At 36.6% G+C, this 72,089-nt stretch overlaps 2 protein-coding genes across 4 annotated transcripts; both read left to right on the top strand.

Moving 5' to 3' along the window:
• Positions 1-19,703: 19,703 nt before the first annotated feature.
• On the top strand, positions 19,704-24,343 carry colec11 (collectin sub-family member 11). Of its 3 annotated transcripts, none has more exons than XM_084096279.1 (7): positions 19,704-19,847; positions 20,267-20,385; positions 21,910-21,981; positions 22,313-22,384; positions 22,466-22,519; positions 22,626-22,721; positions 22,971-24,343. In XM_084096279.1, the coding sequence occupies exons 2-7, from the start codon at positions 20,268-20,270 to the stop codon at positions 23,360-23,362; spliced, it is 804 nt and encodes a 267-aa protein (XP_083952405.1). In that variant the 5' UTR covers positions 19,704-19,847; position 20,267; the 3' UTR covers positions 23,363-24,343. The 3 variants fall into 3 exon arrangements, with proteins under 3 accessions (XP_083952405.1, XP_083952404.1, XP_083952403.1); XM_084096278.1 differs by having other exon boundaries at positions 22,953-24,343; XM_084096277.1 differs by having other exon boundaries at positions 19,712-19,847; positions 22,938-23,513.
• Positions 24,344-26,991: 2,648 nt separating this feature from the next.
• On the top strand, positions 26,992-52,894 carry dcdc2c (doublecortin domain containing 2C; the record flags this gene model as incomplete). The annotated part of the gene is made up of 11 exons (XM_084096317.1): positions 26,992-27,275; positions 28,133-28,178; positions 30,653-30,729; positions 30,971-31,102; positions 31,179-31,325; positions 32,334-32,388; positions 38,308-38,404; positions 40,554-40,654; positions 40,745-40,888; positions 44,445-44,514; positions 51,668-52,894. 10 exons carry the CDS (start codon positions 26,992-26,994, stop codon positions 44,502-44,504), a joined length of 1,143 nt encoding a protein of 380 aa, XP_083952443.1. The 3' UTR covers positions 44,505-44,514; positions 51,668-52,894.
• Positions 52,895-72,089: the final 19,195 nt, after the last annotated feature.

The following is a 72,089-nucleotide window of genomic DNA, read 5'->3' as shown; positions in this document are numbered from 1 at the left end:
CGTCTCTGTGTAAACTATAAAAACGTGAATTTGTTAAAATGGTAATGTCATGTGCTTGCGTATTACGGATTCTTCGTACGTGGATTTCTCAGTTATCTGGATTTTACTGTTGAGGATTTTACATGATCGAGGATTGTTAGGTTCTTCGTGCATAAGCTGTGCATTAATTTGTACAGTGACATCTATTATGGGAGTGGCTTGATGCTGTGCTTTCAAACTTTTATTTCTGCTGTCACATAACAAATCTACTTCAAAGGTTAAATTAAATGAACTGCTCATTACAACTTTGAAATAAAAATGTAAAGCCTGTACAAATTCTAGAAATCATTGGGAATCATGTTACACATTTCATTTAGCAATTATAACTCTCATATTTGGTCATTTGGCTGTTTTCTTATAAAGGTTCAGAAATTCGTCAAGTTTTTCGTCAGATGTATGATGTTGTTTTTTATTATGTCATTACGTTGCTGTCTTGCCATCAGCCAATCGCTGCATTGCTGATCATGGGTTCGAGTATCGATAATCTGCCCTTTCCATTGAACACAAGATCACATAGTAATCTCAGACAACTTAATCCAAATTTTAATCAAATCCGCAAATTCGTTTGAAGAACCAAATTATCCAGAGATCAGTTATCACGATTAAAAGATCTGGCATCTGTCAAACCATCTCAGATGTATTATGTGAGGTATGAAGAACAGACCACAGGACTGTGTTTGTGCTGCTCAAGATAATGAATTTATAAAGTAGATTTACAAGAATCATAGAAGAATGCGTATGTGCGCAGATGAGTAGTGTTTCTCTAAGTGACATCGCCAACTACTGGCCTGGCATGCGTAATACAGCTTTTTTTTCTTTTCTTTTTTTCATTTTCGTGAATCCGTATGAACGGGGATCATTTTGACAACGTTGTCATCTGTACACGCAAAAAAATTCTAAAACGCAACGGAAAACTTTTTGGTACATGTGTTAACGTGTTACCAAAGGTAATCTAAATTAGTGACAAATATTGGCAAATATATAAAATATTGAGCAATATTGACGAAATAAATATTATATATAGGTCTACATATAAAATGATAACATTCAAAATTATTTTCTCAAAATATCACGTTAGGTCACATGTATTCAGTTTCTTATAGAAAGTCCCATCTGTAATTTGAAAGCTTTATGACTCTACAAAAAAGAGTTTCCCATTTCCAAGGATTTGCCTTCATGGGCTGTTATGCACCTCCTCATCGGAAGATCATTTCATTATTATTATTATTTTTTTACAACATCTTTAAATTTTATATGTTGAACACAGAGACGGTAATTCAGTGTGATTTTTGAAGATGGTGGATGTTTTATACGGATCCTATAAAAGCTGCAGTCTTTTAAAAGAAACTGCTCTGTAACTGAAGAGAATCTTATTTCTGAAAGGCTTCGGGCTGATGTTTGATACAGTGTGTTGCCTTGCTGTAGTCGTGATAAACATCTCCGCTGCTCATTCCCTACCTCTGGTTAACATGATTGCATTTTCTCATGTTCATGTGTAGTCATAGAATCTGAAATTTGATTATCAGTTATCAAACAGAGCGGTCTGCCCCATGGCCTATTGAAATTATGCCCTCGAAGGTCAAGCATTATATACCACAGTTAAAGTTGGAGTGTTGGAGTGGGTTGAAGGCCTGGCTTGAAGCTGGAGCATTATCAGTTTATTGTCTGATAGATTCCAGCTGCAACCACACTGTGAATATGAACAATGCTTCTGTGTTCTTCCCTTGACAGCCTTACGGACAAAATTTAATAAAAAAGTTTCAGATTCTGTGTGTAAATATGTGTTTTTCCCAAACATCTATTTGACTTAACACTTTCACACCCCCCTCATCCTTTTTTCTACTGTTGTAACAGTTCTATAATTTGTTTGCAGATGTAATAGTAGGCTTGAAGGATTGAAAACGCTGTGTGGTGTTCAATCACGAGAACACCTTTGAAGATCTATAAAATGCATAAACGTATGAGTCTTGAGAGTGGAAAACAGAATAAGAGCTATAGTTTTCCCAAGGTCACAGAAATACATAGTCCAAGTTGAAAATCAATTTTTTGACATGCCCTCCAACATCTGACCCTCAGCAGTCATTTGATTCTCTTCTTTGTCAACGATTTTATTTCCTCCCTATCTAAATTAGGCCTTTATATAATTTGTTTCCCTACTGGCCGTCTGCCACCACATACAACAGGAAGTACAGTAAGACATTATACCATTTGACACTATGAAGGCACCTTCAATCCTTTGTCCTCTGTAGTCAAATATCAAGTATTCTGCAGTGAAACTTGTATATCCTATTGATTTGTTCTCGTCTAGACGCTGCATCAGTACATATGATGTAACTTTAGATTTGTTGTAGTTACAATCTGCCGGTTTTCATACCACAAGATTTACGTTATATCGCCCAGAACAAGGGTTTTTATACCTTTTCATGCCTTTCATTTCAAGGACACCCAAATATACAAGGAACAGCTAGGGGTCAAAGGGGTTGGGGTTGAAATGAGTCTCTTATGCTCACCAAGGCTTCATACAGTAAAGTAAAAACAGTAATAGAATTGCAATTTAAAATGACTTTTTTCTATTTGATTACATTTTAAAATGTAATATATTCCTGTGCCCGCAAAGATGCATTTTCAGCATCATTATTCCAGTCTTCAGTGTCACATGATCCTTCAGAAATCATTCTGATATCCTGATTGGTGCTCGAGTAGCAATTGTAATTATTATTACTTTAAAATTCTTGTGCTGATTATTATTTTTGTGGAAACCATGATATTTTTTTTTCTGGCTTCGGTGATGAATAGAAATTTGAAATATAGATTTTTTTTTTGTAACAATGTAAAAGTTTTTACTGTGACTTTTGATCAATGCTGTGTCAAAAATGATCAATATAACAATAATAATAATAAGTTTATTAACTTAAGGTTGGGTATTAACAATTTTTGTCTAATAATAATAGGGTTAGATATCTTTGAATTTTAGTGATTCTGATTCCAGTTCCAATTCTGCTTATCGATTCTGATTCTTTTTGCTACTGTAGAGAGACTGACAAACCCCCCCAAGCCAGATTCCCAGTGAAATGCTCTCAGACAACAAGTGCAGTGAGTTTGCTTCTTTCTTCTCTGAGAAAATCAGTAATATCAGAAAGGTGATCAGCACATCCTTGAGTTGCCCTGGGGTTAGACAGATCAAACCACCTGAGAAAGTAGTTACTATGTCTGATTTCAAAGAAATTGATGGCAAAATTTTGGAAGAAACCGTACAGCACCTTAAAACATCAACCTGCGCTCTTGACACACTTCCCACATCATTTTTCAAAAGTGTGTTAAACAGTTTAGAAGCAGATCTTCTAGAAGTGGTAAATGCTTCACTTCTCTCTGGGAGTTTTCCAAACTCCCTGAAAACTGCAGTTGTCAAGCCCCTCCTGAAAAAGAACAATTTGGATAAGACCATATTAAGCAACTATAGGCCGATCTCAAATCTTCCGTTCATAGGCAAGATCATTGAAAAAGTTGTCTTCAATCAGCTGAACAAATTCTTATGCTCGAATGGATATTTTGACAATTTTCAATCTGGTTTCCGACCGCACCACAGCACAGAGACAGCGCTCATAAAGATAATAAACGATATTCGCTTAAATACTGATTCAGGCAAATTATCAGTGCTGGTACTACTCGACCTCAGTGCTGCATTTGACACTGTCGATCATAACATACTTCTTGACAGGCTGGAAAACTGGGTGGGGCTTTCTGGGATAGTCCTAAAATGGTTCAGGTCATATTTAGATGGGAGAGGTTATTATGTGAGTATAGGAGATCATAAGTCTGAGTGGACATCCATGACATGCGGAGTCCCTCAAGGCTCAATTCTTGCACCACTCCTGTTCAACCTGTATATGCTCCCAATGAGCCAAATAATGAGAAAGAACCAAATTGCTTACCACAGCTATGCAGACGACACACAGATCTACTTAGCCCTATCGCCTAACGATTACAGCCCCATTGATTCCCTGTGCCAATGCATTGATGAAGTCAACAGTTGGATGTGTCAAAACTTTCTTCAGTTAAACAAAGACAAAACTGAAGTCATTGCGTTTGGAAACAAAGATGAAGTTCTCAAGGTGAACGCATACCTTCACTCTAGGGGTCAAACAACTAAAAATCAAGTCAGGAATCTTGGTGTGACACTAGAGTCAGACCTTAGTTTCAGTAGTCATGTCAAAGCAATAACTAAATCAGCATACTATCATCTGAAAAATATTACAAGAATTAGATGCTTTGTTTCCAGACAAGACTTAGAGAAACTTGTTCATGCTTTCATCACCAGCAGGGTGGATTATTGTAATGGACTCCTCACTGGCCTTCCCAAAAAGACCATAAGACAGTTGCAGCTCATACAGAACGCTGCCGCCAGGATTCTGAGCAGAACCAGAACATATGAACATATCAAACCAGTCCTCAGGTCTTTACACTGGCTCCCGGTTAAATTTAGGATTGATTTTAAAGTATTATTACTGGTATATAAATCATTCAATGGCCTAGGACCTCAATACATTGCAGATATGCTCACTGAATATAAACCCAACAGATCACTCAGATCACTAGGATCATATCAGCTAGAAATACCAAGGGTTCACTCAAAGCATGGCGAGTCTGCTTTTAGCTATTATGCCAGCCGCAGCTGGAACCAGCTTCCAGAAGAGATCAGACGTGCTCCTACAATAGTCACTTTCAAATCCAGACTCAAAACACTTCTGTTTAGCTATGCATTTAATGAATGAGCACTGTGCCAATGTTCGTCCGACTGTTTGTACTGTATTTTATTTTGTATTTTTCTAAACTGTTTTAAATATTCTTATTTCTTTTTATTATTTTAATTTCTTCTATGTAAAGCACTTTGAATTGCCATTGTGTATGAAATGTGCTATATAAATAAACTTGCCTTGCCTTGCCTTGCCTTATCTATTCCCAGTTTCGATTCTAGTATGGTAAAAAAAAGAAATGAAGTAATTTTTTTTTATATCAAACATTTATTCTGTGTGTTCTCGCAAAGCATTCTGTTGCAGCTGAATCTAAATTTTAATTTTATAACAAGTATCCGATTCCTGACCTTAAGTATCCAGTTGGAATCAATTTTCTATTCTCAACCCTATTCATCAACTACAACAACAGCAGCAACAGTAATAATATATACACCCCCCTGGGTGTCCTTTGACCCCAGTTTGAAAGTCCCTGGCTTGAAGGCGAGTCTGTTTTTGTCCAGAAGCATTGGAAATGTGGTTTGGAGGCTCAGCTTCACTGGTCTGCCATCAGTAGGCTAGTTTACACCATAAAATGACTTGAGCTGAGAGCTTCATAAATCATCAGGCAGTGGTAATTCGTTGTACATTAATGGGCTCTGATGAATTATGAAAATAGCCTCTGTTTAGTTTACTGTCAATGCAAGCAATTAAGCCTGATCTATATCTTGATTGGTGCAGTTTTGTCAGCACAACTGTAATTTAATGATGCTCTCAAAATCTTGGCTCAAAAGGGTGAGACAATGGCATCTGAACACTAGTATTCACTGACTTCTTTTTCGTTCTAAAGATGCCAATAAGATATTATGTGACTAGACAATGTGGGCCAGTTTCCCAGACACAGATTAAGCGCTGGTCCTGGGCTAAAAACCATGAATGAAGAATCACTGTTGTCTGTGAAACTTAACCTTGGACATTGGCTAATTTGCATCTGGGAAAACAGCCATGAAAGTTTCCCAAACACAGATTAAATCCGGCCTGCATTAGGGAAACCATCCCAAAGTCATCTTTAGCAAAGATCAATGGCCATACTTTGCATTTAAATTCAAGTAATCATTCCGACACTTCGAGGACCATACAGCCATCTGACCCAGCACTTTCATCACATTCTTGTTGTCATTTGGACTTAGTCAAAGTGAGCAAGATGCCGGTGTCAGGACATGTACGAATGTGTGATTTTCATCCAGATGATTGGGAATCTTATCACGAGGAAGAGCGAATCTGCTTCTCCCAACACATTTGCAAGGTGTCATATTGTGTTCCGCAGGTGTTTCACAGTGAATAAATTGAGGGCAAAGGTAATGTGATGCACTGTTGACTGTTTTCAGAGCATTTTTCTCAGTGTATAAAGAGGGAAACACTAAAACGCAAGGTCGCTGGAAGTCCAGCAAAATAGAATGGACAGATAACATGGTACTCTATGTGTTACTCTAAAACTCTATAAACTAGACTCTCTGCAGTGGCATGAAAGAGAAGGATGTCAAAATTTGGATCCATTATAAAATATTCCAGACATCTTGTGCTTGGAGCTCCTTTAACTGCCACCTTATTCCACCACAGTGTTGTAAGAATGATGCCATCAGACAATGCTGTATCTCCTTCCTCACCTCATCATCCTCCTCTTGCCATTTCCACCTTCAGGCTGTTTCCTCAGTCGGAACTAACAACATTGCAGTTTTTTTTTTGTTTTTTTCTCACACATGGACTTTACACATCTACTGTATGCAATGTAGAAATATCGACCCAAGGCAGGATGTGTCTCTAGTACTTTTGTTTGAAAAAGTAAATTTACTTGACCCCAAAAATGAAATTTCTGTCCTTTTTTTTAGTCATCCTCATGTTGTTTCATGAATTTCTTTCATCTATGGAACAAAAAATAAATAAATAAACAATTTTATAAATAATTAAATTAATACAAATTTTGAAGAATGTAAATGTGGGTAATATTTGCTTCAGAGGATTTGGAAAATGTACATTTAACATTTACATTTAATCATTTAGCAGACGCTTTTATCCAAAGCAACTTACAAATGAGGAGAGCAATAGAAGCAGTTAAACTCACAATAGGACACCAATATGTAAGTGCTGTGACCCTTTCCAGTTTAGTCTAACGTAGTATATTGTTGTGTTTCTATACCGCTGTAACATCTGAATCCTTCTACAACATTCCCATAACCTATTACAATCAGAGATTGTCCTTACCTGCAGGTTAAAGATGCTATAAATGGTCTCAGGGTCCTCGGCGGTGTCCGATCCAGTTCAGTCCTGGGTCCGTTTCACTGGGCTTTTGCTTAGTATTAATATCTAAACTATAACAAAGTAAAGATACTTCTAGGGAAAAAATCACTCTGAGACTTATTTTAAAAGTTTTTCGAATCACCAAAAAATGGTTTCGGTTTACTTTAAAAAAAAGGTTTCAGAATAATACAAAGACAATAAATTCAAAAAAGGAAAAAAAATAACAGAAATGCGTATAGGTCTTCACCTCGAAATGCGGCGCCGAGCAACGGGAAGCAAAACCTTTTATATGGTTTGATTGGGTAAAATAACTTGAAAGTTTCCACAGTTAAGGCTATTATGCAATAAACATATGTACATATCTCATACTTGCCACCTACGCTAGAAAGCTTAATATACATTTGACCGTTTCTTCACCTGCAGGTGTTAAAACAGCAGCCTGCGTCTCGCCTCATCACGAACTGTGAGGAGGCCTCTTTCTTTCTTCTTAAATCATGTTAAAAGGTCAACTAAGCAGGCATAGCCTTAACACCTGTTGTTCCATTGAGTCTATTCAGAGAGATCAAAGGAAACCACAAACACTTTGGTTGCAAAGAAAGCTTGTACCATGCTTCTAGCGATTCAAGCTTCTTTCAATCCTAGTGATGACATGTGCTGTAGATGAAGAAGAGAAGCGGTCCCAGCACTGAGCCCTGAGGTACCCCAGTAGCTAGATGTTGTGACTTAGACACCTCACCCTAAAGGACCTACCTGAGAGGTAAGACTTGAACCATTGGAGTGCGGTTCCAGAGATGCCCTTCATCTTTAGGATTGACTGGCGGATCTGGTGGTTAACTGTGTCACACACAGTAGACAGATCCAGCAGGATGAGAACTGAGGATTTGGAAGCTGCTCTCTGCTCAGAGCTTCAATAACCGTCTCAGTTGAGTGTCCGCTTTTGAAACCAGACTGGTTGTTGTCCAGGAGGTTGTTCTGTGCAAGAGAAATATGTAAGATAAAAAATAGTGGTTGAGTCATATGAGCTACTGTTATGATACTATTTTGGTGCTTTTTTTTGGTGTTTTATGTAATTTTTTTGGAGCTTAACAGGCAGGGTCACTAACTGTCATTGTATGGAAGGTATTCCCAAAATTTTGGTCTGCTAAACACCTTTGTCCTAATATACTTACTTGAAGTACCTCCTAAGATTTTAGGTTTACTGTATATTTCAATAATTTAACAATGCATTTGCATGTCCACAGCTCTCTGATGTTTTTAATGGCCATATGACCTGCAGGTAAACAAAATATTGAACCTTTTTTTGTGTTTTATTTTGGTAACAATAAGGTCTAATTTGTTAACAGTAGTTAATGCATTAATTAACATGAACTAAAAATTTGCAGTTTATTTGTTACAGTATATTTATTCATCTTTGTTAATATTAATAGAGATATAGCTAATATTTGTTTACGTTAGTTCACAAAGCATTAACTAATGTTAACAAATACAACAATGCATTAGTAAATGTAGAAATTAACATTAATTAATAAATGCTGTAGAAGTATTGTTCATTCTTTGTTAATGTTAACTAATGAAACCTTATTGTAAAGTGTTACCATTATTTTTGGCACATGTTGTGTGTGTTTTGATTCATGTTTGTATTTCTGTTCTAGTGTTCTGCTGTCAGTGTGTTGAGTTACGTCTTTCTCCGTCCCCTGCCTGTTTGTATCCGTGGTTACTGATTTGATTTGAGTTTCAGTTCAGGTGTGTCTCGTTAATTAGTCTCTTTAGCTGTCTATTTAACCCTTGCATTTCTTTCAGTTCTCTGTCAGTTCTACATTGTTACGAGGTTTGTTGTTCTGCTCATGTCCCTGATCTTGTTCCTGTTCCTGAGACTCTGTTTTGGAAAGATTTGAGTTTACTTGTAAATAAAGACTGCTGCACGTAGATCCTGCTTTATCTCTGCTGCACCCGACCGTGACAATTTTTTTAAAATAAGTGTTTAATTTATTGTATTGTTTTTTTATAATGATTTAATAAAACAAACTCTCACAAACACACGTCTGGGAAACCCTGTTGTATATGGGAAAGAGATGTACAAATGTTCTTTTTTCCACTGAAAAACAATTACATGAAACAACCTGAGGGCGAATAAATAATGACAGAATTTGATCAAATCTTCATGACAGCTCAGTGCCACAAACCCTCTGGGAGACCTCTGTTTTCAAAGCAGTTTGATTTCCAGAAGTTTACATGTAAATACAAGTGATGCTTATAAACAACACAACAAAATGTGACCGAGTACTGAGAAATAAGCATGTTTGCCAATTAGACTGCTGAGCAGCTTGTTGTGACAGCTTGTTTCTTTAATAACTCATACTGTAGTGTGGATCAGATTCTGAACATATCTTGAGGTTTGGAGAGAAAGAGTAGTCATATCTGATGACTTACTGTGTTCTTTATAGTTTTTAATCTTTTTCTCCAAGGAAACTGCTATGAAACTAAATACAGATTTTTCTATAAACAGTCTACACATTTAAATAAACATGTATCACCATCCTTTTCAAAGTCAAACCTAATTGCTTTGCAAGTTGCATTTTGTTAGAAAAGTTTTTCTGTGAATTGTCTTATAATACTGAGCATTCAGAATTTAATCATTTTCATTGGAAATATTTAGATGCACATACAGTACATCTGTACAGTACATCCTGCATTTTGTTTAGCACTGTGTTTGAAAAATAAGCTATCAGCACACGTCTGATCCATCATGTCAAAGCACTCTCAGATGGATGCATTAGCAGAACGCTCTCCACAGACTGAGTAAAGCTCCACGGGACGGGAGAGACTTAAATGAATTACCGTTAACCGGTCAGATGGAATTCTGATCTGTTTCTGGCTTTAACATTGTTCAGAGAGTGGAATTCAATTTGGATGAATTAGTTAACCCATCGAGGAACGGGAGCACTCTTCTTCCGCTGACCTTTGGCTTCAACAGATTCTCCATCAATCTGATAAAGCTGTTTTGTGAAAAACTATACACACTGAATTGTTTTACTGTGTTGGATACGAGCGGCAGTTTGTGAGCCATTGGCGCTGCCCGCATTCTCCACCATACTACGCATTTTACTCAGGCTTGTGTTTTGTGAGTCAGTCCTAGATCTGTTAGATTGTAGATTCGATGCCTACACCAAGCTGAGAGCGTTGCCAGCCTTCTGGAGCTGATGATATTCCACCACCACCCAACCAGCCTCAAGCTAAGGAGAGAAATCTCAAGCTCCCACAAGCCAGTGAACAGATTCCAGTGTCTACCCCCTTCCGTCTCTGCTTCTTTCCACTGAGAGCTCGCAAAAGTAGGGACAGAGAAGCCATATTATCTCGCTTCGGTCTGCAAATTGCTCTGGAAAATCTTGGAAAGTGTCCTTTGGTAAAAAAAGTCAATTGTTTCAATTTTTGCATTCATACACTTGCACATTTCTTTAGTAGCGCCACATTATTTCATGTGTTGATAGCCTCATTAGGCGTTAATTTCGCTTTCAAAGCGGGATGTATGGAAATGCAGATCTCAGTTGGAAATGGTTACATAAGCCTAAGTTTCTTATAGCAATGTACTTTCAAATGATACTGTATATATTCCCCAAATTGTAAAAGCCATCCTCAGGGTGTTGACCTATATAACTGCGAAGAGTTCTGCATCACTGCCCCCTCCCTACCGATCCATTACGATATGTTTTCTCTGTCAAAGGAGTGATCTCTAACTAGACTGCATCTGATATATTTTTCTCTATTTCTGGGTTGAAGCATGTGCCCACATTTAGAATGTTGGTGCGAAGTAACCTGGCAACCGTAATCTGCAATATGTGCCGCTCGGTGAGAGAAATGATCTCCAGCAGTCGGAGAGGTGATGCACGATGCTGGAAAGATTCATGTTAATAGAGTGCTGGTAGTTGCTTTGACACGTGAGTGAAGGAAAGACACAGAGGACAGCTGATACTGGGTCAGCCACTCATTTCCAATCCCCTTGCTAAAATTGTTACCTCTGAAGTGGAGATTACAGATATAAGAGCCAATGATAGGGTTTGGGCTTCGGATAGCACTCGATTGGATGCCAGATGATGATCTAGTTAAACCCTTTCCAACTGAAAAGAGAGTACAAGGGAGTTTGTATTTACACTGTGTTCCCATTTTGACATTATAATTATGTTTATTCACCCCAGTGGCACTTAAGGTTCCAAAAGGTGTGTTTTTCCTGGTATGTGTCAACGGTGATTGATGGTGGTTGGTCTGGTTATTTTCAGAGTGAGATGTCACACTGCTGATTTAATGTCCATTGAAGTCGGGAAATTGGGCATTTGCCTATTAAAAGAATGTATCGGGTTCAATACAAGTTACGTTCAGTAAAATTTGTGGTATTATGTTGCTTATGAGCTCCCCATTTTGAGCGTCCTCACGAAACTTTGCGTTTACTCACAGAACATTTGCATTCACCGGAGGAACTTTCCGTTTACTTAAAAAACTTTTGTGTTTGCCAGCTAAAAATTTCCGTTGTTTTGCAAAAAGTATTGCGTTCCCCAATAACGCGATCGCTCGCAAAGCGTTTGCGTTCTCTTAAAACTAGTGTGTTCTCCTGAGAAACTTTGCGTTTGATTGCAGAAGCACAGAAATTTACTTTTTTCCACCCACCTCATATTATTCCTATCGCAAAAGATTTGCGAGTGAATGTAAAGTTTCTCTTTAGAGAATTAGCGAGCAAGTGAAAAGTTCGACAACACTTTATTTTACAGTGTCCTTGTTGCATATGTTACATGTATAGTAATAACAGTAAATTATGCATAATTACATGCATCATGCATCATAATTACATGCAATGACATCTTAAAATAGAATGTTACCAAAGTTTCTTGGCTTAATGCAAAAGCATTGAAATATAATTTTTCCTCCAATGACCTTTTAGGGCTTCTCTAGTTTTTCTACAAGACATAAACAGTATGTGTTAACATGATTTTGGTGGAAAAAAAGATTACTAACCTTTTATGTGTATTATTTATACCCAATTTTATGACTTGCCATGACAACATAATGCCTAAAACACTAAAATGACTAGAAAATAACAAGAACAGTTTTACAGCTCAAAGTTTTCACAGATGAATTAATGTAAGTGCTTTTATAAAATGATGTGCTTCAAATTTGTTTTTAAATGATCCAGAAATTGGCCCTGTTTACTTCCATTGTAAGTGCCTTATTGTGACCTTGTGTTACCATTATGCCACAAATACTGCTGATTGAGCATAACTTGTATTGAACCCAGAATGAAAGTCATCTTTTCCATATGTTCATGGTGCCTGATGTTTGCCCTCTTTCGTTGTCTGTCCCTCTCCCTCGTTCTTTCTCTATTCTTTATTTATATGATGACTCATCAAGGCACAGCTTTACCTGAAGGTTTTTGCTGAAATGATATATCAAACGCATGGTCCCCCAGATCTGTCACCGGCTCACCAGCAGCTAATATCCTGGCTCCCGATTTAGGCATTGTGTCTACACTGCAAAGTAATTTTGTGTCGAGTCATCAGATGAAAGATAAGCGCTATGGTCTCTATGAAAAGTTTACAATGCAGCAATAAAGCACCATTATCATGTCGGAGGGAAATAAACCCGGGCTGATGAGCAATTCCTCAAGGCATCAGAATTCACTGCATGTCGTTTTCATGAACGGGAGGGCATGCTTCTGAGGTAACACTTTTAGATGAAAGAGTCCTTTTCCTTTGCTTCAAATAAATGGATGTTTCTGTGTGAGACTGTAATGGCTCGTGGCACACATTGTGGCAGGTGTGAGGTTGTTGGACTCCGACTTCATTGATATTCTGATGATTTTTACAGCGTGTCTGAGTAATATGAAAATGCAGTGAGTAATCATCTTTTATATCAAGACCAAATACATCACTTTCTGTGCACACATACGCCACAGTGATCGCACACACTTACACGTCATATAGTGTTTCACGTGCCATTGCACATCGCAGTTAATCATCAAAATAATGAAAGGAACTGAAGAGAAAAAAACATTTATAGTTAGTCGATGAGATATATATACAACACGCACCCACGTAAATCCTATTTGAGTATATGTATGTAGGCCCTATGTATATATTATATTATCATTACTATGCAGACTTCATATTGACAAAGCGCATGGAAAATTTTTCCTTTAAAAAAAATCATACTGCAAAAACATTCAGTATTGAATATTGAAGGCAGAAAACATTTTTTATTAAAAAAAAATAAAAAAAATCTTACCAATCTTGCCCTTGACTGGATCGGAAGTTATCTTTCTAATGGGAAACAGAATATATTTTATAATGGATCTTTTTCTGAGACCAAAAATACTTACTGCGGTGTTAAGTCAAGTGTTAAAGGTCCCATAACATGAAAATTTCACTTTATGAGGTTTTTTAACATTAATATGAGTTCCCCTAGCCTGCCTATGGTCCCCCAGTGGCTAGACATTTTGATAGGTGTAAACCAAGCCCTGGGTATTTTTGAGAAAATGAAAGCTCAGACGGGCGAATCTAGAATCTTCCCTTTATGTCATTGTCATGGAGCAAACCCGTGATCATGAATGGACTGTATGTAGGTACACCATATCAAACACACAAACATGTGCAGCATTAACGCAGTCTATTTACTGACACTGATATCCTGGATATTCAGACTGCAGTGTTGTGAATGTGCAATGTTTGTGCAATACTTGAATGTATTGTGTATAATGTGTTTTAGATATTTGAGGGTACAATGTGTATTTGTTTGTTATGTGTAGTGGATATGTACAACGTGTTTGGGTATCATTAGCCGCTAACATTGTTCATTCATCTTTATAGAGAACCACAACACAAATATGTTTGATTTGAAAACTTTATTGAAAATTGTGTAACACATTATTACATATCTAACTTACCTGCTTGGAAAACACCTGTGACCAAACCTGTATTAGTTTAAAAGCAAGTATTTAAACATGGTGGACATGCTGCCTGATTGGGAGAAACCATGTTGGGTAACGGGGAGGGGGGGGGCGGCGGCGGGGGGGGGGGGGGGGTCCAAATGTTCCTGTAAAGCAAGGTTTATAATTGTTAATTCATTGTTTTGCATCATAGTTGCATGTTCTTGTTACTGTGTAATTTAATTATGGATGTTGTTTAATATGCATTAGGTGGTTGGAAGTACATATGTTAGAAAGTAAAACTTACCTGTAGAATGGTACATTCCAGGGTGTGGCCTAGACTATAAATGGCTGCCAGAAAGCATGGTGCAGGAGGGTCAGGTTGGTTGTGTGAAGTGGAAGCAAATCCATAGAAACTTGTTCCAGAAAGTTTGTTAACCAAACGATACAACTGCTGTTGTGGCTACCTTCCCACAAAAACTTGTAAATATTTATGTTATTTTTGTAGTTTTTCTTTTTCTTTGTTTTTTTTTGTTTTTGCCGTTGGATTTGCACTGTCTTCACAATAAATTCACCTTAATTGGGATTTCCTGTCGCATTGGTCTTATTATGCCTCTGATCGCGAGGGCGATCGCTAACAGTCATCATAAGGGGAAAGGTTACCTCCCCTTTCTCTACTTTGCCCGCAAAGAGAATTTGGCCCGCCCATGAGAAAATGAGCTGCGCGAGCGCGATATTGGTTTTTCCTCGAGAGACATCATGGCTTGCAAACGAGTGAAGCATGGCAGTTGCTCAGTGTTTGGATGTACAAATGAACACAAAAGTATTTTTTTAGTTCCTTCATCTGAGCCTCTGAAGAACCAGTGGGTTATGTGAATGTCTGATGTGTAATTGTTCAAGTTCAGACAGATCATCTTTCTCTCAAAATCGTTCAGTACTGTTTATGCATCAGTAAATCAAGCCAGTGACTAAAATATCAACTTCACATCGTTTCTCTTGGTAGGATGAAAATAATCTTATTTTAACTGTGATTAAAATATTTACAGAAAGCGTTCAAAGAACAATCCCTTTCCAATCGCCCAAGCTGTCAATCACACAGCGCAAGTTTATCTGGACACTTGCCAAAACTTGTTATGAAATCAATGACGCTGTTACGCTGCACAACGAAGCTCTTACTGTACTTACCTCATGTTTGCATTGGTGAAATCATTAGTGAGAGTGCAGAAACTGCGTTGCAATGATAAGATCTTCATTCACACAATCAAAAGACTGTCTGTCATCTGCTCAATGCTCATCACTGCAACCTTTTATGTGATGGGAATAGATCTACATACTTTAAAAACTTCTCACGATTCGTTAATCTCGATAGCTGTAATAGTAAAAACGTATAATAGCTGTAATAGTAAAAGTATTCGAGAGAGTTCCACATGTAATGCTAGCTATTTCATATGCAAACATGTCAGCCAATCACAGCAGTGGGCGTTTACACTGAAGTCTTACAGCAGACACGCCCCTTCAAACAGAGTGTTCAAATCAGAGGCTAAAATCAGGCTAGGAAAAATGCCTTTTATTTCTAAATTATTTCTAATAAACTACATTTACGACTGCTAATCAAGTATCATACAGCCTGTTTCTTCTCTGAAAAACTTGTATATGTGGGTTTATACACACAAATTTCATGAAAAAACTGTGCTTTATTGAGGTTCTGTTGCTTGGAATATGGTTCCAATAAACATACATGTATGTAAAAGCATGTATGTATTTAGAAGACAATGTAAAGATATGCTTACAAATATGTAAATGTATGTTGTATGTTTGATGTGCTGCTACTGCTAAGATGTATAGTTTGATGATTTGATTAGTGTAATTAATTCTTGGTTTTATTTTATTTGTATATTTTTGTCTTGTATGGCTGTGTGGACCCCAGGAAGATAGCAACCACTTTGTGGAAGCTAATGGGGATCCGAATAAAGAATACAAAAAAAAAGAACAAAAAAAAAAGATTGTATATCAATATTTTAACCAAAAATCTTGACCCATGGACATTATGATTAACTACCCTTATGTAAAACATTTATCTACTTTAATTTGACACATACTGTATGATCTCATGATATGATCTCATGAATTAATAACTATTAAGAGTTATTGTCTTATTGCTCACTGTCTTTCATAATGGCTTTTGTTTTCCTCTTGTGCTTAAAATAGCCCTCATAGCACACATAATATAAACGTGTAAACTGTGAACACAAGGCATATTGTGATGAAGAGACCTGCATAATGTGAAAGTGTAGGAAAGAGAAACATCTAGATGAGCCAAGAAACTTAAAGCATTATTAAAACCCAAGATATATCATTTTTGTTTAAATCATATCATGCATATGTGTTTGAATATTAAATAAAAAAAGTTAAATATAGAAAAAGTCAACAAAATATGTTGATGATTCATAACTGATTATATAAGATTATTATTATTTTTTGTATTCAGTACAGGGTTTATGAAAGTGCTATTTCCATGCAGGTTATTGAGCTCGTAGGTTGCAATGCATGATTTTTTTTCAACCATCCCTTGATTAACAAGTTCAGGTTGACACCCTTGCACAGCGTGATTTATTCACTCATCTTTCAAGAAAATAAGTGTCTTTAATGAGATGGTTGAATGGGCATTACGTCCGACGGCTGAGCCGCCTGCCAACCTCCTGATCCTGACACAGCACAAAGTGCCATCTTTCTGAAGGTGCCCTTAAGTCAGACAGGCCTCTATGACTGTCATGCTCCGCTGGTCAAGGTTTGTCCTCTCCGGGCTCTCTTCCACAGAGGGCTTTTAGCCTTAGTGGAGCAGAATGCAAGAGCAAAACATCCAACTGCACACTTTTTAAATTCAGAATTTATCCGGTTCAGAGTCAAGACAAAGTCAGACAAAACAGAGGGGGTTAAGCTATCATTGAAAGAAAATAATTTTTTTAAAGAATTTTAATCTATTGTCAGCATTTAGATAGTAACAGAAAGATTACTGAACATTTATTTATTTATTTACTTACGAACATATGTGCTAATGTCAGTACAGAGCTCATAAAGGGACATGGTAATGGAAAGAAAAATGAGATAGAGGAAAAATTATTTGTCAATGCTTTTGTGTTCCCTCGCAAATGTTTTGCGTTCCACCGAGAAACTTTGCATTCGCCTGCAAAGAGCTCATAAGGTTTTTGAGAGTGAACGCAAAGATTCTTGGGAGAATGCAAAGGTTTTGCGAGGGAACGCCAACATTTTTCAAGCGAACGCAAAACTATTGTAATATATTTTTTTCCGCCCATCTCATATTTTTTTTCCCATCACCATGTCCCTTTAGGGGCTCCGTAGTTCTGTATACTGCTCTTTAAAAGTTTGGGGTCAGTACTTTTTTTTTTAAAGAAATGAATACTTTTATTTAGCAAGGACCATTAAACTGATCAATGATACGACAAAAAAAAGAAAATTCAAACAAATGCTGTTCTTTTTTATTTTATTTTATTAAAAGAATCCCAAAAAAATTTTTTATCATGGTTTCCACAAAAATATTAAGCTGGACAACTGTTGTCAACATTGATAATTGTAATAAATGTTTTTTTGAGCACCAAATCAGCATATTAGAATGATTTCTGAAGGATCATGTGACATGGAAGAGTAATGGTGCTGAAAATGCTTTGTGATGCTTTGATCACAGGAATAAATTACATTTTTAAAACATTTTAAAATAGAAAAGTTATTTTTGATCAAATAAATGCAGCCTTGGTAAGCATCAGCCAAACTTTTGAGCGGTAGAGTATATGCAGTGGACAGTATGGGACTAGGCATAAGGCATAACCATAACCATAACCCTATAAACACAAAAATAAGATGTGTTTCCTCAGCATGCAGTGTCACTGTAGTGCAATGTGTCAGAGTGAGAACTGCTGCAGCACAATTTCAAGCCATCCCCCCTCCCCCATCACCCATCCCCTTCTCCTTCTCCTCATCATCCCGTTATGTTAGTTTTGGTTACCAAGGGAAGGATATTCCTTAGCAACACACAAGATCACAATAGAGCTCTGGAGGTGAATGACATCTAAATGGTTTTATTAAGTTTGTTTACTGTGAATATAAATAGCAGCACATGTAGTTCTGATCCTCATTGTCAGTTACTGGCATGTGACTCATTTGTAAGTACAGTGCAACTATAGAAAATTAATTTTGGGGTTTATAGTGCAACCGAGAAAATAAACATTGTTCATTTCAGAACAACAACTACAAAACAGAATTCATTAAAATTCGGAAGAAAAATAAATAAAAGCTAAATAATTACAACAAAAATAAATGAAAACATTAGAAGTTATTATACATTATAATATAATATAATATAATATAATATAATATAATATAATATAATATAATATAATATAATATAATATAATATAATATAATATAATATAATATAATATAATATAATATAATTAATATAATGTAATGCCCGGACAAACAAAAGGTCGCTTTTTGGATTTAAATAGGCAAATACTTAAGAGTCTATGATTGGATCATTATTGCAGTGATTATTATGTTTCTAGCATTTTATATGATTGGCAACAGTTCTTTAACATTAATTGATGAAGTGTGTAGCTTTTCATTTATTAAACAACCATGTAGGAAGACACATCATGGCCATATTCCAGGATGACAAAGCCAAGATTCTTCAGGCTCAGATTGTGAAAGAATGATCGTGAGGGAGCATGAAGAATCATTTTCACACATGAACTGACACCTCTGAGTCCAGACCTTAAATTCATTGAAAGTCTTGGGGATGTGCTGGACGAGACTTTACAGAGTGCTAAACTCTTGCATTGTCAATAAAACATCTTGATCAAAAACTGATGCACCTCTTAGTGGAAATGTTATCTCTTATATTACATGTTATTTCCATCAAGATTTGCCATGATGTGTCTTCCTACATGGTTGATTAAGAAATGAAAAGCTACACACTCCATCAGTTAGGGACAGAAGAACTGTTGCCAAACATATAACATGCTTGAAACATAATAATCACTGCAATAATGATCCAATCATAGACTCTTAAGCATTTGCCTATTTAAATCCAAAAAGTGACTTTCTTTTGGGCCGGGCAGTGTGTATAATATAATATAATATAATATAATATAATATAATATAATATAATATAATATAATATAATATAATATAATATAATATATAATTTTCTGATAATGGCTTTACCAATACACTTTTATTATTATTATTATTTTGAACCTGCAGCACAAGAAACGAGTCCATTCATTTTTCTGGATTTTTCCAGATGGAATTCTGGCAAATGTTTACTGCCTCCCTGTGCACCAATGCACAAACTGCAGCATTTCTGTTCCCAAGCTTTTCGCATCCTGCGTGACCTCAAATTAAACATGCTTCTTTGTAACTTCCTGCTCATTTAAATTGCAATACATTATGTGAAGATAAAATTATGATTGGCTTTAGCATCTAAAAATATAATACCTATATAAATAATACATTTAATTTCTTTCCTTTAACGCTATCTTAACTAAAACTTGTGACAGTTGGGAATGTTTTTGATGCTTAATTTGTGAGGAATGTGTTAAGAGTCGTTCTGTCACCGACCCTGATATTTTCCCGTGGAAATTTCCCATATCAGAGAGAGAGGAGTGTTGCAGAGCCGCTCTTATCTTTGTGTTTACACGTTCTTGCTCACTCTCAGGCCTGTTTCTTGCAGGGTGTGTGATGAAAAATTTCAGAGAGACCACCAGTGAGCAAACCTCCATTAGCTCACTTGGATCCATATACTGGCTGGGACTGCTGCATTTTATATAGTGGGCTTTGAAATTCAACACAAGGTAAGTCCATTTCATAAGCAATACATTGTCCTGCAGGTGGTGTGCAACAACGAGACAACATAGATGTTAAAGTTGGTAGTTACAGGAGACGTCTTGGTGTGACTGTTTACTCTCGAGTGTCGACTTTGAAATGAAGGTGGCCGGTGAGATAGTTTGGGAAGAATATTTTTTTTTTGTGCTCTTTTGTGTATTTTCTTTGCAAATGCTGTTGGTATGACTAGCTTGTTTGTGTTTGTATGTCTGTGACAAGATTAATTGACTGTGGAGACATCGTCTGTTATTGAGTCCCACTTGTTCCATTTTATGAGCACTGAAGCCTTTGTGAATCCAATAATCTGCTTCTACATTTTCCAATCAACATGGCATTGACGTTTGTGTTAGTATTTGACTGTAGACGAACATGAATGTTCTGTTTCCAGTATGGGTGGAGAGAAGCTGATGGCTTGCATGTTAAGTTTGACACTAATGAGGTCAGTTTATGGTCAGCACATGCCAGAAGAACCATGCTCAGTCCAGATCCTCGTCCCTGGACTCAAAGGTACTACAAATAAATTACACCACATTATGCCATCTACACTAATGACACTAACTAATTTAATCAAATGTAATACATTTATTTGATCAAATATACAGTAAAAACAGTAAAATGTGAAATATTATTGCGATTTAAAATAACGGTTTCACTTTATTTTGATGGTGACTACAAGTAACCTATAGTACATGTCAACTAACTCTCATTAGAGTGTTTGTAGAATATTAGTAGACTGGTAGGATTAGGGTTAGAATAAGTTGACACATAGTTGTACTTATAGTCAGTAGAATGTCTGTTGGGGGAGCATCACAATAAAAAGTTTGCAGATATTAAGCAGACAGTTTACTAATGAGAGTTATTTGACATTTAGTTGCAAAGTTACTTATAGTTAACAGAATGATCAGAAGGGACCATCAAAATAAAGTGTTACCAAAATAACTCTTCACTGCTTAAATATATTTTAAAATGCAATTTATTCCTGTGGTGGCATATAGCTGCATTTTCAGCATCATTACTCCAGTCTTCAGTGTCACATGATCCTTCAGAAATCATTCTAATATGCTGATTTTCTGCTCAAGAAATATTTCTTCTTATTATTAATGTTGAAAACAATTCTGATGCTTAATATTTTTTGGGAATTTTTTTTTTGTGGATTTTTTGACGAATATGTTTTTACTGTCACTTTTGATCCATTTAATGCATCCTTGCCTTTCTTTCAGAAAAGGCAGTAGGCCTATATATAGGCCTTCTATCTTTTACTGGGATTTATAATTAGAATTTTGTATGAAAATGACTTATGGTGCGTTCAAGTCATCTCGTAAAGATCGTATTTAGTTGAACGCACATAAACGCCACCACAATGTCGTAATATGAGTGGGAAGCTCGGGATTTCTCTAAGCCCCGATCTTCACGAGTTGGGGGCGTGTCAGTGAGAAACATGGCGGAATACCACAATACTTAAAGGTATTTAACAGTGATATTATCAGGCTTTTCTATTTACAGCGAAGTAAGCTAATTGCCTGCACAGCATATGATGGCATTAATGTAATATGTAACGATAAAGTTTGCAGTGGCTTCATAAATTAATTAAAAACATAAAAAAGCAAAACACATCTGATGCACATTTCTTTGTTCTCCATTTTCTAAAACTAGAGTTTAAGAACTTTGCTGTATTTTTGTGTAATTAATTAAGAGAAAGTGCACCGCCATCTTACTACGACGAAAGTGACTTGAACGCTCCTGCCGTCGTAAACACGACTTCCCACCTCGTACGTACGAACTACCCAGGATGACTTGAACGCACCATTAATTCTTGGCAATCTATTCATCACACTGGACATGGAAGCTCAAATTGTGTGGATTAAACTCTTGGATACTGTATATTTGTATATATTAAGTATGTAGGTGTAGCGTTTTCAGTGCATACAGAAAATGTGCACAGTATACATACGACTGCAACAACAGTGCAAATATATGCTATTCTGAACAGGTTTGTCTGTTACTGTTCAAAATGTTCCTGTTGTCATGTAGGTGAAGCAGGAGAGAAAGGAGAGAAAGGAGCACCTGGGAAACCTGGGAGATTAGGGCCATCTGGAGAGCCAGGTAAACTGTTTTGAGAGGTTCATCAAATTCAATCTCATGCTTTTTAATTACTATCCACTTACAAGTTTTTGATGGCAGAAGAAATTGCAAAATTTTCAAACCAAGTGAGGGGAGCTGCCAAATGTGTACACTTTAAGGAGCCCCTAAAACGTCCCTTATCTTGCTTTTAGATAGTTGAGCTCATGTGAGCCAGGATCATGACTTGTGTTTATACATGCCTTTAATGATTCAACATACTGATAAACAAGGGAATCAAACTCCAGGGATATTCTTTGGTTCGTATCCATGTGTTTTATTTTTGTACATATTAAGTTTATATGTTATTTTTCAGGTCTCCCTGGAGTCAAAGGCCAAAAAGGAAGTTCTGGACATTATGGGAAGATGGGTCCCTCTGGATTTAAAGGCAAGCTTATGAAAAAACTACAAATCTGAAAGTAATCAGGCTTGTGTGGTCTAACTGCTTAATAATGGTACATTTTTCTAGGTTTAAAAGGTGATGTGGGAGATCCAGGACCTAAGGGCCCAAATGGAGAGCCAGGTAACCGTTGCTAAAACAGTATTAAGTTCATATCAGTTTAATTAGGAATCGGTTTAATGCTTGGAGAGCTCGTGTGAATGGTCTCATATTTAATTTGTCTCCCCAGGTGTCCCCTGTGAGTGTGCACCCTTACGGAAAATGATTGGTGAGATGGATAATCAAGTGGCGCAATTAACCAGTGAGCTGAAGTTCATTAAAAATGGTATGTCCAAAAGAAAGAATGAACCGTTTGCTCTCTCAACCAGCGTTCATGAGATTACAATAACGTGAAGTTGATTCATACAGTTGTTCGCTTTGATGTGAAGGGTGAATACGCCTAGATAAAAGTATTTAGCCACTCGCCAGAAGCTCTTTTGTTTGACTGTCAGAATGCACTTGTGTGAATGCTGGCTGCTGCGGTGTGATTATAGAATTTCAGATCCTCATTTTTCAGCACTGCCCTCCCCTGCAGCTGTCGCTGGCATCAAAGAGACAGACAGCAAGGTCTATCTGCTGGTGAAGGAGGAAAAGCGCTCCAGGGATGCGGAGGTGTTTTGTCAGGGGCGAGGTGGACACCTGGCCATGCCCAAGGATGAGGCGTCTAACAAAGCCATCGCTGCCTACATCACCGAAGCTGGCCTCAGTCGAGTGTATATCGGCATCAACGACCTGGAGCGAGAAGGCCACTTTGTGTATGTGGAGCGTTCACCCATGACCACTTTCAGCAAGTGGAGGGAGGGCGAGCCAAACAACGCTTACGATGACGAGGACTGCGTCGAGATGGTGTCTTCAGGCGAGTGGATTGATGTAGCTTGTCACCTCACCATGTACTTTGTGTGTGAGTTTGACAAGGACACAGTATGACTTCATGGAGCATCTATTGGGCGGAAAGTCAATTAGAAGTGTTTAAATACTTAAGCATAAAAAAAATTAAATGAAAAAGGTACAGCATTTATAGCTTTTCTCATTTTTCACGTAACATTTTAAGCAGTCACAGCAGTGTGACATGCTATATTTGATGCAAAACTGTTTAAAACAACATCCAGTTAGGTTATACTTTATCTCAATGGTCCACTTTAGACATTCTACTAACTATAAGTAACTTTGCAACTCTCATCAGAGTGTTAGTAGGTTAGAGTTAGGTGTTAGGGTTCATGTTAGCAGAATAAGCTGCCATGTAGACATGTAAAATGTCTGTTGGAGGACCATCACAATAAAGCATTAACGCCAAGGTCATGGGTTCGATTCCCAGGGAAAGCAAGAACTGATAAGAATGTAAAATGTCTACCTTGAAATGCAATGTAAGTCGCTTTGGATAAAAGCATCTGCCAAATTCATAAATGTAAATTATGGAGACAGTTTACTAATACTCTAATGAGAATTGGTTGACATGTAGTTGCAAAGTTACTTATAGTTAGTAGAATGTCAAAATAAAGTGTTAATGACCTTTAGTTAATGTGGTTATACACATAGTTTGGGGTTAAGAATTCTGAATGTTTTTTGAAAGAAGCCTCTTATAATCACCAAGGTAAAACAGTAAAAACAGAAATAATATTACAAAAAATAAAAAAAAATTTCCTGTGATGGCAAAGCTGAATTTTCAGCATCATTTACCCCAGTCTTCGGTGTCACATGATCCTTCAGAAATCATTTTATATGCTGCTCAAGAAACATGTCTTATTATTATCATTGTTGAAACCAGTTGAATGAATATAACGGATTAATATAACCTTTAAAAGGACAGCATTTATTTGAAATAGATATCTTTTATAACATTGTAAAATGTCTTTACTGGCACATTTGATCAATTTAATGTCCTTGCTGAATAAAAGTATGAATTTCTTTAAAAAAAATAATAAAATAAAAAATAATAATGAAATGACCTCAAAGCGGTGATCTATACTGCACATGCCTTTTAAAAAACGCAACTAAGAGACTATCTGGAATTTTTTTACTTTTAACATGTATTTGTCACACAACAGTATACATTATACAGATCAATAAACACACGTAGATAATTAAAATTTTCCAGGTTTTATTGCAGACTCGGACAACTTTATTATGATAGCTGGACATCTAGTTTACTAAACTACATTAAAGTATAAATGTAATCAATTAAATGGACAAACAAGACTTGCTTTATATTCCACAGATTTAATCTCTCTCTCTTAATTATCTATTATAATAAATGAAATAAATAAGATCACCATTTCTTATTTTATTTAAGAAATAAAAAATAACACCATCACAAACGGCCTATCATATTAAGATGATTTATATCTTTAACATTATTTGCTTTGTGTTAAAGTGGTATTAAACGTTCCCTGAAATTATGTTAGAACTAAAGAAGTCCATTTGTTTCCTCCCTCAGTACTTTGGGATGAATTTAATTTAAAAAAAATATATATATATTAATGGAAAAATATACACATACAGATGATAAAGTTTATGTCCATACTTCTTGTCAACTTCCCCATACTGCTTTAATTATGATATTATATCATATTTAGTAACACTGTTTAGTTTCTTGAGATTTTTTTTTTTTTTTACTGCTCCTAGTCTTACTAAATCTGTGTAATCTTAATTAATATGGTAAGTTATTTCTAAAGCATAATAGATACATTAGGGATTCATTATACGGCATATATTTGATATGTCTGTTATTTTAGTAAATAAACAATAAATTAACACTTGTATCTGTATATCATGAACAACCATTTTTTTTCTAATACATTCTTTGTCCAGTAGTAACTTTTTGTGTATTTTCAACGTGTGTTTTTCTGAGGCACTAATAAAATTTCATTAGCCTACTCCTGTTTTACTTGAGGCGTTGCAGTTATTTTGATAGAGTTATAATCTGGCGCTCTCTAGTGGTCACGTCTGGCTCTACACACTCTCATTGCCGTTCTGCACTTACTGTGTGTGCTGCCAATGACAAGGTCAAGCCGTCCCAAATTAACTATGCATGAAAATATAACAGAAGGCAGGAAATCTGATTAATTTGTGGCAAAGTGGCAAACTGTATAGACTACCATTCCCCCCTCCCCTTTAGAATGAATGAACTTTAAAAACATAATCAGGCGACATGCTTGTGTAAACTGATCTGTTATATTACACTGCCTGTCAGACCAAACAGACAATGGCACAAGGGACATATTCTGCTAAACTATATATTGTGACCATAGATTGTACAAAAATATCATAAATCTGCTAATTAGTTTAAATCAGCTTGACCAGAAATGTAATTTAAGTCATTCTTAAAGAGATAGTTCACACAAAAATGATTTACTCACCCTCATGTTGTTCCAAACCTGTATGAATTGCTTTCTTCTGCTGAACACAAAAGAAGATGTCTTGAAGAATATGGGTAACCAAACAGTTGTGGGGCACCATTGACTAGTATGGAAAAAATACTATGGAAGTCAATGGTGCCCCAGCTGTTTGGTTACAATCATTCTTCAAAATATCTTCTTTTGTGTTCAGCAGAAGAAAGAAATTCATACAGGTCTGGAACAACTTGAAGGTGAGTAAATTATGACAGAATTTTCATTTAAATGATGAACAATTTCCTTTGTCATTTCAGTAAAAGATAGTTTTTTTTAAGAAACCCTATACACATTCTAACCTAATAAATAATATGAAAGGGTTTAGCTTTAATTATATTATTATTTACTTTAATTTACCAGATGCCTATGAAATGTTTGTCGCTTTCATCAGGATAATAAAAATGTGTCCATTTATTTCATGCCATTGCAACCACTATGGCATGATCACTTTTTTTTATTGAACAAAGATCACAGGGAATGCATGTAGGCTATCACACGCTAATAGCACATTCAAAAGGTGAAAGTAGGCTACATAAAAAGGTCAAAGTTCAGAGGATGAAGAGGACGTCCAAAATATTCATGATTCCCTAAAAAAAAAAAAAAGGCTAGGTTAGTAGCAGGTCAATATCACTAGTGTTAGTGCCTTTACATTTTTTTTTGTTTACCTAATTTAAATAGGTTAGGCTATTAACCCACCAAAACAGGAAAAATCTGGTTGACACCTATAGATGAAACTGATATTTTTGAAAAGATGCCCTGCAATGCAGTGTCTGCTACGACATGTGTAAGTAATATGCTAATTAAAATTTAATCAATTGTTTGGTGGTTGTAAGGTTTAGGTAATGCCTGATCGCCGCCGTTAAATCTCCAGTTACCTCACAGACTCAACTAGACTTTTTTTAAAGAGTCAACAAATGAAAAAGAAACAGTTATGGCGCTTCCTTTTAGTTTGAAAGGGAATTGAGGGGTCAATACTTGCCATTTCTTGCGTTTTGGCATTTTCTAAATCTCGTCAAAACAACATCTACTGACTCAAGAAACAACATCTACTTTTTTCAAGAAAAAAAAAAAACTTAAAAAAAAACTTTAAAAAACTCTTATTTTACAACTGCATATTTTGTTTTCAGCACCTCCTCGTGGGTTAGAGCAGGATTGGTTTGGCTCATAATGTCTGGTCGCGGGTTTTATTCACATCTTCCGCCAACCAAAACGGTTACTGTATTCCGGAACGGAGATGCTTTTTACCCCGGCCGAAGGTTTGTCATCAGTCAACGCCAATCATTCACTTTTGACAGCTTTCTGAACACTGTCACTCGAGGCATCACCGCTCCATTTGGGGCAGTGCGAAACATTTACACCCCTAACAAGGGTCACAGGGTGTTGGATCTGGAGCAGCTCGTGCACGGAGAGAGATATGTGGCAGCCGGAGCAGAGAGACTGAAACAACTGGAGTAAGTTCACTTTATTCACATGGTAATGGTGCAATTATTATAGAATAAGTACGGAAACTATTAGGCCTACAGAGTAAGCAAACTGATGTGGTTTGGGGTTAAATTACTTTTAGGTTTTGAAAGGCTACTATCAATATATGTCATTAAACTATGAATTAAATTATAATAGCAGTTTAATACAGGGTTTATACAGTAATACGGTCTTTTCCAACAGAGAAGCATCATCTTTAAGTGAAAATCTGGTTTTGAATCAAAAACTGGTCACTTGTACAGATGAGTTTTAGATTTATGCAAATAGAGATAGAGAGACTAAATTAAGACATTGGCTTAACATATAGGCCAATAAGCTTATTTATTGTTTTTTATCTTAGTATGGTGGGCCAAATCAAAAGTCATGACAGGCCGACTTTGGACCGATGGCCCTAGTTTGGGTTTATGCATGTAACGGGTACACAGCATAACTTCCAATGGAACCTTGTATTAAGGCTATTGTTTTCAATAAAGCACGTGATTTATTGCAATCCTCATGAAGCTTTCCCTGATTGTACAGCTTTCTCATATCGACAAATATGGAATTTACAACAGCCTTAAACCTGAAAAATATAATGCTTATTTTAGTAACTTATTTTAGTTTCTAAATGGATGAACTTTTTTTCTATCAGCTGTCCTTTTTTGTGTAATTTGTAATAGTGTAATAGTGCCTTACACATACATGTACTTTGTTATGAAATTACATTTCAAAGCATGGAAATAATATACTTTTTAAGTACTTGATATATTATATTTATATTAACAATATTATATGTTTTTTTTATGATGTTAACTATATACTTTCTCTCTCCTTTATTCTTTTATAGCTATCATCACATACCACAGAAACCGTCAAAAAAGAAAAGTGAACCGGTAAGAGTCTTGGAAGCTACAGTGTTCATAACATTTTATCATACTATATTTTATATTTGAAATATAATCTAAATAATTTTTCCTTTCAGTGAGTTTGTCTGAGTAAATAAATCAGAACGGTATAGGGAAAGCAAATATCTGAGGCAAATCATAACATTTTTGCAGTATGATCATTACTGCAGTTCTACATCATTATTGACTCTGCTACATCTCTCAGACAGAATATCACTGCAAGGTTTCTCCAGACTGTAGCGGATGACTGATTTCATGCTTTTTGTTGCTGAAAACCATAAAGTGAACGTGTGTTGATATCTCCATTTGAGTCAGCTGTTTCTCTCCATTTTAAACCATCAGGGCGCCTATGTGTGGGGCAGGCTTAGTTTTCTGACTGCTCATAAAATTATTTTAGAAAATGATTTAGTCAACATTCACTACATGCTCTTTGCAAATGATTTGTGCTACTTAAAGGAGAAGTTCACTTTTAAAATGAAAATTCTGTTATCATATAATCACCCTCATGTTGTTTCAAACCTGTATGAATTTCTTTCTTCTGCTGAACAGAAAGGAAGATATTTAGAGGAATATCAGTAACCAGGCAGTTTTTGGGTCCCATTGACTTCCATAGTATATTTTTTTCCTGTGATTTCCTGTGAGGGTGATTATATGATGACAGAATTTTCATTTTAAAAGTGAACTTCTCCTTTAAGCTCTCCCCTCGGATTTCTTTTCATTTTCTAATGTATACAGTAATGTCATATTCCAAAATGCCTTTTCCAAAATTCCTTTTTTACAAGCTATCTTTCTTTACTCTTTGTTTACTGTCTTTTTTCGGTCAATAAATGTGCCTCACATGTTTTTTGAAGTATTTGTTCTTTTCACTCCTATACTCCTATAAATGCAGTGACTATTTAAATTATGTATTAATGAAAAGTGGTTACAGCTGTTGAACAATTTATCTGTTGAATAATTACCAATGCCACAATTTAGCACAAGTGTGCTCAGACCTGCTCTGGAGTTCTATCTTCCTGCAATTTTCATTTCCTGCTCATACACCTGCTTGTAATTTTCATACAAACCCTGCTTCAGTTGCTTTTCGCTGAAGTTTGAGCAAAACTGCAGGAAGGTGTACTATAATGAACAGTAGCATAGTATAAGCACCACGATACCAAAATAGTATATTTGTTATCTAAGGGTGCGTTTACACAAAATCAATGTACTAAAAACGGGAACGTTTTTCCTTTGCGTTTTTCGTGTACAGATGAGAACATTGTCAAAACAATCACAGTTCACACAGATCTGCGAAAATGACTAAAATCACTGTATTATACTTTGAAAGCTGTTTTCACAAGTTTGTGTTTTCAGGCCCCCAAAATGCCGTTGTCGTGTAAATGAACGACCAAAACAAATGAAACGTTTTTAAATTTTAGGGTGCTTACACGTCAACAAAAAATGTCAAAGTTTTTCCTTTGTATTTTTCACATACAGTCAGCAACATTGTCAAAACGATCCCCATTCACATAAATCTACGAAAATGACTAAAAACGCTGTATTCTGCTGCCAGGCCAGTAGTTGGCGATGTCACTTTGTAAAGAAACTACGCGCCTATAGACTGAACACATGGGGTGCTTCTCATTTCTTATTTGTGCATCCTCTTTTCCTTTTCTCGCGTCTCAGGTATGTGCACGACGTCACCGTTTTCACAAATTTTTTGTAGTTTACAGACAATAATTGTGTATTTTTTTTAAACTAGCACTTTGAAACCCTTGCGTTTTCAAGCCCCCGAAACGCCGTTGTCATGTAAATGAACGGCTAAAACGCATATAAACGCATGTGAACGGCCACTAAAAGACTCCAATGATTTATATTGATTTTAAGCTATTTGAGTAAATGCATTTTAAAATATGATTATTTAAGTAAAATCAAATAGATGCAAATAGTTAATAATAACCTATGCCATGATTTTTTTGAGTGCAGAAATCTGTCCCGTTTCTTTTCTATATGACTGACAAATCACATTTGAGTTTATTAATTTATGTTAAAACTGTATAATCCAAATGGATGATTTTTACATGTTCATCACTGAGGTCTCTGTGACCTCAAGCATAAAAACAGTTAAGACACTCAGCAGTTTTGTATAGGGTTCAAGAAGACGCAGGCTTGGTGCTATTCAAAGTTTGGACAATTTGAAGTGACTTATTAAGCTAATACTTTTTACAACCTTCCTCAGAGACCAAAATGCAGTGGACCATAATAGAGCAATAATCATAAAAATACCCACTTAGAGTGATTTTGCTTGAGGTTATGGCACTATATGTCACTGTCTGTCACCCTTTTAGCTCCTTGTTTCCGTCTGCACAACAACCAACATAGCATTTAATTGAAGAAAACCAGATGTGTAAGTGCCCTAAATGAGTAGTGGAACAGTTATTGTCAGTGATGCTCAGCGGGGTCCTGTTCATTTGTCTCCACTGCAGATCCAACCTGTAGTTCACAGCAGAATAATTGTCCCAGCTCGATGGAAGAGAATCGGTAATGAGTCGTGCACCATCAAGTGAGCCCTGCTTTTAATGTGTCCCTATTGGAAGTCTTCAATGGCGAACCCTCAGGCAATACGGCAAAGTCTAATTCTTTAGAACGGTTTATAATACTGTCTAATGGTATAAAATCAGACCAATGTTCTCTGCTTTATTTCATTATTTATGTCTAATGGCATCTCATTTTCTCAAATGTTGTTAATTATCAGTGAAGCGCAAATGTGTGGAGTGAGTTCCAAATCTGGTTATATTTTGTAGTGTTTTTACCAATGGAGATATCTTGGTTCCTCCAGCACGGGTGCTGATTCCAAAACACACGCTTGCCAGCTGGGAAAACGTATTGGCCATGGTGACCGAGAAAGTTCACCTTCGCACTGGAGCTGTGCGCAGGTACTGTATGTGCTTCATTCATGAAATGTACATGTGTAAAATGAAAGACAATGTTGAGCGGTTTCAATCCTTTCAGGTTGTGCATGCTGAATGGGAAGCCTTTACGTGGAGCGTATGAGCTGAAGAACAACCACTGTTATGTTGCTGTAGGGGCAGAGAGGTTCAGGTCTTTGCCTTATCATCTGGTTCCATGCAAAGGAGTAATTCACAGCCTCACTGATGTGTAAGGAAGATTATAAGACAAGATAATTGCAATGACTGGTGTATAATGCCCTTTTAGTGCACTTTCTTGTAGTTCAATTTGCAATCATTTGGTCACCTTTTGATGTTCATAACCTGTTTGACTTTCTTTCTTCCATGGAGTACAAAAGGAGAAAGACTAGGGAAAATATTCCACTTCTGAAACCAATGCGGTTGATTCTATGCAGAAATGTGAAGAAATGAGGCTACTGTTTGAGGTTGGAGCTGGGAAGATTTTGTAATGTTTTTGAAAGAAGTCACTCGCTCACAAAGGCTGCATTTATTTGGTCAAAAATACAGTAAAAACATTAATGTAGTGAAATTGGAATTTTAATATATTTTAAAATGCATTTAGAATTTTCAGCATCATTACTCCAATCTTCAGTGTCACATGACCCTTCAGAAATCATTTGAATACACTGATTTGCTGCTCAAGAAATATTTCTTATTATTAATGTTGAAAACAGTTGTGTTGCTTCATATATATATATATAATTTTTTTTTTTTTTTTTTTTTTTTTTTTGGAAACTGAAATTTTTTCATTATTCGTTGATGAATAGAAAGTTCAAAAGAACAAGATTGATTTGAAATAAAAATAATTTGTAACACTCTCACTTTTGCTGAATAAAAGTATTTTATTCTTTAAAAAAAAAATCTTACTGACCCCAAACTTGAATGGTAGGTTATATTAAATAGAAAAAAGACAATAAATCTAGAATCTAGAGATAAAGTAAAATTATTTGTAAATTGCTAATTAAATTAACATTAAAAATACATAGTTTAAATTGCACTAATAAACCACAGAATTAATAAAAATGCCAGAACTGACATGATAAAACAGATTTCTGTTTTTTTAAATATTTTAATGTTTTCCATGAATCAAAGAAAGCAAACAGGTGTGGAACAACCAGAGGATGAGTATATGTGATAACAGATTTTTTTTTAATAAAAACTATTTCTTTAAGTGCCCATTTCCCCCCCTTTTTTTTAGGATCAACAATGGCATTCTTCCAGTGCTAAAAAAAGGAAACCAAGACAGAACTTTGGTAAGGATAATGAAATAATATTATCAAACTGTGTCATAGATAAAATATATATCTAATGAAAACGCTGGCATTGATTTTGCCTGTCAGTGTCTAATAGGCTCATTCTTCAGAAGACAGGGATGAACACAGGGAAAACGAGTGTGTGTCTTAAACAGTTATATGGAGATTAAATATAGAACCAGGCTAATGTCCTGAACTAGTTTACAAGACACCAATCTTGATGATCACCCATCTCTTTCCACTCTTACTGAACCCAGTTAGTTAGAAAATTTCAATTCGGACCAGATATAAATTAACCACTGTTCATTAGTTCTGAAGATCAGATACTTGAGAAAAATGTTACCGTCACAGGATCTCAATGTCTCCAATCAGGCTGATCTGTGTCCGTGCGAGTTGGGTTCGGGTACATTCCCCTCATCAATCACTGTCTGTAGGAGGTATTGAGTTCTTCTCACCTCTCCTTTTTCAAACTGTCCCAACGCTCAGAGTTTGTGTTACTTGATCAAGTGAGAGCCGAATTCCCTCACCGGGGGAAGGCGCTGAAACCCTCCCCTGTACCCACAGAATGAGGATAAATTGTTTTGTGATAGTGTGCGTGTTGACTTGATGCTTTGGGATGGTCCAGACTACAATAAGAGCCAGACCTGGCACATAAGTGATGGAGAAAAAATACACACTTAGTAGACTGGGACCCTGAGCTCTCCAAAGTAAAGTTTGAGACATCTGGTTATTGAGAATAAGAGAAATGACAGCAAACTGTTTGCCTGTTGATGTTAGAAGGGAAAGAACTTGTCTAATTGATTTCTCATGCTTCATCAGCTTCATTGAGTGGAGGAAATAATTTGAAGAAAGTGGCCAATTATCTTTGATACAATGAAGATGGAGTAGCAATCAAAGTCTCATCAAAGTGTCATTACATTCCAAGGTGTTGTTCCATAATCTGTTTACATTTACCCGTAATCTGTATTTGTTGAGAGGAAAACAAACAATTTAATACATATTAGTTTTCCCTTCAGAGAATGTAATGGTAATTCAAACACTACCAGATAAATGATTTGATGCATTTTATTTAATTTGTTTCTCATGATCTTAAGAACATTTAGATCTTGGGTGGATTTAAATCTAGAGGCTTATGTTTGCATGTTTGAAAATAATTGTATTTTATATTTTATAGTTTAAATTTCTTTACAAAGCATTTTTAATAACAATTAAAATATACAGAACCTGTCCAAAAGTTTGGAAACATTACTATTTTTTTTAAAGAAGTCTCTTTCGCTCACCAAGGCTGCATTTTTTTAATCAAAAATATAGTAAAAACAGTAATATTGCGAAATGTTATTACAAATTAAAATAACTGTTTGCTATTTGAATATATTTTAAAATGTAATTTATTCCTGTGATGTGAAAGCTGAATTTTCAGCATCATTTCTCCAGTCTTCAGTGTCACGTGATCCTTCAGAAATCATAATATGCCGATTTGGTGCTCAAGTAACATTTATTATTATTATTAATAATGAAAACAGTTTTGCTGCTAAACGTTTTTGTGGAAATGGTGATACTTTTTTCAGGATTCTTTGATGAATAGGAACAGCATTTATTAAATGTATTAAATTTATTTATTCAATTTATAAAAGCATTATTAAATATAAATCTTTTGTAGCATTATAAATGTCTTCACTGTCACTTTTGATCAATTTAATGCATCCTTGATGAATAAAAGCATTAATATCTCTTTTTTAATCTTACCACAAATGTTTGAATGGTATCATTGTTTCCACAAAAATGTTTTCACCATTGATAATAATAATAATAATAATAATAATAAATGTTACCGAAGCACCAAATCAGCATATTAGAATGATTTCTGGACGATCATGTGACACTGAAGTCTCACAGGAATAAATAACTTATAATTTATTAATTTCAAATGAAAGCTGTTATTTAGAGCTTTCTATTCATGAAAGAATCCTGAAAAAAAACATTCATTTGTTTCCAATAATTCTCAAATTATCATTATAAATTGTAATCAGTCAAATAAATGCAGCCTCGGGGAACATGAGACATTAAAACATTGAAAGGTAGCGTATATACATAGTTAGTTATATAAATATTAAATTAAAAAGTTTTAATATTTTATACTAAAAAGCATGTAAAGTTTATGAAAAGATCTTTGTAAAAAAAAGAAGAAAAAGAAATTCCATAAATGCATAGCAAGTTCTGCATGCTTTCTTTTAATACAAAACATGATATTTCCTCTTGGTAGCATCCTCTCTACAGATCTTGTATTTTCCACATGAGGGAGACAAAGACTCAGCTTTGGTCTCCATCAACCACCTCTACCAAAACACCTTTCTTTATCCGTCTGGCTGCTTACATTATCCTATGATGTCATTCCAACATAAATATTTTTATTAAGAAATTGAACAGCGGAAGAATCTGTCTCATCTTTAAGCGATCGATACAATATATTTAAGCCTATATTTTATTGTCATGTAAACAGCATGGAGGGGCCAGTGTATTATTAGAAATCTCCGTTGGGTTTTTTTCTCCATGTGACAGAGCTGGCACTGCACCGGCAGATGAAAGCAGTAGCACAGCATTTGGTGTTTATTCTCCAACTGGCCTAACAGATGTTGAGCTAGGTGTCAGCAAAGTTGACATGGGTGGAAAAGTGCAACAGCGACCGAGATGATCACACCCCCTTGTACTAGCGGCCACAAATCCATGACTGTGACATGCAGAGGCAGTAAAGCTGTCCCAGACCCTTTCTGTGGCACTGCAGGGCGAAGCTGTCTCCTCATATCTCCGAAGACTTGCTCAAGTCAGACCCGCTGCTGTCCCTGCGGAGGCTTCCTGTTTTGAAGAAACATTGCTTTCTCGAGGGGATTGGTGGAGACACCCATCCAGCTGCTCTCTGTCAGGCCTGTCCTACACAGGCAGGGGGAGTTTTTCGCTGAAACACCAGGGGGTCTTCCATGCCTGGCTTCAGAGTCATTATTACATAGCTCTGGATTGAAGATACCATCCCCCATGCTGTACTTTCATAATTCAGTTAGTATAAAGGAAACTACTACCTATTCTTAGGCCTTGTGTAAGCCTGGTATCAAGATCCGTATCAGCAGATCCCATCACAAGTGGTCATCTGAGACTTTTTGCTTTTTATACCTAATACTTTCATGCAGATGTATCAAACCGTTTTGAACCCCGTTTACACCTGGTTTTGGCGTCGTCCTGTTTAAAATGGGCCTTAGATTAGTCTTGTTTGTCTATCAAATGTACAACATTGGCTTTACATACTTTTAACCTTACAAACTGAACTGAGACTTTCCACCTTTAAATGCCCTTACTTAAATCTCATTTACTTTCAAACTGTATGATTTTGGCCACGATTTGGCCGTCTGAGACAAATGTTGAGAATCCTAAAAGATTCCTAGGCCAAAATCTGAAGTCTTTGATCGCTAGTTTGACATGTTCTTCGACAGTCTGACAAGCAACAGTCTTAAAAGACTATTATAAATCTTACAGTGTGCAACCGGCTTTAGCCAGACTTTTGTCTGTCTTCTGTCATGTGCATCACAATTAACATAAATGCAAGTTTCCTAGCCAGAAATTGAACATGATCGGCCTCTCAAGTCATATTTATGACTGGGAAACTCTGAGATCATTTTGATAACCAAGTTTCCGAGTAAGGACGGGCGATAAACCTTAAACATAGAGGAGAGAACACAGCATCTGCACTGATTTCTTGGCGTTACAGTCATGTATATTTATGTATACAAATATCCATTTGGTGCACATTGAATACTGCATTTATTGGACCGTAATTCAAGAATTGTCTGCAAAATGGCTATCCAGCGCAGCCACAAACTGCACAAACTAGCTATGGCCCTACCTCCATGATTCATATTCTTTACAACAACAAAGCACCTGAACGTGAAAAATTTGTGATTACGACTTGAGAAGTGAAAATTAAAAAAACTTTGGTGTGTGAAGGCAGCATTAGTCTGGTCAAGAATCGCACACTTAGCTGTCCGTTCACACAGAACGCGTTGTTCCATTCCAATGCGCTACTTTTCCATTGTTTTTCTATGTAAACACGCGCTAGATGGAAACGTATAAACGTTGTGCTCGCGTCTTGTGTCTTTTGCAGCGTCTCGCGGATGACACGCATTCTAAAAACGCGGTGCTCAAGTTAAAATCAGTTCAACTTTTCAAAAACTTGTCTCGAGACCTTGCGTTTTTTCCCCATTCCACTGCCCTCATCTCACGCTTTTCAAAGCAGAAACGCGTTCTGAGATGTGAAGAACCACAGTTTATTTTGTTTTTTCATGCTTTTTAGATGTGGTTTTATCTGAAATAGAGACTATAGATGGCACAATAATAGATAGAAACTCATTCATTCAAAAAAAATATACCGCACTGTAAGTCTGCAAACTGCTGTACAAAAAACTTCAAAGATACCTAATATGTATTTGGACTTTGAAACTTGTGTCCATTAAAAATAAATACAAAGCACAGTATGCAGTTCTGTTCGTGAGTATCTGGTTTACCTTCCACTGTACTTCAAACAAAAGATTGGATGGCATAAACCTGGCATCACATCCAGGAAAATCCAGTAATTTCTTCTGCAAAAGCACTCATTGTATTAACCCAGCACCTTCTAAACATGTCTTTGTTTCCAGGCGGACTTGTGAACCTCAACGGAATAATGAAATTGCGTAGCCAGCCAATCAGATTGGAACTGCCAGTTTTTGAGTGGTGTTGGCAGTTTTGTTCAACATGAATCAGATGGTCCGTTGGGAGGCTGTCTAAAGCTGGGATTAAATGAAAATTGACCTTGAACTCTTCAAAAACTCACTTGCTGTCAGTAATATAGTTGTATATCTTGTTTTTCACAACAACCTCTTGAGTTTATATCATTTTTTTTTTTTTTACGTTTTCAGTTTGAGGATTACGCTCGTTCATCCTGAAAGTTTCATTGATGAACTTGAATTCTGAATGAATTCTGACTTACTGAATTGCAGCAGAACTTTTGGCCGTGCCATGTCTCCTTTGCCCTCCGACAGCTGTTCAAATTCAAAAGGATGTCAGGCAGAGTTTGCTTTAAAAAAGCAAGTGTGTAGAACAAATATTCAGCTATTCCCCAGGCCCCATGTTAGTGGGCTTGCAAACACCATTGCCCGAAGTGTGTAGCAGTGGAAGACGGAGATCAGTGAAGTACCCCCATGCTGCCTCTCTATGGAGCCAACTAACAGTGGCAAGAGCAGGAGAAAAATGTATTAAGCCTTCTCTTTCCCTCACTGTGCCAGAAATGGCTCACCTTGCTCCCAACGGTAGATCCGGTATGCACTGCCTGCTGGAAGAAAATTACCTTTTGTGGGAGTATTAATTCAGACATGACTCCTGCTGTCAAAGCATCACTCTAAACCCCTCTTCCCACTGTTCTGTCTCTCTCTGTGTCTCCAGTGCCCCAGTCTTCTTTTTTCATCATCAATAACTGTCTGCTGTCTGCTGAAGAATAAGTTATTCCCCCTCAAGTTTCTTTTTTAAAGCTTGTTTGGATCCTCATTGTTTGATCTGGCTTGATAAATAAGACTATCGCAGTTAGAAATTCATGGCTGCCCTGTTTCATCAATAAATGATTAGTTTGCTGTGCTCTCTGGTGATTGATAGGTTGTGCATGGGATGTATTGGAACCAGATGAATTCAATACCGTGCCGTTCGCTGGGGAGCTACAAAGCATATCAGCTCATGAAAAATTGAGGTCAATGGAAAATGTGAAAAAGAGAGTAAAAGAGGAAGAACGAGCTGTGCTCGAAACAGTTGTTTCTTGTTATCAGCGGGTTGTAGACACACTTTAAGCATCAGATCAAATCAAAGCCATGTATGGTCTGAAAGAAGATTGCTTTCTACCCTTAGTTCGCAAAACAAGGAGTGGACATAGCCGGCTCCGTCGTTTTTTACGCCAAACTGCCCGGGCAGGGCTCGAAAATCCCAGATCTCTTCGCTACGCCGGGTGAGTGTGGCAAGTCGTTTCCTTCGGTCTCCCTGGAGTTCCATTTCCCTGCTCTTCCTTCGCCAGATACAGGCGTTTTACATAATTGCTGATAGGCGCTGTGGCTGTTGTTTTTGTAGAAGTGTTATTTTCTCCTCCCTTCTCTCCATCTTTCTCTTTACCATCTCTGCTGTGTGATTGTGATGCATTTATGATTAAGGGAATGAGAGAGAGTAGCAAAAAAGAGGGATCTTGTACTCTTGCATGTGTGCGGTGCAATACAGCGAGCGCAGGCGTGTGTGCGCCACAAATTGCTTTGAATTGACAGGCTGTTCTCTAAAGCCCACCTACATTAGGGAAATACGCTCTCATTCTTGGATAGAATGCCATCCTGTGAGAGGAATATTAAAGCTCAGCATAGATTCAAATGCTGCAAAGGGCTTTAAATCGTAGATAAATTCAATCATGCCATTTTGTTTAAAATGTATGCAAGTGCCTTGTTAGCTCTGGCTGGGAAAACAAAATGTTTCCATTTTTTTCTGATAGGTAATCAAAATGTTCATAAGTTATTCATTAGAAATCTCTCTCTCATTCTCTCTGAATTTTTCTCTATAATGGTTTCTGTTCTTTTGCTTTCATTCACCAAGTCTCTCTCACTCTGTTGCATATAGAGACTTATATTGTAACTAGTGGGTTTTTTTTTTGGCTACCTTTATTTGTTTAGTGATAGTGTGTTGCATAATAAAGTATACAGTATGTTTAAAGTAATTCATATTTTTTCAATAAATTAAATTTTTATATATATATATATATATATATATATATGACATTTTATCAAATAAATGCAGCTGTGTGAGCATAAGAGATTTATAATATAATATAATTTATTATTTAATCACTTAAATAATTTATTTAAATAATTGCTAATCTTTATATTTTTTTTAACCAAAAGGTATATATTTAAAGTATATATATATTTTTTTCTTATTTGTTGTTTATACATTTTTTTTTGTTCTATTCAAAATCCATTTGGCTCACAAATATGAGGGGGTGCATGTGAATGAGCATGACACTTTTGTAAACTGCGTGAATTGAACAAGACTTTGACTGAGCAAGTGCATTGTGTCTTTTACATGCCATGAGATCATTCAGTGAATAATTGCAGGCGCTCCGGAGCTGCCATCACTTTACTCGTAAGAGCCGAGCCAGCAGTCCTTGTGATGGAGTTGAGTTTCCCTCACTCATGCAGATCTCGCATTAGCCTCGGACGGCATGTCTGCAGCCATGCTTATAAAAGCCCCCCGATGAAGGCTCATACCTACTCTGGACACTTGATCATGTCCCATGGGGCAGAAGATCCACATAATGCCATTCCTAATGGCAGAAACGAAAAAAAAAATAAAACAAGAAAGCTCCTTTTAACTACATCAATCACTGCAGAGGGGTAATCAAACATGCCATGACTGCGAGTGCCATTCCCATCACCTACTGGAGGAGGAGTGCATCTGCTGTCAGCCTATCATTAGCCAAGATTGTCTTACCTTTGAATATCAAAGGCACCAGCCAATGCAGTTTGCATCTCAGGATCAAGAAAGCCCATTAAATGCTTTGTGAAGTGCTGAGCTCAGACGAACTTGATTTGATGCGAAGTGTTTTGGGTAATGCTGAAGAGTGTTTATCACTTGAACCCTCATGTCTTGTCTGCCGAAACAAGACGGCCCATCTATAGACAGGTTTTTTTCTTTGTCTGTGTTAATCTTCTGCTTTTTGAGAGAAGATATTGATCGTTTTGTAACAAACATTAATTGATTTGTAGTTAGCCCCAACAGAGCCTGGCCATTTACAATGTCATTTTGTTATGTGCGCTGCGAAACTCAGTTGTGGAAACAGTGTCGCAAGGTTCATTCTAATGGATCAACCTGATCCTGCTTTTTGCTGGATCTTCACTCAAATTTTCACTCAGACAGCTAATCATTTATTTATTTTTTTGTGAATAAACAGCAAGTAACTTAAACTAAACTTAAATTAAACATGAAATTATTAGAAAGACTCATAGTATTTTCTTGTAAAATGTACTCCAATAATCTTTGTTTTATTCAAACTTCAAAAAATTTGACGGATGCATCCAACATATGATCAGCATGTAATCAGGATTTATCGCCCTCTCCAGAAAAAAGTGTCTTCAGAGCCACCAACAAAATGATGGAGGCAGTAATAGCACCTGAAGTCCTTGAAGATGAAAATATGAAGGTGGATCTTCCCATAGAACAGGTGAAGATGACAACCAATATACAATATACTTATTGAATACCAAAACTAGGATGCAGCAATAAAAAAGCTGAATACTTTCTTCTCCCACAGATGGAAGTAAAAGAAGTTGAGGAGGAACAAAACTCTTACGAAGACCCCCGACCAGAAAGTGGTGGTGACAGCCCTGCCAAAAACTTCCCAACCCATCCAAATTCAACTGCTACACCAAGGTCATACCCTTCCAAAACCAAAAAGGTCAAAGACTATTTAGTTTGCAACCTAGTAATGCCTTCTCAGGATCTGAATGTCAGATCAGCCTATTCTAACTTTTAGTCTTCTTTATTGTGCTTTGACCAGTCTCTAAGAAGGTAATTTAGTAAACCTAAACTCAATGCCCATCAATATATCTCAGACCATACCTTAAGTATGAAGGAGTCAGGAGACCTCCAACTCAACAGCCATGGAGAGTGTAGGGACGAGTTATTAGATCAACCAGAACCAAAGGTATGGAGCTCTATTAAACATTATTAAAGACCAGTTAACATTGAACAAATGTTCTGTTAAAGTTACTGGAAGAATGTTTGTTCATACTTTTGAGAAAAATCTTGCCAGAACAATAGCCAATGTTCTGAGACCATTCCCTGTTAGCTGGGTTATGGCTTTAATAGGAATAGCCCACATCGACTATGAATGGAACACAGCATAAGTCTATCTTATTCCACTCTCCGTTCTGTTCACACAGTAGATGTGGTCACGATGACAGAGGTAGTGATTTGCTTTTTTTTTTTTTGTCTGTGTTCTAACCCCATCAAATTAGTCCATTTAGATACAGCAGTTACTGTGGCCAATAGTCCTTGACTCGTTAAAGTGTTAATCTCATAACATTGATGAACAGACACAACAATGCTTTGGAATATTACAATGCCATGCAATTTCACAGTGCTTTGAAACAGGAAGATATCGAGTCTTATTTAAACAATCAATAACATGCAGCATTCCATTTAATGAAAACTATAATTTCAGACAAAGGCAATTACACCACCGGGTATTGTTTTGGTGCTGTGACTTTCTGCTGCAGTCTGCATTTTCATAATAGAGATATTCTTATCGAAATAATTATTGACTGGGGAGTGCGGTTATTACCTTGTTAAGGACCTCATCAATAGAATAATTCATTTCTTATCACATTTAGTCCTGTATGGAGATTGCCAAATCGAGGAAGGCTATAGATCTCAGGAATGGATCATGTGTATTAGTGAGTGGTAATTCTCACCAGTCCGGCCTCAGTTAATTGGCAGAACCATCATCACCGCTCAAAAATGATTTGATTTACAAGAGCAGATGAGGGGTCCTTTTTATGACCGTTCACAGTGCCGGCACTAAAGACATGTAAGTGCTAATCTTGCTCTTGCTCGGAAGGACTGCGTAATGTTAACCATTAACCATGTTCCCCAGCACTCAACAATGTCCAATAAATATTCTCACGCTGAAGGCTTGTATTCCCATTGCACACATAGCTGCGACACGTTCTTCTTTTCCTGTCCAGCCGTGTTTATTATCCTGCATCATAACGCTTGATTATGACTCTCGGAGAGATCTATTTAATAAAAATCTGACAGTAACGTGTATATTATGGCGTAGATATTTTGTGATAATGAGTTATTATGAGGATTATCGAGGTGACGGTATTAAACCGCTGTCATCCAGTTGATATATTTTACAATGGGAGCTGCATTGTGTTCACATGAGAACAAAGCATAACAAGTATCTTGTTGTGCTGGAACCTGAGCTAAGTAAGCAATCATAATGTAAAAGTGCTGCTTTGCTGAGAAAGTGCTCATATCCTTTTAGACCCTCTGATGTTTAAAAGCATGTAAAATAAGAAGGCTTCTTAAAAGCATGATATATTTGAAAGCTTCTTAAACATTTCATTCACCACATATGAGTCATGCGTCAAAATAAATATTACCTCATCGTTGACGGGCCTTTGAATTATATCTCCCCCTGCTACTGTTACTAGAGTTGCGCCTTTTTTATTGATGAACAGATTCAATTATATGATAGTGTTTTAGTCAGAACAGCCATCTTTACAGAAATGATGCCATTTTTGATTTGCATTAACACACTGAACCCCAGCCCATAGATAAAAGAACAGCTAAGCTAACTTACACATAAATCTGCGGAAGTAAGTTTTGTCTGTCCAATTTCATGTTACATATGGTTGCTGTTTAAAAAATAGAAGAAAAAAGCTGAGTCCCTGTTATGAAATGAATAATTCTATTAATTTTAATTATCATTAACATGAAAACTTGTCTATGGATGTGAACAGTGTTATTGTATTATTATATAACATTATATTATTTATTAATATTTATATAAGAGTTTTTTTTTTCATTACAATGAAGAACTCTGACTCTATTCAATCACGATCATTTACAACATAATATTAAAAAGTAATTATTATACCTTCTATTAACTTTTATCATCATAACTATGCTTATGGACTCATTTAGCATGTTAAGACAACTACTATAGTACAAAGCTTACAGTAAATCCATCCTGAGAAAGAATAAGGCTACACATCTGAATGCAGCAATCGTTAGTTTTGATTTTAACAATATTGACTGATTTAGCAATCAGTCACCTAAGCAGTTTTTCTTAATTAATATTGTTAGATATGCCGATGTGCCCTGGCACGTTTGATCAATCGCCTTCCTCCTCCACGGAGTTTTCTGATAAAAATCAAATAGATATTGATCACGTTATTGATCTCCTTTTGCCGTGTCAATACAATATCTGTTCATTTATCTTCTGCTTTGCTCTCTAGCTACAGTTTCCCAGCCTAGACTCACTGTTTCAAAGTGCGCTTCACACAAGGTCAACCATAATCAACCCCCAGACGATAGAACGGGCTGCGATCAGCTCTCCCAGGCTTACAGGTCCTCTGCAGTAGACCGTTCAATTACTGTTTATTAGACCGAGGATGGTCATTAATCAGATGAAGATGCACAGGTTTGGTCCAGTTGGCCGTTGGACCACTTAAGAAAACACTGCCTCTCTATCTTGAATCCCTGTTACAAAAATACTTTTTTCATAAAAAAGACTTGTCTTCTGCAACCTCTATTAGGTTCTTTCTGGTGTAGAACACAAAAGAAGATGTTTAGAAGAATGTTCAAGCTGCTCTTTTCCATACTATGAAAGCATAGCTGTCAAGCTACATTTATAGTGAATGGTGACCTAAAAATCCCTTTTTCTCACACAAGCTATAGACCACTTTTTACGTGTACTCTGTTGTTTTATCATTTCTATAGCTTGATAATATTGGTCCCCATGCATTTAAAATAAATAAATACAATTCAGCAGAGCATTCATCAAAACTTTGTTTTATAGAAAAAGGAAGTTCATACGAGTTTGGAACAACATGAGGTTTATGGGGGAACTATCCCTTTAACATTACAACCAAATACACAAAGTGTATTTCAAGAGTTGTGAAAATGATCTAAACTCATTTAATTTTAGTTACAAGCATTTAACGTCCTCATTTAGTGCATTCATAAAATGCAATGCAAATAGAAGAAACACAAAAAATAACTTTGTTAAACATCCCAAATGAGCTGATTATCATTCATATAGTACTCATGTGGTAGTGCATGAGTAAAATCCATATTTCTTTCCTTTCACTTCAAAAGCCGCATTAGCTTGAGTTTAATATATCATTTTAAGGCATAACTTGACAGCTTCACTAAATGAGGATCGTACTGCATTGAAATGTAATTAGATCAAAGGATAAGATTCTGATTTATGTTTTCAGGATACCAAGGGGGAGGAGATGTCCTCAAAGAAGTGTGGAATATGGTCGCACATGTCTTAGTTTTTAAAGGGTAAGTTCCTAAATGCCTGGTCAAACCACAGCCAAAATTCCTTGGAAGCAAGTGTACATGATACACTTATAAAGAGACCACTAATACGCTCCACATTACTAACTAACATTCCACATATATCACCAAGGTCTTGATCACTAAATAATATTTTAGACATCATTCAGCTACTGATGCTGTATGAGATCATTTTTCATGTTGGATGCTTTCCTATTAAATGCACCTTTCCACTGCTGCACCATGTTACTTCATTCAAAATAAGTATTTACACATAAATACTTTCTGTACTTTCTGTTTTATTATATTATAATTTTTTTATTGTATATTTAAAGTCTTTTTAAGAAGATTTAAGATTTAAAGTTCGAAAATCTCCCATTGACATTATTTATGAATATTCACATTGATATTCATTAAATATTGAACATGTACCAAACTTTGAAAGGTAACTAAAACTAAAACCATTTAAACATTTTTGTTATTTGAAATGAAATAAATGTTAAATAAAATATAATAATAATAACTAATTCAAACTATTAATACAAAACTATAATACCTCAATAATACTAAAATGACATTGTTTTGCATAATGAATTGTGGTTGGTTTCCATTTTCACAACTTTTGCATACTGAATTTTGATTGATCTTGTCTTCCTTGAATATATTTAATATTTTATAGCTGCCTTTACACTGTACAGTAAGACTCCCTGTGAATATGCGTATTTCCATACTACACAGTGACAAGCAGTACCTCAAATAAGTAGGTGTTTTCAATGATACTAAGACTACATACTGCATATGCTGGGATGCAAGTGTAGACACTTACAAGCCCATAAGTCCACTGGAGCTGAGGAGCTATCAGACTTATCCAGTTCATATTGTACATGCCAGAAATCTATAGGTTGAAGCCATAAGCATAGCAAATGCAGGCATGGCCTCCTGGGTGAATATAACAACACTATTATCCAGCATATGATGGACACCAAACACCATCTCAGCATGCTTCCTCTCCACTCTATGTAAATTTAGCCTTTAACTGCCATTTGTTCTCCATTCCTTTAATAGCTTTATCTCTCATGCAATAACTTGGAGATATAAAGTCATTTAGATGTTTTCATGGCAAGTTCTGCACAAGCTATGGTAGCATAAACATCTGAATGACACTACAGAGGCGAGATATTTTGTTTGTGCCCGCCCGACATTTCACAGCTGTGATTTCTAGTATCTCTGTAGTCTTTTTTTTTGTTTTGTTTTTTTTGTTACCCCTGACATAAAAATGTACTCACTCTCATGTTGTCTCAAACCTTTATTCTATTATTATCATTATCTCTTTTTTTTCAGTGGGACACTAAAGGGAAATTCTTGCGTGAATATTCTGGCCAGAATATATATCCATATAATATAATCCATATAATGATTTTGAATGAGATCTGGGGCCAATAATAATTGTTTTTTTTTGTTTTTTTACATAAAATCTTTTCAGATTAACAAATAAATAATGGTTTTAGAATTTTATTTACAAAGACTTAAAAAGCAATTTAGAATAGTTTTTCCCTCAAGCTAAAATAAAATCTGCTATTCTACTCAAGAGGAAGACTTCTGAAACCTGCCTGTTTAATATCAAAATGTCTAATCCATACCAGACCTCAAAATGGATGGCAGCCCTCCAGTGACCACTGGAAACAGGAAACTCTTCACAGATGTAAAAGTACATCCATGTTTTCTTTGGATTTTGATTGGGGCCAGGGCCTAGAGCTTATTTAGTGTAGTATTACCTGCAATGTGTACCACACCATTTTGTATCTTCTTTCATGTAACAGGAATAATTAACACCAATCATGTAATATATGGGCAGTCAAATGTGTAGAGGTGTATCATATGTTGTGGTGTCACTTTCCATTCCTATCAAACAATTAACCCCAAATGATTTTTGAATGATTTACCCCTGTTTTTTTTATTATTTTTTTATTTAAAAAGTTTCTACATTTTTAATAATAAATAAATAATGCACAATGTCATATCAGTAGTCTATGGAGCTATCTATATATGACTTAGAACCTGTCATTCAGAACTTATATTTCACATTTTTGCATTTGTTCAGAAAAGAAAAAAGTGACTTTGAACTCCGTACCTAATGGCCTTGGACATGGACATTAAGTGCAAAAATAAAAAATTAGAAAGATGGCAGTACAAGTGGAATAGCATAAGGATAGATAGATAACATGAAGCAACATAACTAACATGGTAATTTGCAAATTGTTTCAAAGACAGCTATTCTTTAGTAAAGTAATGCATTACTTTTAAATTTACAACAAAATATCGGTTGCTTTTTTAAATAAGTAATGCAAGTTACTTGTTTTCCCATTTATTGACTGTCAGCTCTCCTGTCCCCATGTTGAGTGAAATCCGGAGTAAGTGCAGAGGTGCGCTGTGTTAACATGATTTTTATTTCTAGGCTAAATGTGAGCGAGCATCATCTTATTTGCACAAAAACAGATTCATTTTCCTCAAAATTAATAAAACAGTGAAATTCAGAATCTCATTTATTAAAAAATAAAGACACTTTTTAAGGGAGAAACACAATATTGTAACATATTACTTTTAAAAGTAATACTGAAGAATTCTGTTTTATTTCTATATATTAAAGACTTCAGATAGATGGATCTATAAGTAAGAGGATTTTCTTTCACATGTCACATGCAAGACATTAAAGATTCTCAAATCATCTCCCCATAGCTTTCAACATGGAAAAAATAACATGTTCCGAAGACCTTGAATGCTTGATATGAGGAGACGGCGCTGTCTCATGATCCCAGCTGCTGTTCTGATGATGGGCTTGGTGAAGTGCACAACTGCCTGGTTACACATTAGTTTGATTGCCAGTTTGCTCTGTTTGAAGCAAGCTTTGAAGGATATCTCAAGATGAAAGCCAAACTTCTTCAGCAAGTCCATTGTAGTTGGGGTTCCATATTTGCTTCTGGCACAATCAAGACCTTCAATGATCTTCCAATACTGGCATGAACATAATATATAATTTATCACACAATGCGTTCTATAGCCTCATTCTGGGGCTTTATTTGTCCCCTTGTTGACAGGCTCAGTGGTTCATTTTTTTAAAGGTAAACCTTTGATGCATTCTCTGCACTTTGATACATGGGATTGCCTGTTGTGTTGAATACTTTACCAGTGTTCATGTGTCTTATGCTTGATAGAATTAATATGGGAGGTCACTAAGAACCCCTGCAGTTGTGTCAGAGAAGGCTCTTTTATCCACCCTGTTGGAGATGAAACAGTCTTATAAAGCAAATAAAAATGTCTTTATCTTGACAAGCCCACTGTGGATATATAACTTCTGGAATGTAATACATAATTATGCATCACTATGAATATTTGATGGGCCCTCACACTCATAAGTTGCCTAATTGCAAGAATTAATAGTTAAAAAGAGGTCTTGAGCTGGAACCAATCGTGGTACTTTTGATAAATTATTTTAGTTTTTAATCGCATTTACTTTTTTTGGAGGTTGGGAGGTTATATGAAACCAGTATTTTAATAAGAGGGTTCTTGCTTGAGGTTTTAATCCCTTGAATGGACCACAATGCCACGAATCAACAAATTAAACATGCGGCTTGCAAAGCATCAGACAAGTATAGAACAGGGACTAATGATTGACCTGCAGGTCATGGTTTATATCATTGTTTAACGTCATCGCAACAATGGGGAATGCAAAATAATTTCTCAGGCTGTCTCGGCTCTCGGCTTCGTAATTGTAGTATGTAAATGTGGCACTTTTAGAAGGACAATGCTTGGCCTTCAACGGAATGCTCTTATTAAAAGCACTTTGATGAAGTGTAGGGACACACATCCTTCCTAAATCCTTGGGTTCACCCCTGTGTTAATGGGCCAGAAGCTGAGGTTTAATTTTCTTTGTTCATTTGTGAAATGGGTGTATGGATAACTTACTCTGTGATTGATAAAACGTACTGACACATCATTGTCAGAGTGGACTATGACATCATACAAGCTCTGCATTGGCATTGCAAGGACAACATACTTTATTTTTTGTCACATAGTCTGACATGTCACATGCCGTCTGCTCTAAGATCAATGGTTATTGAGTATGATATCATGATGCGCACAGACATATTTAATTTAACTTGATATGCCTTGGGTTTTTTGGACATGAAAAATTGCTTTTGTATCAAGTTGTTGCTTTTAGTAGTTTGAACATCAGCTCAACTAAGACCAAAATTGATCTCAGATAATATTAGGGTACCACGGGACTAAAGCAGAAAGTATACTTCTTTTGATTCGTACTCAGTACACAGGCGTTTGACGCATGCATAGTTTTGAGCAATCTCTCACCACGAGTCACAACCCATGTAAATATCTTTGTATTCTTGCTAGAGTTGTAAAAAATGAGGGTACTTTCAAACCTCTTCACACAATCTCTCGTCTATGTAGCTGTCGCTGTAGCTTGCCTGCATTCGACTTCGACTACCTTGTGAAGCAACGATCCCCGGGGCCTGGTTGCCACCTTGTGGATAAGCTAATTACTACAAACAAATTTACAAAGTACCCACGGTTACAAAAATATGGTACAGTACTCTTCTGATGGTGAAATTCGCATCATGAGCACTGTACGCTGACCCTCGCATACGCGTAAAAAGTGAAGAGTACTTTGGCCTTAAAGATGCACCGGGGTAAAAGGCTCATTTGACTTTATTCTCTTTTAAACCACTAGATGGCATAAAACTTCAGCTCAGCACTTTTCTTATCAACCGCTTTTGATGATGCACGTGGAAATTTGGCTGATCCTTGACACGATCCCGGACAGCAACTCAATGTTGATTCTGCACTAATATGATCTAATATTTAATGTTTTTTTTAAAATGTTGTAGATTTATGTCGCAAATCAGAACCAATAAAATGATTGACTATATTTTGAGACAAAGGTCTTGTTTTTCAAGTGAAAGAGACACATGAAGGCCAAGTAGGGTAAACCATACTCGGAATTTGTCTTCTGCATTTAACCCATCCAAGTTAGTGCACATACATTAGGAGCAGTGAGTAAAGAACACACACTGAAAATCATGGACACACACACCCGGAGCAGTGGGTAGCCATTCACCGCGGCGTCCGGGGGAGCGATTGGGGGTTCGGTGCCCTTAGTCATTTCCTGCCGGTATTGAGAATCGAAACCACAACCTTCAGGTTACTTTTCGGACTCTCTAACCATTAGGCCATGCCCCCAGTTTCAGTTTTGTTCAAGGTAATTAAAACAACAGTTTTTAAATAACGTAAGAATATGTAAAACTGGTATTTGGGGTTAATAGCTGGCTGACTTTTCAATTTGTTGACATGACGTGGTTAGATTCAGATGGTAAATATATCAAGTCGGGTGTCCACCTTAGAGATAATCACCATATTTATAATCAGATGAAGGTTTGACATTTGAGCAGGTGTCATAACTATCATCTGGCAGCAAAATGTGTCAAATGTAGCCCTAATATTTGACTAAAAATGTTGTCAGTAATGAAATAATAAATACCTGATGTTGTGCAAAGTTCTAACTTGGTTCATAAAAAAAAAAAAAGAGTCATCATGTCAAGTTTGCCTAAAAGTTTTATTATGATGACTGCCAGATGGTAGAGAATCATGTCACACACCTTTGGGATATATTCTCCACTTATTAGCAGGAGTTCAGGCAACCTGTCTCAGAGCATTGTGTAGCTGTCATCTTAAACCTACTTTACAGCTTCACTTTCAGTTAATTAAAGGCCTAACCAGAAGTATTAAACCCCAGTTTGTGTTCGCTCACCTTGAGCAGAGTCTTTGAAATATGCAGACATTTTAGAGTTATGTAAGTCCTCAAATTGATCACAGCTGAACTGAAAGCACTCTGTTCCTTTGGTTAGAAAAGTGCTTTCTTAATTGAAATACCATGAATCTCGGAACTGTTGGAAACTTACAGGTCTCCTTAAAACCCCTTTTAGCACTGACATCATGGATGGATTTGTTTTTTTTTTTGTTTTTTTTTCCTAGACTGCTATCTGCTTATTCCTTGTTAATGACTGGAAGAAGGGATAAAAGCCCCTAGTGTATGATAAGATTCCAGGCAGGGAGACGTTGGTGTTGCTGGGCCTTGCGCACTGATTAGATGCTCTGAGGAAATATTCTAAAAATAAAAGAGATCAGATTGGCCTGTGGTGATATCATTCTTAGCTTGGTCTGGTAAGGTTTACTGCATCATTCTCAAGTAGACATGAAGGCATTAGGTATGGACCTGTTAACACCCTTTACATTTATTTATATTATATTAATAAATCATGAACAATTATAGTAAGGTCAAGTCACTTTTATTTATTTAGCACTTTAATGCAGCTTAAAATGGATAAACAGGAAAATAATGATGCAAACAGAGTTCAATTCTGTAGAAAACTGTGATGTCATTGTCCAGCTCAGTTTAGTTCTCATTCCAATTGTCTCAGTACAGTCAAATCAATAATATTGCTGGTCTTAATTTTAGTAATTAATGTTATTCTCTCATTTTTATTTCTTTTACCTTTCTTGGTCTGTTTGAGAAATTATGGGATAATAAGGGGAATGGGAATGTTGTGAGATGTATTCTAACCTACATTGTCCTCATTAAAGAAATACTATCCCTAAAAACATTTATGCTCTGATTGTTTATTCACCATCAACTTGTTCTGTAACTGGTGCTTAGTATCATTATTTGAATCGAGTCACTAAATTTCAACTTAACTGGATCAATAAACAAGTCATTATTTTGAGACAGTTGAGAGTCACTCTTTTGAGTGATTCACAAAATTAGACTTAATGATTTATTAAACCTTACAAAGCCAGCATACACCTTCAGAAGACTTGGAATTAAGAGCACAAGTTGTACGGACCACTTTTATTGTGCCGTTTTGGTGCTTATTTGTCATTTGAACTCTATATGGTAAAGAACGTACAGGAACGTACGTACTGAAATATCATACAGGTTTGGACCGACATGAGTGACTGCGCCTTTAATTCCCAGCTTTGAATATAGATTGTTATTAGTGAACAGTATTTAGCACAGCAGAGGGAGCCATGCAGTGGTATTCACACTCACTCTCCTGTTTTGTCTTTCTCACCCTCCCGATATCCTCAGGACCTACATGTATACAAACCTGTGTCCCTCATGCAGGAAGATGGATGCGTGTGTTCCCAGGGCAGATGGCCATGATGCTTTGCTATGCATATGGCTCACAGATTACCACTCCAGCAGGGTGTCAGAACTGATGAGGCAGCACTGGAGCAGAGTGTTGTGCCATTTGCATTTGAGCTTTACTGCTTAGCTGCATGGATGGCCACGCTGCCTAATAATGTCTAAGGGTGAATCCTGAACAAAAACATGTTTCGGAGTGTAACCCTCAGGACTACTTTCAATGTAGTTTTCCTATAGGAGAGGTCATTTTAATGCATACTAATTTGAATATTCAAAGCTGACTTTTACATTTAATTTACAAAGTCTTTAAGTGTTATTGCAAATGGTTGAATGTTATTTCATCAAGCATACAGTATGTTCCTGGATCAACATCATCAAGAACTGATAAGAATGTAAATGTGTACCTTGAAATGTTATACAAGTCGCTTTGGATAAAAGCGTCTGCCAAATGCATAATGTTAATGTAACATCAGATTTGAGGGACAAGTTTAGAGTTTATGTCAAGATTAGGCTTACAACCGGGGTTAGGTGCTTCTACATCATTTTTTTTTTTCACCTATCATTTCCTTCTGATTTTAGGGATAACTTATGGGGTAGGGGTAAGGATAGGGTTAGGACTACATTTTCTGACAAAATGTGTTGATCCAGGAACATGTCTTTTGGCAAAATCATGGTGATCAATACAAATGTTAGCATATAATTTTAATGGAATACAGTGCAGTGGTTGTATTGATTTAAAATGTGAAAATTTAGCTGATTAACAGATTTTGAGAACTGTACAACATCACAAGTAATGTCATGTAAAATCATCACTCTTAATGGATCCAATACTCAGACTCTTTGCATTACATTGTTTTTGGGAAATTTCTTGAATTTTCTGACTCATAGTTATGTCTGCATATTTAACATCGAAAAAGAACCCGGTTCACCTTTTGTGCATTTAGCCTACATGTATACTGATGTCTCTACATGCCCATGTCCTGCCCTTCCTCTGAACGTCCTGCCATAGTGAAATCTGTTTAGCATACAACGATGACCCATGTTATGAAAGATTAATGCCATTTCATTGCAGTAATATAATGTTTTATGAAGGCCATCATTTTCCTGTCATGCATACTGCCCTGTTTCCAAGATCTGTCAGATTTAAGCGAATCGCAATCTAATAAATCTCATCAGACAGCAGCGTTGTCAATAATTGCTCTATGAATTTTATGTATGCATATGTAAATCTACCCAGGGGATGTTTTGGTCTGTAAAATCACAATCTCAGTCACACTGCAACATCACCCAATGCCTCAACCTAATCTTGACAAGGGGAAGGACATTGTCTTTTATCTGTTCCTATCACATTTAATGAATGTACCACCCCAAGGGATGAACACTGTATCTGATGTAAGGGAGTACAATGTTTTGCTCCCAGGTTCACGGGTGTCTGGAAACATCAAAGTCCTCTACAGCTATAGAGTTTAATTTCTGTCTGCGTAATGAGGAGTTAGCGAGTGCTCTCGGGTCACTTCAAAGACAGGCTAATAATGGAATAAGTGTAAATCAAAGAGATATTTTAGTCACAACCTTACAATACACGGTCACCTGCCATATTATGAAGAGGTGTATTATCGTCTGATGAAAAACCTTTTATTTGCAATGCATTATGGGGTGAATGAGGGCAAGGGTTGTTTTACCCTGTTTGCGTCAGCTTTTTTTGTGCTTTAGCTGCCTCATTATCAAAATGTACTTGATCCTGTGATTGGGATCAGAATCATCAGAGAGTATTATAAATAATAGTCTATGATAAATTAAGGAGTAGCATTATCAATAGCCTAAAATATAAATAAGTAGTATTTATCCAATCTAGTATTTAGATTAGATCTAGATTATATCTTTCTAGTATAGTATTTCACTCAGATATTGCTAGTAAATTTCACAAATAATTACGAAGAAATGGCAAGTAAAGCTTGTTTCCACCACGGAATAAAACAATTTAAAAGATAATTACGACTTTTTATCTCACGATTCTGACTTTTTTTTCTCACAAATGCAAGTTTACATCTCGCAATTCTGATATAAACTCGCAATTTTGAGTTTTTGAAAAAAGTCATAATTGTTAGATGTAAACTTGCAATTGCGAGAAAAAAGTCGAATTTTGTATTCAATTAATTGCCAGAAACAAGCTTCCATAAGTAACGCATTGAATTAAACTTAACATTTTCTTGGAAAACATCTTGGAAAATCTTTTTTTATTTTTTTATTTCAAATTTCAAAATTGCTAAATATTGTTATTACCATTTATATATATATATATATATATATATATATATATATATTTTTTTTTTTTTTTTTTTTTTTTTACTTTGGTAAACATTCATTACCATAGTATGAAAGTTCCATGACATTTTTTCATTTGCTAGCATCAATTTTGGCCTATCATATTACTTTTTGTAAGGGATATGAGGGAAAAAAGCATTTAAATGCTGTTAGCCTACTTTGGCCTATAAGCTTGAGGCTAAATCTTTCTCCAGAATCAATATTTGTGGCAATAGGATATTAAGTAAAGATCATGTTCCATGAAGATATTTTGTAAATTTCCTACCGTAAATATATAAAACATTTATTTGTGTGAGTGAATGCAGCACAATCGCGAACATAAATGGACAACTTTAAAGGCGATTTTTATCAGTTTCGATTCTTTTGCACCCTCAGATTCCAGATTTTCAAATAGTTGTATCTCGGCCAAATATTGCCCTATCCTAACAAACCATACATCAATGGAAAGGATCAAACAATCACATTTTTTTGCCCAGGGTCACATATAGGCTGCATAAATGTATGTGAAAACTCGAAAAGGCTTGTTTTTGCTTAGATTTTAGCATTAGTCTAGCGCTAGCATAGTTCTAGCTTCAGCCAAGTTCTTTCAAAATGTGAGAGGGTTTGAGTGATGATAACCACATGTTGCTGTTTTATGGCTGATTTTGTGGCCTGAAGGCCCATACTTGCCCAAAACACAGTTGGTGTTTGGGATCTTTATTTGAATGACCTAAGTGGGTCATTCTTGGTTGTGGGGTAAATAACAGAGAAGACCCTGCTGTCGTCCTCTTGCCCAGAGAGAGAAATCACACTCATTTGCTGCAGGCACAGAGGTGGCACTCATTACACCTGAGCTCTCCATGTTTAATTAGCCTCATTAAGTGATTAACTTCACAAATTTACCTTTCCCCTGAAGGGCGCAATGCTGAGCACTCTATCACTGGGCTTCCTGGAGTCGCTCCATTAAAATAACCATGTCAGTGGTGAACCCCTTCCGGACGTGTTCTAGGAGTTCAAGGGATAGTGTTTTAGGGCACTGAGAGTTTCTTTCTAGCAGAATTATCAGAAATGTTTGCCCTGATGGAAACACTCCCTCTGTCGCCTGGCTGAAACCAAAGGCTGTTATTATTTCCATGGATCTGATCATTGACTCATCATATTTTGCTACGGTCCCACTGACAGCCTGATAAAATTGGAGGTAAAGTGGCAATTCAAGTAGTTAACTTGTTAGGCAACTCTACAGGCCCTGTTATTGGTTCTCTTCCTCCTCTAAAGACTCTTCATGTAGCCTTGCACCGAGGCTGCGGGAATGGAGCAGAGAAGCGGACAAATTGGATCCATCATTTTTCATGCAAGCAGTGACATCCCCGTCAGCCAATTTCACTCCAATAGCCTCTCTCAGGGATCATTGATATCTGCATTAGAGACCTTTGTTAAAGGTCTCATCTAAATGCATTGAAAAATGCCTCGCTCTCCTGTGTACTTCCAGCTGAAAAGGCGAGGGGGGTCTGGCTGTGTGTACTCACCGAGATTTGCCGACTTGGCTCTGTCTACATTAAGGTTTGTTTGCGGCCAGACAATGTAGTGTCCCTGAACTCTGGAGAAAACAACAGGAGAAAAACAACTACCGCAGAAGCAAATGGCAGAGCTTCTGGAGGGGCATTTGCACAGCGAGTTCTTATTGGAACATATGACAAGTCCTCCATCATGTCTGTGGCATTGGTCCATCAATCTTAGTTTGACTCTAATGTTCACTATTTCGTTGTTAGAAAAAACAGTGAAAGTAAATCTCTAGCTCTCTGCAATAAAGTCTAGTAAACTAGGTGATTGGATGGGGAGTACAATTTTTGCCCTTCAGCTAAGTCTTAAAAGACACATTTTGAATTTTGGTCTCCTTTTTCCTTCCCACAACAACCCAACACAGGGGACCGGACCGAAAACAACCAATTTCTTTATGTAATACATAGATGTTCGGGAAGTTGAGTTAGTCAAGTTGAGTTGAGTTTGATTGAAAGTGGCATAAAAATCCTTACAAAGTGAGAATCTTTCATGGCTTTTAAAGAAAAAATAGCTTTTAAATGAACCTTGACTCTTTCTTGAATCAGTTGTTTGCGATTCTCATCACTTGTAAACTTGCAATAGAACAAAACGCAATTGATGTAGTTCTCTCCCACAATGCAACACGCTTCAATTTCCACGTTAATCAAATGTCTCAAGATCCCATTGTCCACAACAATATTCAAATGACCATTGACTTTTTCAGATGTTCATAATTTACTGGATTAGGATTAAGGATAAGGATTTGTAAATTTGACTCACAATTTTAGAGCTTGAAAAAAAAAATCATAAAATGTATGACTTATACGTGAACTTTTCATGTCTAGAAATCAAGCTTTTAAATTTAGGTTACCTCACACATCCAAGTTTTAAAGACAGTGGAAACTCAGTTTGTTGAGGAGATGAATTAAAATGATATCTTAAAATTAATATCTTGATTTTTAGCTCATTTTAATTCATTAAGTCACCTTTAGGGCTCCTGATTTAGAACCACTGGCAAAGAGGCTTGAAATTACCCTAGACACTCTCAGAAAAGATATTGACAATTATCTCTAAATTCAATGTACATGTTTGTCAATGACAGCTGTTTTAACTAAAAGCAACTTAAATTATGTCACGGATATTGTTTTGTCTCAAGATGCACACCAGTGATGATGTTTTCTAGTGCACTTTATAAAATCGACTAATTGATCAAAGGCGTAATCCTGGCTTAATCTAAGCCTTGTTTGTGAAACCAGGCCTTTATGTCTGTGTGCAGCTTTAAGTAAAAATGTTTTCCAAATCACCCTGTGAAATGTCTCAACCTTTTCCGGACGACAACAGCCAGACCCTACTGGCACTCACAAACCCATAACTTTAATATGACACCAAACTCTGGAATCACTCTGAATGAAAAATCAGCCCAAGGGGGTCAGTGGAGGAAAGAAATAGAGTTTCAGACCGGGTCAAGCAAAGCATACAACACTCCATACAGAAGTACGAGCAAGGCTTTCGTCTATTTTCAACCCATCGTTATTCCTCATAAATTCCAAACTAGCCTCTGACAGCATGACTGATGAGCCTGCCATTGTGAATGTCAAGAGAAATGGTCTCTCAACCTATACCTCGACATTTCTCATTGTGTATGAGACTTAAGGTTTATGGAGGAATACAACCATTTTGATGAGCATTACTCACTGGAAACCAAGGGCACACTGATCTACTGTCAGATGAGACGAGCGCCAAGGTACAAGTCTTCCACCCCTGTTTTATTCACATTCCCAACAAATTATAATGTCCAATAATAGTATCACTCTATTTGATGCAACAGTTTTCAGTAAAAATTAAGTTCTTATTGAGGGTCAGGTTTATTACTTTTGTCTTTCTTGATTTAACATCAGTATTTTATTCAGAATGAAATGATTAGAATAGGACTATATAGCCTGCATACTGTATATTGACATAACCATTAATATAAATATTGTTGCAAGTTTTCAAAGAACACAATTTTTCCTGTAACTGCAAATTACATCAAATTAATTATTCAGAAGTAAGTAGGCTATATAAATCAAATAAATTATACAAATTCTATGGCATGCTGAAATGTCTCTATTAATAAAATTGGCAATTGCTTTACTGTACTAGAAGCCCAGCTTCCCCTAATTTTCATCAAAAATGCAAAAGTGATTACAATCTCTAAACATGTCATTTTGGGTCCAGCCCGGATGTCATGCTGTAAAAACATAATACATGGAATTTGCATTGCAAAATGGCATCTAATTATTCATTGGACAGTTGGCTTTCAATCACTGGTTGGTCCACCTTCTTTAAATGATTGCTTTGAAACACGTGGCCAATATTTTAATTGGTGAGTGCTTGGAGACAGACAAACAGGTAATGAAAGTCTGTTGCAACTTTTAATTTAGCATTTAAATTTGTGGTTCATAATCTTGTTTCTTACGTACTGCCATTTGTAAATATTGTAAACATCATATTTACTATGAATGGAATGCACTACATGACGTTTGGACACATTTATGCCCCGATTTACAGTCTGGGCGAATCTAATGCTAATCACCAAAAGTCAGAGCCAGTCTGCAGATTTTGGTACTTCACACACAAAAAAATGGCTTGTGTATGATGGGCGCAGACTCCAATTTTTTAAGCTTCAAACTATTATTCTATGCAGTCAGACAATCAAAGATTTTAGGACACATTGTTTTCATTTATCGCGTATCTCCTAGCATTGAGGCATGTGTTTCTGCATGAGTTTGCTGTCTTAGAAATAACTTGAAAATCTGTTTCTGTGTGATCCTCAGTTGTGTACAATTCACAGTTTTTCTCTGTAACCATTCATGAATTTGTGTAGTCTTTAAGAAATTGTACTTTTTAGTGGTTTAGAAGGAAATTTTAGGAGCATCATTTTATAACATTTAGCCCTGATAAGTATTATATTTTTAATGCTTTACCAGTCCTAACCCCCCATATATTTCAAAATATCACAATGGCTCAAGGTTTTCCTAAGTTAGCAGCATGGTCTAGTTAGTTGGTAGAAGTAGTAACTACACCATCTGAACCCCAAAAGCATATTTTTTCCAGTTGCTGTGTCAATTATACAGTTTAACAATCATTATGCAAAAATATTTGACAGCAGAAAGTTGCAACCGACCAATCAAAATGAAGCATTCCAGGCAGACGCGTAATAAAATAAGGTTATATTATGACTGCCTTGTGGGTAACTGTATACCAAACTTATTTTTATATATTAAAAGTGCAAGTCTTGCAGTGTTTCACCGTAACTGGCACAGTTTCTTGAAATTATATCTTCTCTTGCTATGACTTGGGTACCAGATCAAAAGGAATTTGTTAAGGGGGAGCTGAATTCAGCAGGGGCAAATGCAAAACATATTCCCCTGTACCTTGCACCACAGAGGCTCCCAATGGGCTCCCACTGGATAATGAGGGCTGAGGCAGGTTTTAGCAACAGCTATTAGCCCACCGATTGCATATTTATGAAAGCTTTATGAAGCATTTAAGCCTCAATTCCACTAGAGCGTTATGCGCGCAGACTTGACAGCCTTCCTTAGAGATTAGTTTTCGGTTTCGCGGCTAGATTGCAGTCTGTACTGTTTTTCTTTTTTTTTCGCTGCCTGCTCTCAGAGTCTGAGGCATTACCGGCTGGGTGCTGTACATGATGCGTACATGGACATCAGGTTAGTGGTGTTTGTTTGCATTGCGCTGTGGGAGGAAGGAGGAACGCAGCAGTAGGCGCTGTAGTAAATGTCATGGTTGATGAGGTCAGTAGGCCTGGCATCACTCTCACCATTAGGCCAGCACATGCAAAGCATTGTCTCATGCTCCCCGCTGCAGTGCGCACTACATCAGCAATTCCGCTTTCAGAGCGCTTCCTGAGTTTGAGGAATATTAGATTCATTTCCTGAGCAATCTTCTGGGATATGCACATTTATCCTCTAACACCAGCATAGCAAATAAGAGTAAGTCTGCAATATAAAATGACTCTTATATCAAGTTAATAACGCAACAAAAATGAGGAATACAAGATTGTGTTTTGTTTACTTTTTACTATTCTGTATTTCAGCTTTCAAAAGCAGAAGTAAAGCATCTTGATGCAGGTTTTCTATGATTGTAATGATATATCAGATTTGATTCTTGTAATTTTATGATAGGCATTACTTTTGACCATGACACATTGCTATTAGTAATATAAATGAGATAAAGCAAAACATAATAATTAAAGCAATAAATAAAGGCAAGAGTTTGCATGAAGCTAATACACTTTATTTACAAATTTGAGGTCTGTAGAAAGATTATAAAAAGATATTATTACAATTTAAAATAACTTATCTATTTGAATATATTTTAAAATGTAATTTATTCCTGTGAACAAAGCTGACAGCATCATTACTCCAGTCTTCAGCGTCACATGATCCTTCAGAAATCATTCTAATGTGCTGATTTGTTGCCCAATAAACATTTCTTATTATTATCAATGTTTTAAACAGATGTGCTTGCTTAATATTTTTGTAAAAACCGTAAAACATTTTTTTCTGATTTTTTTTTTATATGAATATACGGTTCAAATACCCTGGTAATCCAGAGTTCTCGCGAGAGCACAAGTTGAATTTGCTCAGCGAGTTACTCTGGTGTCGAATAATGATGCTCATTAAATACGCCCCTCGATCTGAGCTGCACCAATCACATCGGGTTATCTGATATAGGCGGGCCAGAAGCGAGCTAAACAGATGACGACAGCGCTGTGACGTCGAAGTCATTAGTAAACATTGCAAGATGGCTATGGACGAATACCAGTTGTTTGAAACGGCTTTGGCCGCTACAATGAACGAGTTAGACTTGGCTTTTTATCTAAAACAGGAACAGAAGACGCCGCTCGAATCGTTTCTTTGCAAGAAGGACGTTTTTGCTGTTTTGCCGACCGGATACGGTATAAGAGTATAATCTACCAGTTAGCTCCGCTGGTAGCTAAGCGTATGGGGTTTATTGTTGTGATTGGTCGTAGTGTTATCCAATTGCGTGCAGTGAGATTTTCAAATGCATGCTTGGTGCCGCCCCTCGAGCTGGCCGATTTTCATTAGTCAACGCCAGACCATTAATCTTTTAGATTTAGGTCTGGATTTCCAAGCTACAGTTCAAAAGCATTTATTTGAAATCTAAATTTTTTGTAACATTATAAAAGACAAACTTTTGAACGGTAATGTAAGTAGTTATACATAAAATAATATAAAATATATAAAATAATATATAAAATATATAAAATATTGACAAAGTCATGGCATATTGCCATTTAAGTTCACTTAAAACTAGTGCTGTCAAATAGATTAATCAAGATTATATATGTATATTTACACACACACACACACACATTTACAAACTTATGTGATTAATCACGATTAATCAATTTGACAGCACTACTTAAAATGTGAACTTTAATAATTGTAAATCAAGTTAAAAAAAGGCAATTTTCTTTTAAGTTCTTCAAACATTGAGTGTTTTATTGTTAAATCATAAGCACCTTGGTGTACACTTTCCCCCCAGAACCCAGAAGGATTCTCAGATCATATTTGTTCCTCAATCTTTGAGAGCCCAAGACTATGAGTGTACAAGTGTACTGGGACCTATATTTCAATTTAAGACAGTGTAAATGTATCTCTGTATAAGTCCTAGCTATGATTCCTTTATGAGCTGTGCAGATGTGCCATTTGGTCTCAGAATCCATATCAGCACTCATTGAGCTCGAAACCTGGCATGGAGTTATATCGCAAGAAACAGGCAAAGCTGCTATCCATCTCAATAAACGGCTATTTGAATTTGTTTTACACCAGGACCTTCTCACCATTACTCAACTTAAAACGTTTAAGGTCAAACATTTCTTACTTTTGATAGCTTTTGATTCTGAATCCACACTTTTTACGAAATATCTAAATCGGTGTACAAATAAAGGGAGAATTTACTACGAAAACCGGGCACCTATTTGACTCCTAATCCCATTTCAAGGCCACAGTGTTTTTGCTAAATGAGATTTTAGAGGTGGTTTCCACACATTGATTGTGTGACTCGCCTCAAGCATGCATAAAGATGACCTGGAAATGTTTCTTTCAGATATGTTAATAAGTTTCAGTCCCAAACAGGTTGAAAACAGTTTCAAAGAATCACAATCATGCACATTTATATGCTAAAATGGATTAATTGGACGTCTTCAGAGACAAAAGCCAGAGAAGTTACTGGCGACTCGGCACACTCCATCTAAACCCAGGAGAAAGTGAATGCGAGAGGAGCTGCCTGTCAATCAATGTGCATTTCACTCGCATTGGCCCTTAATTTAATCACTGTTTAATTAGGGGCTTTCCCCGAGGGCATGCTCTGTTACAGAGCTTTTTCCTTCCTCTACGAGTGCAAATATAGCCGACGGACAACTGCAGGCCGCTGTCTTCACTATCTCAGCACTATTTAGCTACCTCAGGGCATCATAAATCTGCTGATAATGTCAAGGGCAAACACATATGCATAGAAGTGATGAAAAGTGTCTGCAGGAGGACAGTTATAACCTCACTTCAAGTGCTGAGGAAAACTTACCTCCCTCGGCCCATTGTCCCGACTCTCAACCGGCACGATTCTTTGAGGTTGAGGTTCGGGACCGTAGCTCAGTTTATAACATGACAAACACATCGCACGTCTTGTAGTTGGATTACCAGATCACTTCAGACCTTATATTGTGACTGCGTCTAGGGAATAGCTCGAATTTAGCTCTTAAGCTACAGCAATCAATATAAATTTAGCATGGTAATAATCAGGCACACTGGGTATAGTTCTGCAGGCCCCCTGAGTACCTGATACAAGCTGCTGCAGGCAGCCAGTGAAGGAGAACAACTACTACTACTCTGCTCTCTCGTTCTCTCTCTCTTATTTTCTCATTCACGCTCTCACTCTCTTATGTGCTCAGTCCTGTCCCTTACTGCCACACTTTAGGTCTCACAAAACAAGAAAAACACTCTGAGCATTGCACGTTTTAGTCAGGCTGGGGAGTAACAGGTCAAATACGCTCATGCTTTTGAAACGGTTAGCAAACTGAATCATTGTGATGGCCAATACAAAAATGCTTTCATTGAGTGCGATTTTCAAAGATATTTTAAGAATTTTAATTTTACTTGCTCGTAGCATTGTTTGGTCATTTAAATATAGAGTGAATGTCAGTTAAGATTTTTGCCAGTTAGGGAATAAATGTTGTGTTTTCACCATGACATTTTAATATAATATAGTTGGATGTAAGGGTACGTTTAAGTTTTTTTTGATCAGATCAACGTAAACGACTATTCTGCTGCTAGGTCAGTAGCAATGTCACTTTGTAAAGAAACACTGCGTGCCTATAGACTGAACATGTATGCGCATGTCACCATATTCACATATTCGCATTTTTGTTGTTTAAACAGAGACGATAACGCTATCGTTTTCAAAAGCTTGCACTTTGAAACCCATTTTCAGTCCCCCAAAACACCATTGTTGTGTAAATGAACGGCAAAACGCATTAAAAGTTTCCCATTTTTTAGTTGAAAACGATGTCGTGTAAATGGTCCCTAATACAGCATTTACTTTCAGTCCACAGCCCTCAGTCAAGTTTGATTTTTGGCCCTTTGTATAGTAAAACGTTTGGGCACCTCTGGATTACAGTAGATCATTATTTTATTTTATTTTTGTTATTGTTACTATTAACATTTTAAATATTGTATTAATGATACTTAGTATGAATCATTTTTTACTGGAATATATTTTAAGTAACCCTCATAATGATGAAGACGATGACATTTCTGTCTTTCCTTTCATTAATACTTTGTAATAAATGTTTTTTTTTTTTTTTTTTTTTTTTGGGTTCAGTTCAGGTCAGTTGGAGATGTTTCACTGAGAAGATCTTAATTATAGTAAGAAAGGGGACTATAGTAAAAGTGAATCAATTGTTTCCACAACTGATGGTGAAATATGTCACGGCTGCTTAGTGTGTGTGTGTGTGTGTCAGAGCTCAGTGCGAAGACATTGTTTGTGTCATGCACAATGCCTAGCACAAGAACAGAGCACTAATGCAATTGACAACCCGCTGTTCCTGACATTAATAAAGATGGAACATGTACAGGAAATTAAACTCTCACTTTCCCATCGTAATGAGATGGTATCCATCACCCAACTGTTTTCCTCACAATAAGATAAAATGATCAAATTGGAGCTGGGTCAGCCCACACATGTTGCCAGCATCAGTATCCATCTTTAAAATGGATGAGAAACAGAATGAAATTGAATTTGAAACTATAGATGGGATTCATCACAGCTTTAAGTATGAATTGATGTTTTAGATGTAGTTTCAGTCACTTCCTGCAGCACGCCGGACCCTTCAGCCAATCACACTATCTTATTATCCCCGGCACATGGCACAGCATGTATTCTGGACATTGATGAGAAGAAACAGACAAAGATTTAGTGAGACAAGGGCAGAACATTCCCTAGAGGGCATTCTTGCTCAATTCCTCGATGTATCCGAGGAGTGAATGATTTGCAACTGCTTAAATTTGGGAATTGCTACATATCGTCACCTTCCTAAAATAAAATGATCATCAAAATGACTTGGGTAATTATTTTAGGAAGGTGACGATATAATGCACAAGCGGCCACTAGAGGGGGTTGGCTGCACATTTCACTTCAAATCTAGAAGGCATCCACACATCAGAAAGAAAATATACCAGAAAAAAAAAGTAGTTTTCTTGATCATCTTGTCCTTCTGTCACAAACTAATTATGACTCATTCAGATTAGTGAAATTAAAAAGACATATTACATATACCGCAAGTATCGACTGTTATAAGCAACAAGGACCCTGATCAAAGGTTCCCTTCATGTGGCTATTGCCAGGTCGCACTCAAAACAAGTGCTCTGTAGCCTTGTTGAATAAATGACCAGACAGGCTCATCAAAATTCAGCTGAAATAAGAAGTTAGCGGAGAGTAATTCAAGGCAGATTTAAGCATATCTGCCTGGATCCCTGTGCTTCCACTCCACTGTAATTGATGGGGAAATGTTAATTATGTTCCCATATACTAGCAAGACTTTGAAAATGAAGTCGTCTTAAAATCTCACACAAGCTATATTCTCTCCGGGAGTATCCAAGGAGCTTATACCTCATATTTCCCTCTAGTTTAGTGGTTCCTTGGGAGAACATGGCCACACAAAACTCACATCACGTCTGTGAACTTTGCTGGCTGTCGGGCTGTAGACTTCATGTTTTGGCTATCCTTTGAACGCTCCTTATGAATTTCCAGGCTTGAGCATGGTGACGCGAGCTCACAGATGCTCTCTAATCGAGAGGCAAGGACAAACAACCAGTTGGATAAAGCTGATTCAAGCAACGACTGATGATGTGGGTTTGTGAGCTTGAATGTTGTTTTAAAGTTTAAGAGTCCCTTATGAGTTAATCACATAATCTCACTAGTAGCTTTTTTTGTTTGGATATTAACATCCATGAATGTTTGTGTCAATGAATAATAATTAAAAAAAAAAAAATATATATATGTATATATATACTGTATATATATATATTTTGCAAGGATGCATTAAATTGCAGCACAAATGTTTTCGACATTGATAATTAATTGATAATAATAAGTAATGTTACATTAGCGCCATGACTTCTGAAGGGTCATGTGACACTAAAGACTGGAGTAATGATGCTGAAAATTCAACTTCGCCATGACAGATACATATTACATTTGAAAATATATTAAAATAGAAAACAGTTATTTAAGTTATATAAAAAGCACCATAAACGTCCTTATGAATATAGTATTATATGTCTATTTATACAGAGTATAGAAACAATGGCAACTTGATGTGAGGAACAGAACAAAATTGAAGGCAATGATGGCACTGAACTATCCATCATGGTTGTGCTTTGACAAATGCATTTTTAAAACTACATTAATTGCATACATTAATATTCCATGTAGTCTCAATTAAAATAAGGTCATGCATAATAATTACATAAGAATTCATTTCAGATGTAGCACAGCATGCCACACTGCATGACATGTCAACTTTTTCCTAAAGCATTTCACATCAACTACCCATTTCTCAAGATCCAGATGAGTTTTAAATGACTAATGGTAAGAAACTCCAAATGTCTCCAATTGAACACATAGAGCTTGTACTATACTTCAAAAGAAAGTAGTTGACCACTAAGACCTTCCCTTTTTCCTTCTCGAGATATAATTTATACCACTTCAGAAGATTGAGTTTAAGCTTGCATGACTTTTAAGGCTTCTAGTTGAAAATTAGCCTGAAACTTCAGGTTCAGATCTATTTAAAAAAACATTACCCTGCCGAACAGCTCACCGACAGCTTTCCGTTTCACAGAGCCATATTGTGTTTGTCCATATGCCAGTCGTCCAATAGCTGTCATGGCATCAGCCAATCAACTGAAAGTAAGATTACTGTTGCAGACCACAGCGATGGGTGACATGATGATTATCAGGCCCTGAAGCCTGCAAGGTATGGTTTGTCCCCCTTTTTTAAAATGATATCCCTATTGCAATCTGAGGTCTGAGCGCACACTGCTTTGATATGCTCGGCTTGTCGGAGAATTAAGTGCGGCTTTTTTTTCTTTTTCTTTTTTTCTTTAATGTCCCACTGTGGAGAGACAGGTGTCTGGTTTCTATTCCATCCACACGCATGTTCAACGAAATGTAGATTGCCAGTGGAGATCACAGTCTGACTGAAATGATAGTGGCTTTTGGAAATGCCTGTATGAGCTTTAGAGGTACATTTAAAGCAAAATGGATACAACAGACAGGAATGATTGCTGTAATGATAGTCCCCTACCCAGGCATTTTTCATAACTGGAAACTTGGAAGTGGGCCTGATTTTAAAGGAGGGTGAACGGCAGTCCATTGGCCGAGCGCATGTGAAGTCCTGCACAATTTGTGAAAATGTTTCGCTCTAAATCACTCCTTGTGTTCTTTAGAGGTTTAAGGTAATCGAGTTCGCCACAAGAGCTGGCCGCTGAATGATAACGTTTGGCATGGATTTGAAACGTTGCGATTGGGAGATTTCAAATGCGGTTTTCACAACATTCACATTTGGTGAATAGCTAGCACATTTTCTTGACAGCTAAAATTAGCATCTATGAGGCAGGTATTGCATTACGGCAAGTGGTGATTAAACATAAATGCCTTGATTTATTTTTATTGTGTCTCATACAATTCAGGGTGACCTATAATTCACAGCAACTTGTTACCCTTTGATATATTTTTAAAGCTAAACAGGAGGTTATAGCCGTTCTTCATTATGACTACATGCGAATGTATTTATGAGCTGAGATTTACACAAATAGCACATTTCTTTAGGAAGTAGCCATATCATTTCTTTAATGAGAATGGCACAAAGGAATCTGTCTTGTAAAATGGCATGCTTTTAACAGTGAAGTGAAGCCGTGGATGTCAGAAAACACAGGAGAGAGGGGGTAATTGTGCAAATCTATATGTTAAATCACATCATCAGCCCGAAACTATATAAATCTTAATGTAGAATTTATCATAAAACACTCCAATTAACTGAGGAGGTGAAGCTTTAGAGTGGTTCTCAACTAGGGGGCCGGGGTCAAATAGAGACCGCAAAATGACTTAAAATGAAATGGTAAAAAAAATTATATTAATGTATTTTAAAAAAATGACTTAAATAAAGTGCTAAAATTGTATAAAATGAAGAATTTAACTGAAATAAGATTAGGTGTTTTTATCCATTGACTTTAGACCAGGTTTCAGTTGGTCAATGGCGCAGTCTATTTCAGTTGTCTCAAAATAGCAACGCGCCAACAATGCGCCCGAACACACCTTCGTTTTCAGGGCGAACAGATGGGTGCAAATGCATTTGCTATTTAAACAACGTGGTGCAGGACGTGAAAATGATAACTGCGTCAGGCTGAAACTAGCAAAAAACTAGATGAAACTTGGCGCTGCATTGCTCCGGGTGTAGGATAGGGCCCTAAAAGTATAAAGTATTTTTGTGTTATTTAAAATTTAGTTATTACTGGTTTGCGTAATATTCCGAGTTTGCATTTCACTGTTTTTTATTGTTATTTTGAGGAATACTGAATCTGTTTTTGAGCAAGTGAGATGGGTAAATGCCTGCTCACGTTTAGTCTAGATTCAGAACTACAACAACCATCAACACCTCTGCGCTTACCCCCGATTTCTCTCAAAAGAGGTGTCAGTCAATCCATGAAGGGGATAAGTCATTCTCGTTACTTATTAGAAAATTTAACTCAGATATTTTAATTGTACATTTTAATCTGATTACATAACACATTACTTTTAATGTGTTACCCCTAACACTGCTCATGTCATTCGAAACTTGTTTGACTATTTCTTCACAACACTAAATTTTTAAACTGTTTTTGACCATACAATGAAATTCAAAACTGATCCCCACTGACTTTCATTGTATGTGTTCTACAGAAAGAAAGAAAGTCATACAGGTTTGGAACGACATGAGGGTGAGTAAATGATTTTTTATTTTTTAGTGCTCTGTATTTTTAAGTGAACCCAATGAAAGTGAGAGAATTGTTTTGATGGTATTGAAAGGCCAGGACACCTAACAAGCTTCTTCCAACTTCCAAAGACCACCGTGATTAAACACAACCACGATAGCACCCAAACCCGCCAGACAGCTCAATTTTCTCTGGCTGCTTTAGACCTTCAGGTCAGTTGGTATTTAATTGGGTGCTTAAAATATTCACAGGGATACTGCATAGATAAATGAAGTCCTAAGCACAGTGTAAAATTTACAATAGGTCAGGTGTCATCTAATGCCACAGAATAATTTACTACGCGATCTTAATGTAAGGCTAATGCCAATTAATACATTACGCACATTAAAGAATCATAATGGCATTTACCAGTTACAGATTGTGAAATTATTTGGAATGAGAACGATAAGACCCCGTGTCAAGATCTGGAAGAAGGAGCTGGGAAATGTGTTATGTGCTTACATTTGAACTGCAATTACCTTTAATGGATGGGATCCATTTAAGAAAGGGCTAGAAGATCCTATCATTTTCTTTCAGAGAACCGCATTAGCTCTTGATCCAGTTAACACGACAACATGGAGTAATATCTATCTCCACTTATCTATACACCAGTTTCCTATCAAACCCAGGATCCTTACCCTTCCCTTTCATCACTCTTTCTAATGGCTTATTTGATGATAATTAACCCTGAATCCTACAGAGATGGGCCGTGGGCAGATTGATGGCCTAGCCGGGGTGGAACACCTGTTTGGCAGAGGAGCTCACGGCACAGTGCATGCTGAATGTGACCGCAACAAGATGAAGGCAGCGATGCCACAGACAAGCACATATGTGCTCTAGGACGCTTTCGTGGACCTTGAGCACCGGAATGACACAGTTCGCGACCTTGGTCAAACAGGTTTTGAACCTGTCTCAGGTAACTCTGTTGGTGGAAAGAATCAGTCATAGAGACATAAATATCCATGCCACTGACGTCCTGTGTAAGACTAGTCACTGGAAGGACACATACATCCTGCAATATGTTACCAAATGTAAATAACATGAAACGTTTTTTTTTTGGTACCTTTTACATATTGTAGGCTACTTGCAAAAAAGATGACATTTTGTACACAAACAAAAAATTACGTGTATGAATGAAAGCATGTTTATTGAAGGCTTAATTTAATCTTTGATTGTTCATCACACAACTACCTCTAAAGGGACATTATGATGGAAAACAATATAAGATAGGCCGCTGTACGTGAGCTGTATCGTTCAGTTTCGTTCCGACAAACGGGGCACTACTTTTTCTTTTGCTCAATATGTTCAACGTTAATAAAAGGTATCCAAGCAAAAAGTTCTCCACGCATTATCCTGCAGTTAATGAGAAAAGTGTAATTTATTGGCGCACTATATTGACTGCGTATTGAGACATATAAAACTGTTGAGCTAGATTTTCAACCAATCAGCATCGAAAATGTAAGTAGGTCAGAGCCGAAATCAAGCCAATATCACTACGCACATGTAAACATGGAGGAGGACGTAAGCAGCGCATCTTCATCTGATAGCGGCGATCAAGCTCGATTAACACCCGTAAAGTATATTCTTCATGTCGGAAAAGATGGTGGGAAAGGTCCGCAGCCCTTTACTGAAGTCCGATGGGAAAAAATCAAGCAATGTGCGTAGGAATGGCTCAAAACGTCGGACACTACGGAGCTAACGTTAGCTATTGCTAATAAACATGTTGCCCTCCTGGACAAACCGGTCTCTGATGTCCCAACAACTACGGGTTTCACCCGGCCTGCTATCGGCGTTTTATAGACAAAAAAACGCTTGACTTGTGTGTATGTGTGTGATGGGTAGGTTTAGGGGTCGGGTTAGTGTGTGTGTGTGAGAGAGAGAGATATGGGTAGGTTTAGTGGTCGGATTAGTGTGTGTGTGTGTGTGTGTGTGTGTGTGAGAGAGAGATCTGCACAATCATTCCCATGAGGTTTTACGATTGTTAAACTTTAAACTTGCAAATTCCCTGCATTTACCTATATAAAGCTGCTTAGTTTGGAAGTGAAAGCGGTGATTCATGCATTGCTACACTACTGATAATCGACAATGGACCTTCTTTGTTAATGTGACTGAACCTTACTAATGCTCGCTAATAGTAATTGATGTCCAGTTTTTTGTTGTTGAAATGTGCATGTGAACCATACAATCTCACATTCATTTATTTGAGTTAAAAGACATCACATCCTAAATTATTAGTGTTGACTGCATAAACAATCTGATGTACAGTAGCCTACAGTAGCTACATGAACTCTTTGCCCACCAGTGTTTTTTTAAAAGTTGTCAGCCAGCGCCAGCTTCTTTGATTACTTTCACAAAACTTACATGGCCCCCAGAATATTTTGTTATATGAATATCTGAACATACAATATATAAAAAGAAAGAACAGGGCCTCTGCATTCTAGCTTCACGCATTCTTTTTTAATCAACACTTAAAGGGTTAGTTGAGGGTGAGTAAATTATGGGACAATTTTCATTTTTGGGTGAACTAACCCATTAAATGTGGTTAAGGTGAATAAAAAAGTAACATTTTGAACAAAACAGTTTTGTCAAAGACTACAAAGCATATCAAGCAAACCATGCGGAGCCTGTTCATTATCATTTAACAAGTCATCACAGGGTTAAGGCTTGTGGATAAACATATCTTTCTATGCCATTCAGCCCTGGATTCCAAAATACAACAGTGCAATTAGTTTGCCGCATCCTGCCCTGTCTTTATTGAATGATTATGTACTATGTCTGATTAGCCCTGAGGAAACAAAGTACCATGTCTTAGCAGAATGGCATTCTCGCATGTGCTTTCCATTCAGCCCAGCAGCTGTTACCTGTCAGGGTTTTTCTCTCTCTCTCAGTGTTTAAGGGTTTTGTTTTTTTCCCCCAGCAAAGAAATCCATAAAAAAAGATCAGTTTACATTAAAATTAACATTGTGTAACATATTCAGACTTGTTGTTCTAGTGAAAATCTATTAAAATTTTGTGAGGTTTAACCAAGGAAAAACAAGATTACACTTTATTTCAATGGTCAACTTTAGGCATTCTACTAACTGTAAGTTATTTTGCAAATGCATTTCAACTAACTCTCATTAGAGTATTAGTTGACTGTTATGTTAGGGTTCGGGTTAGTAGTGTAGTTGCAAAGTTACTTATCAGTTGAATGTCTGTTTGGGGAGCATCAAAATAAAGTGTTAGCAGATATTAAACAGACAGTCTATTAATACTCTAATGACTGGTAGTTGAAAAGTTGCAAGGTTAGGCTACTTATAAGTAAAAGTAAAGTGTTACCAGCATTTTAAATGCAAGATATATTTTCTAAAAGCAAGTCATATGATATCAAAATTGCCATCTCAAGCTTATTTGTTGCATTTGGGATCATTTTTCACTGTAAAATGACAAAAATAGTGATTAAGAAATTTATATTTGCAGCGTAGAGTCAAATCAGCCGTTGCAATTTATGCAAACACAAAAGCAAGAAAATGAAGACAACGCTTCGTTTAGTACATCCATTAATGAAGTGTCTTCATACATTGCTACTCGGCGGAATCTGAGGAGATGAGACGGCTTTCGTTCTGGCAGACCATATGCATCTATGAATATGCATGAAAATCTGTCAGCTGGTTAACAAGAAGGACATATATGCAGGACAGGAAGCCATAGGTCATTAATTTGAGGTATGGAAATTGCTGACCTCTGTCTGTGTGACGACGTATATTCTCTGAGACAGTGGACTGATTCCTAGCAGGGAACCTGTCGATATTTTTAGACTGGTTTAGCTGTAATAGACCACATATGTTTTAAATTACCATGCAAAGTCACAGAAGCCGAAGCTGATGTTTAATCTGAGACAACATTTTATTTTCTTAATTAATGAAATATCCCTGACTAAGCTGCATATA

The sequence above is a fragment of the Abramis brama genome, assembly GCF_963993115.1.
Source record: "Abramis brama genome assembly, chromosome: 21".
NCBI classification, from domain to species: Eukaryota; Metazoa; Chordata; class Actinopteri; order Cypriniformes; family Leuciscidae; genus Abramis; species Abramis brama.
The sequence above is the reverse complement of the archived record's forward strand: the minus strand, read 5'-3'. Positions and strand labels throughout refer to the sequence as shown.

Bases quoted from the DNA above. Each gene is read 5' to 3' on its own strand.
- colec11 (XM_084096277.1), top strand. From the start codon at position 20,268: ATGGGTGGAGAGAAGCTGATGGCTTGCATGTTAAGTTTGACACTAATG. The intron at 20,386-21,909 runs GTACTACAAATA...GTTGTCATGTAG, and splicing joins CCTCGTCCCTGGACTCAAAG to GTGAAGCAGGAGAGAAAGGA. The intron at 22,520-22,625 runs GTAACCGTTGCT...TTGTCTCCCCAG, and splicing joins GGGCCCAAATGGAGAGCCAG to GTGTCCCCTGTGAGTGTGCA.